The sequence below is a fragment of the Dipodomys ordii genome, unplaced genomic scaffold (assembly GCF_000151885.1).
Source record: "Dipodomys ordii isolate 6190 unplaced genomic scaffold, Dord_2.0 Scaffold177, whole genome shotgun sequence".
NCBI classification, from domain to species: domain Eukaryota; kingdom Metazoa; phylum Chordata; class Mammalia; order Rodentia; family Heteromyidae; genus Dipodomys; species Dipodomys ordii.
This window is the reverse complement of record NW_012267393.1, coordinates 1,176,886-1,246,995: the sequence shown is the minus strand read 5'-3', so window position 1 is coordinate 1,246,995 and position 70,110 is coordinate 1,176,886. Positions and strand designations below refer to the sequence as shown.

Genomic DNA, 70,110 nt, shown 5'->3' with positions numbered 1-70,110 from the left:
CTTTTTCTGCTTATGTGGTCTCATGCATGCTAGGCAAGCACTCTACCACTGAGCCACCTTCCCAGCCCAGTACATTTCTTTTTGGACAGTGTTACCCCTTCCCTACCTCTCTCCCAGTTTTTCCCTCCTATCCCCATCCACAAGTTGTATAGTTCTTTTTCTTTTTTGGGGGGTCCAGTCATGGGGCCTGAACTCTGGGCCTGGGTACTGTCCCTCAGCTCTTCAGCTCAAGGCTAGCGCTCTACCACTTGAGCCACAGCGCCACTTCTGGCTTTTTTTCTGCTTATGTGGTGCTGAGGAATGGAACTCAGGGCCTCATGAATGCAAGGCAAGCACTCTACCACTGAGCCACCTTCCCAGCCCCCTAAGTACTTTATTGGAGATAAGAGTCTCACAGGGCTGGGAAGATGGCTCAATGGTAGAGCGCTTGCCTTGCATGCATGAGGCCCTGGGTTTGATTCCTCACATAAGCAAAAAGAAAAAAGCTGGAAGTGGCATTGTGGCTCAAGTGGTAGAGTGCTAGCCTTGAGCTGAAGAGCTGAGGGACAGCGCCCAAGGCAAGAGTTCAGGCCCCACAACCAGACCTAAAAAAAAAAAAAATCTCACAGATTTTTCTGCCTGGGCTGGCCTCAGATCTCAGCCTCTTGAGTAGCTAGGATTGCAGGAATAAGCCACTGGTGCCCAGCTTTTCTTGGTTTTTATCTTTCCTCCACCACAAACTTGCTGGGTGACAGGAACCCATTAATTTCTGCTATCTTCTGCTAACGAATGAGAACAAGTGTACTTGCTTTGCCAATGATTGTTGTGGATCTTAAGTGAGATCATAATATACATGAAGCAGTTAGAACTCAGTGCCTGGCATATAGTAAAAGCTAAATTAATAGTTGTCATCACAATAGTATATTAGCTCTTAAGTGGAGTGCTGATGGCTCACACATAATCCCAGCTACTCAGAGGGCTGAGATCCTGTGGATCCTGGTTAGAAGCCAGCTAGAAAAGATTTTGAGACTCCAGAAAATAATCAGAAAAAGCTAGGCTGCAGGCCTGGCTCATGATGGAAAGCCAGTGGAGCAAACATAAAGCCTCGAGTTCAGACCATACACATCTTTCTTAAGCTTGCTTATTCTTCCTCAACAAGCATACGAGAAGGGCTAGGAACAACTGTTGATTTCTTTTTTGTTGCCCTAATGGATTGGAGCAGCTGGTGGGAAAATTCTGGCCACCTTCTTGTTTTGATCTGGAGCTGAAATCCAACCAGGAGTAGCTTGCAAGACTAGGTCAGTGTTGGCCTGATTCTGACAGGGCCCACACATCAGGCCCTGATTAGAGGCTGACTATAAATATCTTCGTCAGCAGAGACTCCACTCCTGGGAGCCATTGAAAAATAGCTACACCCAGCTTTAGAGCTCTAAGTTTGTCGAGTCACCTAGACCGATTTACAGACCTTGAGTTTGACTTCACAACCTGACAAGAATGTCTATGATCATAGCGAAAAATTCCTGGGCAGCTGGGTGCCAGTGGCTCACACCTGTCATCCTAGCTACTCAGGAGGCTGAGATCTGAGGATCGCCATTCAAAGCCAGCCCCGGCAGGAAAGTCCACTATTATCTCCAGTTAACTATGAAAAAAAGCTGGAAGTAGCACTGTGGATCAAGTGATAGAGCACTCATCTTGAGGGGGGGAAAAAAAGCTCAGGGACAATACCCAGAGCCTGAGCTCAAATCTCAGGAATAGTGTGCATGTATGCGAGTGCGCATACACACACACACACACACACACACACACACACACAAATCCTCTGGTTTCTCAAGACTCACTTTTGCTGCACAGAGAGGTTTAAGTCTAAGATAACCAGTCCAGTACTATCCTTACCCCTCCTCCAAACCCTCTTTCAAACACCTGCCAGTTCTTTTGCTCCTTTTTTTTCCCCCAGGCCTGGGGGCTTGAACTCTGGGCCTGAGCACTGTCCCTGAGCTACATTTTGCTCAAGGCTAGCACTCTACCACTTGAGCCATAGTGCCACTTCTGGCTTTTTCTGGTAGTTCATTGGAGATAAGAGTCTCAAGGCCTTTCCTGCCCAGGCTGGCTTTGAACACTGATCCTCAGATCTCAGTCTCCTGAGTAGCTAAGATTACAGGTGTGAGCCACCAGAGCCTGGCTACCTCACTCTTTTCCATGTAGGTACCTGTCCCTTTCCTTCTCTGTGATGCTTCCCAGAGGGCATCTGATGGCATCAAGTGGGAATTTTGCCAATGGCTAGGCAGTATTTGGAAGAGGAAATCTAAGATGACAATAGTGTTTAAATGCTGTTCTAATGCTGGTTGCTGTCATCCTAGCTACTCAGGAGGCTGAGATCTGAGGATCAGAGTTCAAAGCCAGCACAGGCTTATTTCCAATTAACCACCAGAAAGCCAGAAGTGGCACAGTGGCTTAAAGTGGTAGAGTGCTAAGCTTGAGTTAAAAAGTTCAGGTATAGGGGCTGAGAAGGTGGCTCAGTGGTAGAGCGCTTGCCTTGCATGCTCGAGGCCCTAGGTTCGATTCCTCAGCACCACATAAGCAAAAAGAAAAAAGCCGGAAGTGGCGCTGTGGCTCAAGTGGTAGAGCGCTAGCCTTTGAGCTGAAGAGCTGAGGGACAGCGCCCAGGCCCAGAGTTCAGGCCCCACGATCGGACCCAAAACAAAACAAAACAAAAGTTCAGGTTTAGTGCCCAGGCCCTGAGTTCAAGTCCCGTGACTGACCAAAAGAAAATAAAATCCCGTTCCAAGCACAGCCCCACATTTTCCTAGGTGGGCTGAGAGATAGAGGTCATACTTCCTCTATCTCTCTCTCTCCTTTTTCTTTTTCTTTTTTTTTTTGTCAATTGTGGGGCTTGACTGGGCGGCACTGTCCCTCAGCTCTTCAGCTCAAGGTAAGCACTCTACCACTTGAGCCACAGCACCACTTCTGGCTTTCTACTGGTTTATTAGAGATAAGAGTCTCAAGGACTTTCCTGACTGGCCTGGCTTTGAATCATGATCCTCAGACTGGTGCCTGGGCATTTATTGTTATTATACAGGTGATGTACAAAGAGGATACAGTTACACAAGTCAGATAAACAATACATTTCTTTTTGGACAGTGTTACCCCTTCCCTTGCTTTCTCCCAGTTTTTCCCTCCTATTCTCACCCACAAGTTGTATACTTTGTTTTCAATATAGTGTCTAGTGAGTACCACTGCTGCATTTGTTCACCCTTTGTCCCTCTATTTCTGCCCCATTCCCCTCCCAAAGACAAATAAACAAACCAACAAGACAAAGGGAAAAGAAAACAAAAATAGCAAGAGAGAGGGGAAAAAAACCCTCTTGTTTCCATTTCCTGGAGTTCATTTCAATAAGTATTATTTTTATACGATATTTTTGGCTTTTTGATCGTTAATTGGAGATTAGAATCTCATGGACTTTCCTTCCCGGGGCTGGCTTTGAACCTCAATCCTCTGCTCCCTGCCTCCTTAGTAGCTAGGATTACAGGTGTGAGCCACTAGCTCCTAGCTTGTTACCTCTTCTTGAGTGCATGTAACTGTAGGGCTCACCATCTGTGGAGGTAGTATCATTTAATCCTTAAAACCTCTGCATGATTTTTAAAATTTTTTATTCTTATTATTCCACTTTATCCTAAATTAACTGAGTCTTAGACTAGAGCTAGGATTTGTTCAATCAGATTCCAGTGTCTGCAAATCACAGCACGAATCGGAGATCGCTAGACAAACGAGAACCTCTGACTTCCAGGTCAGAGAGGCCTGTGAGATCTGGGAGATTCCAACCTCAGGCATGCATGAGGGAACCCAGCTCAGAGGTGATAGGACCCGGTCAACACCCAGCACAGCAAAGGCAGGAGCTGAGTTTGGAACAGCCTCTCTACCTGATCTCTGTGAGGTTCCCCAGGCTGGCACTGCAGAAAGCCAAAGGAAAAGAGTCTTGGTTTATGCAAAGCTTTGCCAAGATAGAAGATGTGCATACCTGAAGAGATACAGATGAGCAGGCCGCAGGCCAGAAAGCAGGAGAACTTGGGGTGCATGGTGGGTCAGCCTGGTACAGACAGACAGCTGCGACAGCAGAGGAGACAGACTGCAGGCAGCTGAGTGTGATCAGGGAAGGGGCCAGGGACCCCTGGCATGAGAGGGGAGGGGGACTTGATTTCAAAGTCCTGAGCCCAAACAAAATTCCTTTCTTTGGGTTCCCCCTGCCAAGGTGAATGGAGCTATTCAGAACCGTGCTCAGGAAAAAACACTGTGGCAGCCAGGATAGGAGGGTCCCCAAGGACAGATAGAAGGGGTTGGCATGGAGCTGGAGGGGACATTGAGAGTCACAGGAGGGTCACCAGAGGGCATCTGAGGACACAATAGGTGAATGTGGCTAATGGGAGATAAGGCGCGAAGTGGCCTTAGACGTTAGATTAGGCTATGGGCCGTACGCCTGGCAGGCTGCTTTTGCCTTATGAGCCAAGAATGGTTCAATCTTTTTTTTTTTTTTTAATGTGCTGGTGCCAGGCGCTGGTGGCCCACACTTGTAATCCTAGCTACTCAGAAGGCTGAGATCTGAGGATCGCGGTTCAAAGCCAGCTCAGTCAGTAAACTCTGAGACTTAGAAAACTGTAAGTGGCACTGTGGCTCAAGTGGTAGAGCGCTAGCCTTGAGCTGAAGAGCTGAGGGACAGCACCCAGGCCCAGTGTTCAAGCCCCATGATTGACAAAAAAATAAAATTAAAAATAAATAAATAAATAAGTAAATGTGCTGGTACTGGGGCTTGAACTCAGGGCCTAAGGCTGTATCTTAGCTTTTTCCACTCAAAGGCTGGCACTCTACCACTTGAACCACAGCCCCACTTCTGGCTTTTTTGGTGGTGAATTGCAGGTAAAAGTCATACTTTTCTGCACAGCTTGGCTTCAAACTGTAAATCTCAGATCTCAGCCTTCTGAATTGCTAAGATACAGATGTGAGCCACTGACATCTGGCTGATTATTTTGAAATATTTTTAGTCTTTTTTTCTTCTTTTTTTGGTGCCAGTCCTAGGGCTTGAACTCAGGGCCTAGGCACTGTCCCTGAGCTACTTTTGCTCAAGGCTAGCATTCTACCACTTGAGTCACAGCGCCACTTCCGCTTTTTCTGTGCATGTGATACTGAGGAATCGAACCCAGGGCTTCATGCATGCTGGGCGAGCACTCTACCATTGAGCCACCTTCTTAGCCCTGAAGTATTTTTAAGTAATACCTGGTAACAAGTGAAAAGTATGTGAAATTCAAATTTTAGTCCAAAAGTCACTCCGTTTAGTTTGTTTTGAAGATGGGGATCTTGTTATTTAGTTTAAACTAGTCTTGAGCTGGTCATCCCTCTATTTCAATCTCTGAAGTGCTGGGGTTATAGGCCTGAACCAGTATCTCCAGCACTATTCTCATTCCATCCACATTTTCTTTGTCTTTCTTTCTTTCTTTCTTTCTTTCTTTCTTTCTTTCTTTCTTTCTTTCTTTCTTTCCTTTTTTTTTAATGTTTTTTTATTGTGAAAATACTGTACAGAGGCGTTACAATTCCATGAGCAAAGTAATGAGTGCATTTCTTATCAAGCATTGTTGCCTCCTCCTTTGTTTTTCCCCTACCATCCCTTCCCTCCCACCTCCACAGCTACACTCCCCACCCCCTACCCCCGCCTGCCCTGCCTAAATTGTAAAGTTCATTTTTCATCATAGTGTCTTGTACATCTCATTGTTACAATGGGTCAATTTGTATCCCTATTTAAACACTTTGTTTTAAAAATATGGAACACTTCAGGAATTTGCCTGTCATCCTTGCTCAGGGGCCATGCTAATCTTCTCTGTATCATTCCAATTTTAGCATATGTGCTGCCAAAGCAAGCACTCTTTCTTTCTTTCTTTCTTTCTTCCTTCCTTCCTTTCTTTCTTTCTTTTGTTGGTCATGAGACTTTAACTCTGGGCCTGAGTGCTGTCCCTCAGTTCTTCAGCTCAAGGTGAGCGCTCTACCACTTGAGCCAGAGCACCACTTCTGGTTTTCTGGTGGTTTATGAGTCTCACAGACTTTCCTGCCTGGGCTGGCTTTGAACAGCCATCCTCAGATCTCAGCCTTCTGAGTAGCTAGGATTACAGGCGTGAGCCACCAGTGTCTGGCTCCATCACATTTTCTATGGCTGCTTTTATACTACAATAGCAAACGGCAATAGCAATCAGAACTGAGGCCAAGTGGCCTAATTGAGCAGAAAACAATTACTTTCTGGGTCCTTACTGAAAAAATTTGTTGACTCTTACAATTAAAAAAAAAATGGCATGGCTGGGAAGGTGGCTCAGTGGTAGAGTGCTTGCCTTGCATGCATGAGGCCCTGGGTTCCATTCCTCAGCACCACATAAGCAGAAAAAAAGCCAGAGTGGCACTGTGGCTCAAGCGGTAGAGCACTAGCCTTGAGCTGAAGAGCTGAGGGACAGCATCCAGGCCCAGAGTTCAGGCCCACGAACAGACCCCCCCCACCAAAAAAATGGTATCTCTAAAAAGTAATTACATGGCTTAGAACACAGATTAGTGGTAGAGTGCTTGCCTAGCACACATGAGATCCTGAGTTCACTTTCTCAGTACCACATAAACAAAACATTGTATTTGGCTGGGAGCTGTGGCTCATGCCTGTAATCCTAGTTACTCAAGAGGCTGAGATCCTGGTTCAAAGCCAGCCTGGGCAGGAAAGCTCATGAGACTCTTATCTCTAAATAATGACCAAAACGCCAGAAGTAGAGTTATGACACAGGTCATGGAGTGCCAGCCTTGAGTGAAAAATTAAGGACAATACCCAGGCTCTGACATAGACCCAGTATTCACACACACACACAAACACACACACACACACACACACAGATAACGCTCAACCTCTCTCCTGAGTGCTAATGGCTCACATCTGTAATCTACTCAAAAGGCTGAGATCTGAGGATTACAGTTCAAATCCAGCCCAATCAGGAAAGACTGTGAGACTGATCTCCAATTAACCCTCTAAAAACTGGAAGTGGATCTGTGGCTCAAAGTGATAGAGCACTAGCCTTGAGCAAAAAAAGCTCAGGGAGAGTGTCCAGGCACTGGGTTCAAGCCCCATGACTGATTAAACAAAACAAAACAAAAGCTCAACCATCATTTAAACAACCAAGTCCTTCCTCGCCCATCCACTCCTCCCCCGCCCACCACCCCATTACTCATTTATTATTTATTCTCTTTTAAATGGTAGCCTTACCACCATTGATCCATTTCTTGTCAAAGAGAGTTAAGATTCTTTCAAGTTTTGTTATTGCAAACCATGTTGCCTCGAGAGCTAGCATTTCAGGACCCAAATAACTATGTTTCCCTTGAAGAAAATAGTAGATACGTTCACCACAGACAGGTCACCCGATGTCCTTTTTCTCCTGTCTGTCTGTGGCCTCTGTAAACAGAAACATCACATCCCTCCAAATGCAGCCATTGGCCCGTGACTTTCCTGCAGGGTTCTGTCTGCATCCTTACTCTCCCGTAGCCTGGAACATTCCTGCAGACTTCTGGCTGAAGGAGGATTCCTTTGAAATAACGTCAGTGCTCATTTTTGGACAGAGAGGCCTTGGCGGAGGAGAAGGGGTGCTGCAGGGAAGAGGCCTTGCATGGGGGTAGTGGGCTGGAGCATGGGGTAGTGGGACGGCACGAGCTAAGCTTGGGGGCCACATGTAGCTTTACTGCTTGCTGAGTGATCTCGTGCAGCCTCCTCTCCTTGGGCCCCAGCTTGCCTGCTTTAGGGCTCTCACATTCTTTCCTCATCACAAAATTGATCACCATTGGGAAATTATATATATTACATTACATATTCATATAATATACATATAATACATATACAATAATATATAATGCATATAATAATAATAATATAATGATATAATAATACATATACAATACATATAATATAATATACACATAATATACATATTAATATATAGTACATTATAATATATACACATAACATGGATATATTATTATATATACATGCTGTATTATACTAGATATATATTATACATGTGTACATGTATGTTATATAAATTATAATACATATTATAATAAATACAATATATATTCATATATTACATATAAATTTATTATATGATACATAGGATAACATATTATCCTATATATATCCTGTATATATATATATACATACACCATATATATCCTATATGTTACCTTATATATATTATGCCTTAGATATTATCCTATATGTTAATATACAGGATATTATGTTGTCCTATATGTAACATATTATCCTATATATTACTTTATTATATCCTATATAATATTAAATAATATATTATATATTATATTCTATATATTACCTTATATATAGGATAATCTGTTATCCTATATATCCTCTATACAATATGATTATATAAATATATAGGTGATAGCGCATATATATTACATAACATATATCATATCTATCATCTAGTTATGTGCATATATATTTGTGTGTGTGCTCCAGTAGTGGGGCTTGACCTCATGGCCTGGGCACTGTCCTTGAGCTTTTTTGTGAGGTGGGGGGGGGGGCAGATTCTAAGAGGTAGCTTAGCTTCTGGCCTCTCATTATCTCCCAGTCTTCAGGGAGGTGCTGGGGTGACTGACAAGATGCCACTTTGAACCCTAGTTCTAGCTCATAGTTTCCCAGAGGAAGAGTTTCCCAAGAAGAGTATTGGTATGTCTGATAAGAGTCAAGGCTACCAGGCACTGGTGGCTCACGCCTGTAATCCTAGCTACTCTGGAGACTCAGATCTGAGGATCATGGTTCAAAGCTGAGCAAGAAAGTCCTCCAGACTCTTATGTCCAATTAACCACCAGAAAACCGGAAGTGGTGCTGTGGCTCAAGTGGTAGAGCATTCGTCTTCAGCTGAGGAACTGAGGGACAGCACCCAGGCCCAGAGTTCAAGCCCCATGACCGACAAAAATGAAAAAAGAGCCAAGGCCCTGGACAATGCCCTGTTACGCTCTGGAACCCAAGGCCAGACCACGGGGTGTCCAGCTGTTTCTCTCCATCCAGTTGCACTTATCAGTTGGTAATTCTACAGAAATTTGTGTGATCACATCAGTCTGGCCTTTGCACCATGTGAGCTCAGGAAGCTGGGCCATGCTCTGCTCACACTTGATCCCTGGTGCAAATGGTACATCATAGCACTAGACAAACATTTGCTGAATGAATGAATGAGCAAATGGCTCCAGGGCTAGTTTTAGTCACAGAGATATAGCTTAGCCTTTTCTTCCAGTCCAAGGGATCCCCAAGAGTCAAAGAGTAGACAGGTGGGGACAAGAGGGACAGGATGTAATGGTCCCAGCATTCCAGAATGGTGAAGTTGGAAAGTCCCGATGTTAGCCCTTGGGTGAGTCAGGGGACCCAGAGTGTTTGGAATAGGAGGACTTGGAATGAACCCTTTGAATTGTAGAACTCAGTCACCATTTAGTTCTCTTCCATCAAATACTGATGGGGCATGAAGAAAGTAGGCCTTGGCCAAGATCATAAACACAAATAGATATTCAGGCATTGGTGGCTCACGCCTGTAATTAGTTCTAGCTGGCAGTTTCCCAGAGGAGAGACTTCCCAAGAATATCCACATATCCCAAATATCAGTCAAAGGTATCAGGAGGCTGAGATCTGAGGATCATGGTTCAAAACCAGCCTGGGAAGGAAAGTCCATAAGACTCTTTTCTCCAATTAACCAGCAAAAAGCTGGAAGTAGAGGTGTGGCTGAAGTGATAGGACACCACTTGTGAGCAAAAAAGCACAGGGACAGCGCCCCAGGCCATAGGTTCAAGCCCCAGTACTGGAGCAGGCACATACACACACACACACACACACACACACACAGAGTATATAACTAGATGATATATATGATATGTTATATAATATATACATGCAGTCACATGATATTATATACTCATATGATATTATATAATCACATATATATGATATATAGGATAAGGTATTATCTTATATAGGATAATGTTACCCTATATATCATATATATCAGATAATAAATTCATATATAATTATATGTGTCATAAATAAATACATATAATTATATGTTATACATTATATATAATAAATTTATATTATAATATAGTCTTTATTAAATTATAATCTATGTATTGTTATAATTTATATGTGTACACTTTATACATTATATGTATATGTTAGAATATCACATGTGTTGATTATAATATATGTATATATTATCATATATATTAAATGTATATCTTATGATATATCTATATGTAATATATATAATTTACCAATTGTGAGCAATTTTGTGATGAGGAAGAACAGGATTTCTGGGAGAGATCATGGGAAGGGTTGTTGAGTGCATTGGAAGACACTTTAGAAGGGGGAGCTCTGAGAATTGCTATCTCTAGAGACACCCACGGGAAGGGCTAGTCAGGATTCTGCTCTTTGGCTTGGAAGGTTCCCAGTAAAGGAAAAAATTTATGGGAATGGAATCTTCCAATAGAACATTGAATGAATCAAAGCCTCTTGAAATCCCAGAAAGAGGATTTCAGACTCACACAGTTTTATAACCTTGAAACGAACATGGATTCCTCAAGGATTAACTTAGAGACTCCAAGAGTTCACACAGGAAGGAACAAAGGGAGTCTTATCCAGCTTACCCCATCTCCCCTTCTGAACAGGCCAGGACTCTCTCCATCTAATGAACAGAAACAGCAGATCTTAAACTAAGTTGCTACTCATTACCATACCATGTGCTAGTTGCTACTAAGTGTTTTTTTTTCTGTAACTGTATCTGTGAACTCTAACAATAATCTTATCACATAAATGCTTTTATAATGTCTGTGTATTATAACTGAGGAAACAGAAGCTCGGACAACAAATAAGTAAATAAATAAATAGTTCATAGTCACTCAGCTAGAATGAGGTGGAGCCAGGCAGCTGCTAGTGGCTCACATGTCTAATCCTAGCTATTCAGGAGGCTGAGATCTGAGGATCACTGTACAAAGCTACGAGACTCTTATCTCCAATAAATTACCAAAACAGCTGGAAGTGGAGCCGTGGCTCAAGTGATAGAGTGCTAGCCTTAAGCAAAAGAAGCTCAGGGACAGCACCCAGGCTCTGAGTTCAAGCCCTTGAAAAAGAGTGATGTGTTGCTTTTGTTTGCTTGCTAGTTTGTTGCATTAGGAAACAAACTCAGGCATGCTTTTAGGCTCTACCACTAGGCTGTACCTTAACCCTGACTCTATGATTTTCAAGCCTGTCTCTGCCTCTCTGTCTCTCTCTGTATGTCTCTGTCTCTCTCTTCCACACTCTAAAGTGACCTTTCTCCCCCAAGCTAGGTACCTTCACATTGCTGAGATGTCAGTACAGAAAATGAATAGCAGGGTTGGGAAGGTGGCTCAGTGGTAGAGTGCTTGCCTTGCATGCATGAGGCCCTGGGTTCGATTCCTCAGCACCACATAAGCAGAAAAAGCCAGAAGTGGCATTGTGGCTCAAGTGGTAGAGCGCTAGCCTTGAGCTGAAGAGCTGAGGGACAGCGCCCAGGCCCAGAGTTCAGGCCCCATGACCAACCAAAAAAAAAAAAAAAAAAAAGAAAAAGAAGAAAATGAATAGCAATTCCTTTTCTTTCCTGTGGAGGGAAGCAGTCCTTCTCTTATGGGGGAATGTCAGGCCTGAAAGGGATCTTTTAGGGACGTTGTTGTAGAGGAAGAGGGCTTTCCTGGTGGATTTGGAACAGCACTTGCTGAGGCTCCTGGCGTTAGGGAATCTCTCTTGGAAAGACAGCTCTTGTCCATCTCTTCTGTTGGAAGCCCGGCAGAACTGGGTCTTAGCCACCAGGTGGCAGGAGGGGACCATCTGAGCTTCTGGGGCAGCAAGATGTATTTTCTCCTGTCCCAGGGAAAGGAAATAAGAACGGTCTGGGGCTGGGAATGGGGCTTAGTGGTAGAATGCTTGCTTTGCATGCATAAAGCTCTGGTTCAATTCCTCGGTACCACATACACAGAAAAGGCTGGAAGTGGTACCATGGCTCAAGTGGTAGAGTGCTAGCCTTGAGCAAAAGAAGCTCAGGTGTCTCATGCCTGCAATCCTAGCTACTCAGGAGGCTGAGATCTGAGGATCGAGGTTCAAAGCCAGACCAGGCAGGAAAGTCTGTGAGACTCTTATCTCCAATTAACCACCAGAAAACTGGAAGTGGCGCTGTGGCTCAAGTGGTAGAGTACTAGCCTTGAGTTGAAGAGCTGAGGTACAGTGCCTAGGCCCAGAGTTCAAGCTCTACAAGAAGAACAAGAAAAAGAAGAAGAGGAGGAGGAGGAGGAAGAAGAAGAGGAAGAAGGAGGAGGAGGAGGAAGGAGAAGAAGAAGGAGGAGGAAGAGGAAGAAGAAGGAGGAGGAGGAAGAAGAAGGAGGAGGAGGGGGGAGAAGAAGGGAGAAGGAGGAGGGGGAAGAGGAAGAAGAAGGAGGAGGAGGAAGAGGAAGAAGAAGGAGGAGGAGAGAGTAGGAGGAGAAGGAAGAAGAAGGAGGAGGCAGAGGAGGAGGAAGAAGAGGTGGAGGAAGAAGAAGAAGGAGGAGGATAAGGAGGAAGAAGGAGGAGGAGGAGGAAGAGAAAGAAAAAGGAGGAGGAGGAGGAGGAAGAGGTGGAAGAAGAAGAGGAGGAGGAAGTGGAAAAAGAAGGAGAAGAAGGAGGAGGAGGAAGAGGGAGAAGGAGGAAGAGGTGGAGGAAAAAGAAGAAGAAGAGGAGGAGGAGGAGGCTGGGAAGTTGGCTCAGTGGTAGAGCGCTTGCCTTGCATGCCTGAGGCCCTGGGTTCGATTCCTAGCACCACATAAGCAAAAAGAAAAAAGCTGGAAGTGACGCTGTGGCTCCAGTGGTAGAGCGCTAGCCTTGAGCTGAAGAGCTGAGGGACAGCGCCCACCCAGAGTTCAGGACCTATGACCAGACCCCCCCCCAAAAAAAAACCAAACCAAAAAAAAAAAAAAGGAGGAGGGGGGGAGGAGGAGAGAAGAAGGAGGAGAAGGAGGAAGCAGGAGGAAGCAGCTCAGGGACAGTGCCCAGGTTCTGAGTGCAAGTCCCAAGAAAAGGTCTGGATCTCAAGGCCTTGTTCTGGGATGAATCAACGTATTGTGCCATCCCCCATACAGACATCTGTGAACAGGCCAAACAGAAGGTCCTGTGAGGTCACCTTAGCAGTTACTTCCAGGATTTGTTTTCATCAGGAACTGAGGCTGAGTGACATCTAATCATTTAACTTTCTACGGCTTTGGTTACTTCCTTCTTTTCTTTTCTTTCATTCATTTATTTATTTACTTATTGTTTCTTGGGGGGGGGGGGCTTGAACTCAGAACCTTGAACTCTCACTTGGCTTTTTCCACTCAAGGTTGGCACTTCACCATTGGAGCCACACCTCCACTTCCAGCTTTTTGTTGGTTTGTCTTCCCAGGCTCACTTTGAACTATAATCCTTCAATCTCAGCCTCCTGAGTAGCTAGGATTACAGGCATGAGCTACTGGCACCTGGCTGGTTGGTTTCCCTTTTGCACTTAAGAAAACACAACATTGGGGCTGGGAATGTGGCTTAGTGGTAGAGTGCTTGCTTAGCATGCATGAAGCCCTGGGTTCAATTCCTCAATACCACATACACAGAAAGGAAGGAAGGAAGGAAGGAAGGAATAGATTGGGCTCTGTATTTCAGCTCTGAGAGAATGAGCAGTAGCTATATATTATATCCATTCTTTTTTTTATGCTAGGCCTAGGGTTTGAACTGGATGCTGTCCCTGAGCTCAAGGCTAGTGCTCTACCACTTGAGCCACATCTCTATTTCTTTTTTTTTTCCACATCTCTATTTCTGACTTCTGGTGTTTAACTAGAGATAACAGTCTTACGGACTTTCTTGCCTGCTTTGAGCTTGGATCAGGTTTAGGGGTAGAGTGCTTGCCTTGCATGCATGAAGCCCTGGGTTTGATTCCTCAGTACCACAATAAACAGAAAAGGCCAGAAGTGGCACTATGGCTCAAGTAGAGTGCTAGCTTTGAGCAAAAGAAGCCAGGGACAGTGCTCAGGCCCTGAGTTCAAGCCCATACTGGCAAAAAAAAAAAAATCAACCAAATCATTTCTTGACAGGTACTGGTGGCTCAAGCTACTCAGGAGCTAAGATCTGAGCATCCTAGTTTGAAACCAACTCAGGCAGGAAAATCTGTGAGACTCTTATCTCCAATTAGCCAGCAAAAAAGCCAGAAATGGAGCTGTGGCTCAAGTGGTAGAGTACCAATCCTGACTGAAAAGGAAAAAAAAAAGGAGCTAATAGACAGTGTCCCAACACACACACACACACACACACACACACCCCTCTTGACACAGAACTGCCAGATACTGTTTATTCTTGGTCTCTTAAGCCAGGCTCTGTCCCAGCATTCTGACACTCTGTTCCTCGCTGCAAGAGAAATATTGACCTTCACGTTGCTCAATCCCACAATGGATAGACTATTGGGCCTGAGCCTGCTGGACCTAAAAGCAGTGCTGACACAACTGGTCAGGCTTCCTCCTGACAGTGTGTGTGTGTGTGTGCATGTGTGTGTGTGTGTGTGTGTGTGTGTGTGTGTGTATGTTTTACTTGCCTCCTGCCCTCTCCTGGGATGTTTTCCTCTCAACCCAGCATTGTTCCAGTCACCTTTGCTGGACGTTTTTCCTTCTCCCCAACTTGGAGTGTGTTTTTTGTTTCTTTGTTTTGTTCTGCTTTTGATAGCCCTGGAGTTGGAACTCAAAGCTTGGTGCTTGCTGGTCAAACACTCCACCCACCTGAGCCACATCTCCAAACCTTTTTGGGGGATAAAGTATTGCTTTTTTGTCTGGGCTAGCAAAAACAGCAATCCTGATACTTATGCTTCCCAAAGTAGCTGGGATTACAGATGTAGGCTACTGTGCCCAGTTATTGGTTAAAAAAAAAAAAAAAGGGTGTCAAGAACTTTTCTGCCTAGGTTGACCTCTTACAACGATCCTCCTGTTCTCTGCCTCCCAAGTAGTTAGGATTATAGGTGTGAATCACCAGTGCCCTGCTCTTCTTCCCCTGCCCCCTCCCCCCAACTCTTAACAAATTACCTCTAGGATTCCCAGATTTACTAATCAACTGCCTATTTGACACAGCCCTTGGATGTCTACTAGAAACCTTCAACAAACAGGTCAGAGATTGAATTTCTGGTCATTCTCTCACTTCTACCCACAAATAACAGATCCTTCCTTTCACAAGCTAGGAATTGAACCCACCCAGCTGCTTGGCCACTAAGCTGCTTCCTCAGTTTCTCTTCTTCTTTTAACTTCACATCCAGTCCTCCAAGAAATCATTTTCAGCTGACCTTCAAATATGTTCCATCTCTAAGTCCTTCCCTCCTCTTCCATGTATATACCGCTCTGGCCGAGCCATGGCCTCTCCAGCCTAGTAACTTCCTACAAAGCCATGTGTGGTAGCAAAATGAGATATAGTCCCAGCACTCAGGAGGTCTATGCAGGAGAATCAAGAGTTCAGAGCCATCCTGGACCACGCTAGCACAAAAAGAAAAACCTCCACAAAAAGTTCCTCTTTTTTCAACATTAACAATACTATTTTTAAAATGGGGAAAATAAAACAAAAGAAACATTAAATCTAGAATTCCCACGGGACTACTTTAGTCTCACCCCTAAGTAACTAAGAGAACCAAACACAGAAGTGTTTCCAATCATTTACATCAATACTATTCACAAAGGTCAAAGAACTTAAGTCACTTGAACTCCAACAACAGATGAATGGAGAAACAAAACATGTCATATTATACAATGGGTTATTATTTAGTCTTAAAAAAAGGAATGAAAGCCAGGTGCCAGTGGCTCATGCCTTGTAATCCTAGCTACTCAGGAGGCTGAGATCTAAGGACCACGGTTCAAAGCCAGCCTGGGCAAGAAACTCCATGAGACTCTTATCTCCAGTTAGCCACCAGAAAACCAGAAATGACGCTGTGGCTCAAGTGGTAGAGTGCTCACCTTGAGCTGAAGAGCTGAGGGACAGCGCCCAGGCCTAGAGTTCAAGCCCCATGACCCCAAATAAATAAAGTGTGTGTGTGTGTGTGTGTGTGTGTGTGTGTGTGTGTGTGTGCACTCGCGCTGTGGGCAAAAATAGGGAAAGCAAGGAGAAGAGCAGCAGGTGGAAGTACGGAATTATGGGAGGCTTGGTGGAGAGACTGAGATTCAAATAAGATGCAGCAGAGGCAAGCCAGGGTGCAGAATTGAACGGATGGTTGTGGAAAGAATCCAAGCAAAGGAACATCTGGATAAGAGCCTCATAGCAAGAGAAGGTCAGTCTGTCATGTCTTCAGATCTCTAGGAGGCGTGAGCTGGGCTGGAGCAAAGCCAGTGAGAAGTAGGTAGAGATAGCAAGAGAGGAGAAGTAAGAGGGGACGAATCCTGCAGGACCTGTGAAGCCCGAGGGGACTTTGCCTTTTACTCTGAGTCATTTGGCAGCTGTCACAGGTTATTGAGCAAAGGAGAGTCATGACAGTCACCATGTTGTGTAACCACTGGGTTCTGTCCAGTGCCCCAACATTTTCATCCCTGCAAAGGGAAACCCCCCACAAATAAGCAGTCATTCTGTTTCCCATGGACCCCTAGTCCTAGTGGCCACTGATTTGCTTTCTGCCCCTTTAGTATTATGAAATAGTTACATATTGTATATAAATGAAATATAATGATTCCATTTGTGTCTGGCCTTGTTCATTTATCAGTGTGTGTGTGTGCATGTGTGCAGATACGTGTGAATATCCACATGTGCACATGCCATACAAGTACTGGGACTTGAACTTGGGCTTTGTACTCTCTCTTGGCTTTTTCCATTCAAGGCTGGCACTGTAGCCACAATTCTGCTTCTGGCATTTTAACTGTTAATTGGAGAAAAAAGTCTTCCTAGGCTGGCTTTGAACCTTGATCCTCCATACCTCAGCCTCCCAAGTAGCTAGGATTACAGTTATGAGCTAATTTGAAGTTTATCCACATGGCAGTTTGTGTTAATACTTCATTCCTCTGTGTGTGTTGTTGTTGTTGGTTGTGGGGCTTGAACTCTGGGCCTGGGTGCTGTCCCTTAGCTCTTCAGCTCAAGGAGAGCGCTCTACCACTTGAGCCACCACATAACTTCTGGTTTTCTGATAGTTAATTGGAGATAAGAGCCTCACGGACTTTCCTGCCCAAGCCGGTTTTGAATCGTGATCCTTCCTGAGTAGCTAGGATTACAGGCATGAGCCACCAGCACCCAGTTGGGCATATTTATTTACTGTTTATCTATTTCTTCCTCTGCTAGCAGACAGACTCAATGAGAGAACAGAGATCTTTGTCTATACAACTCTCAGAATAGTGTCTCTAATCCTAGCCCCTTAGGAGGCTGAGATCTGAGGATCTAAATTGGGAGCCAGCCCAGGCAAGAAAGTCTATGACGTACTTATCCCTGATTAACCACCCAAAAGCTGGAACTGGGTCTGTGGCTCAAGTGTACAACACCAACCTTGGGTGTATATGGGGTTGGGGGGGGAGCTAAGGGATAGCACCCAGGGCTGAATTCAAGTCCCAGTACTGGTGTGCAAGTGTGCACACACACACACACACACACACACAGAGAATAGTGCCTGTCACATAGTAAGGACTAAATAAATGTTTTCAGAGAGTTGTGAGGATGAAGTGTGACATTGCATATAAGATGTTTACCTGAAGGCTTTGCTTATAGAAAGTGTTAAATAGCAACCATTACCATGATGCATAAGAAGAACTCACCAACATCTTCACTAGGTTCAGCTTCTCTTGTTCCATTCCTGAAGTGTGCTCCCCTCCCTACCCCTCCCCCCCCCCAATCTTGGGGCTGAACTCAAGGACTGGGTGCTGTTCCCTTAGCTTTTTTGCTCAAGGCTGGCACTCCACCACTTGAGTCACAGCTCCCCTTCCAGCTTCTTGGTGCTAAATCAAAAAATATGAGTTTCATGGGCTTCCCCCCAACCCTCCCGGGCTGGCTTTGAACCACAATGCTCAGATCTCAGCCTGGGCCAGGGGGAGCCCTAGCTGACAGTTGTTTTCAACACAGCCCTAGATGATCACTTCTGGACTCTGCCACCTTCAACCCCCCCCCCCGCTCCTCCCAGGAACCGAGCATCTAGGGTTGCTGGGGCCCAAGTTCGAATCCCGCACCACAGCCTACTAGCTGAGCGACCTAGGTCAAGGAACTGCCTCCTGCGGCCTGGGCTGTTCTCCTCCTGGGAAGGGAGTAAGTCATGCCAGTGACCTGAAGGGGATGTTGAGGCACGAAACCCGATCAGGCAGCTGAGGTGCTTGGCCTCTATTTCGACAAACTTCACTTTTCAGTTTCTCAGCAAAGCGTTGGGGCTGTGGAGTTGCGGGAAATCTGGGGGGGGTCCACAAGTCGGGGACACCCTTGGCCACACCTCCTTTACTCTGCAGATCTGGGGGTCTGGTCGGGTCCCCCCGACGCCTCCCAGTACTGGGTGACATTCTAAAGATTCCCGAAGTGAAGGCTCCGGGGTGGGGGTGGGGTGGGGGCGTGGCTTGGCGGAGGGGGCGTGGCCAGGTGCGGCCTAACCCGATTGGCTTCTGCGTGTCACGTGTCCGGCGCCCAGGGTCGGCCCCGCCCTCTCGCTGCGCCGTGGCTGCAGCTGCTCAGCTAACGGGGCCGCGACCAGCGAGCTCGGCGTCCTGCGCGTCCCGCCCCGGTGCGCGTTCGTCCCTCCGTCCGTCCTTCCGTCCTTCGATCGCCCCGCGACAGGACGCTCCACGCGCGGTGAGTGGACCTTCGTGGGGGGGGGTCCCCAGCCAGGGCTGAGTTACAGAGGTCTCCACGTCGGCTGACCCCGTGCCCTTTCCACGCGGGGCTTGGGGAGGGGCGCAACGACCCTGAGTGAGGGGGGGGGGGTGCGGGGTGCCAATGGGGGAGGAGCGGGCCGCGCCCCTGCTGGGGATGGGGGGGAGAGAGGGGCACCGAGGGGGAGCCCCGGCTTTGCTGAGGGTGTGGCCAGAGTAGGGGGGGTGCCTTGCGCTCTCTGCTTCTGATCGTGGGGAGGGGGGACCTGATTGGGGGGTGGGAACTAAGAAACCTTGAAGGTCGGGGGGCGCTGAGGACCCGCAGGGATGGGTGTGACTGAGGCCGAGACTGAGCGTGAAAAGGGACAGAAGATGGCCTGTGTCGGGGTGTGTTGGGCAGGGGGGAACCCCAGGTGCCGTCGGAGGAGGGACCCTCTTGTTGTGCCCACCCCGGGCTCTGCGGGTCCCTCCTGCCACTGGGCTGCGCTTGAAGGAACCTCCAAGGGTTCTTGGCGGGGAGACAAGGATCCCCCCCCACACACACCTTTCTTTCTGTTTTGCTGGAAAGTCTACACCTTCCTCAGAGATCAGAGTCTTCGAGGTCCTTGCAGACATACTTGTTATGGGAGTTGGAATCCAAACCTCAGCTGCATCACCAAAACTTGCTGGGTGACCTTGAGGCTAGTGGCTTTCCCTCTCTGAGCCTCCATTTCCTTCTCCCACGTACCCAGCGAATGACCCCAGCCATTGGTTTCTGTGCAAATGGTTCTGTCAGGTGCCAGGACCCTATTACAGGTTTGAGATTCTTGATCACAGGTTTGGAGTGCCTTGCCTACCCTCGTAGGCCCTGGTAGGAGAAAGGGAAGGGGGAAAGGGGGGGTCCTTTGGGAGGACTGCTCTGGTCCCACTTCCTCTCTCCTTCCTTCCCTCCCTCCCCTTCCTTTTGTTTAAACTCTGGTGGGTTTTCCAAGACAACTCCAAATTTGGACATAGGGCTGCAGGGTTTGTGAAAAGACTCTGGTTTCGTGCAAGAATCTGTCCTTCCTCCCCTCTGCCCTCCTCCCCTCTGAAACTGCCCCTCCCAGCCACACAGGATAGCCTGGCCAGCTAAAGCCCTCACAGATGAGTGTCTGCGACCCTGCTAACCCCTGTGGACAACCCCGGGGGGCCTCATCTCCTGTAAGAAGGAAGACTGCCCTGGGGGTGGGGAAAGCTAGGTTGCAGCTCCTGATGGGTAGGGCAGGGAGAGAGAGGAAGACTTAGACACCCCCGTTTCCCCCTGGGCCCCAAGACAGTCTTGCTGAGCTGGCTGCAGGCCGTGCTTGCCCACGAGTGTTCAGCTGTTTGAAGATTCAGACTTCTGGGAGTTGGGTGTGGCCAGGCTGGGCTGGAGGCGGAGGCCCAAGCCTCCAACCCCCTCCCCCACCTCTGCAGCTGTGGCTGCCTCTCATCCACCTCCCTTGCTCTCCCTACCCTTTGTTTCTGCTATCTCCGCACATCCGTGGTTTCTGGGCAGGTGCTGCAGCTGGGGCCGGGACAGGATGGAGCTCAGAGTGTTGGGAGGAGAGAATTGCCCCTGGAAGGCTAGGCTTCTAGAGCAGGATGGGGGCGGGAAGGGGAGTCTGCAGTGCTGGGTAGCTGCCCAGGGCGGGGAATCTCTGCACTGCAGCACCCAAGAGGGAGCCCTGGGGATGCCCAGGCCTCAGCCCAGCCCCAGCCTCTGCCGTGCACCCCAATCAGCTGGGTGCCCTGGGCACACCCACCTTGTTGGACCCAATTCCTTCTGCCGTGGATGGGTGAGTCCTAGGCTGGGGGCGCCCCAGGCTGCAGCACCCAGCCTCTTTGGAAGACTTCCTGGGTGGGGAAGCTGGCTGAGGATGTGGTCTCTACACTGAATCCTGAGCCTGTGCGCCCCGCCCCCACCAACAGGAAGTGTGAGAGGGCTGGGAAGGATATCTCTCAAGATCCTCATCTTAAGAGATCTGGCTGGTTTTGTCTTCAGCCACTTTCCCTGGGTCCTTTTTTTTTTTCTCCTCCTGGGCTGAGAAATCCCCATTGAGCCTGGCTGTAAGAAGGATGGATGGCCATCCTTGGGGACGAAGGTTTTGTGAGCCTCCGATCTCCCATCAATAAATGATGAACACAAGGCTGGGAAGGTGGCTTAGTGGTAGAGTGCTTGCCTAGCCTGCATGAAGCCCTGGGTTCAATTCCTCAGTACCACAGAGACAGAAGTGGCGCTGTGGCTCAAGTGGTAGAGTGCTAGCCTTGAGCAAAAGAAGCTCAGGGACAGTGCCCAGGCCCTGAGTTCAAGCCCTGTGTGTGTGTGTGTGAGAGAGAGAAAGAGAGAGAGACAGAGAGACAGAGAAATACAGCATGCCACTGATTGCTCTTGTCTGTATGTCTGTAATCCTAGTAACTCTGGAATCCCGGTTCAAAGCCAGCCTGGGCAGAAAAATCCCTGAGACTCTTTTCTCCAATTAACCAATGAATAAAGCTGGAAGTGGAGGTGTGGCTCAAGTGGTAGTGCACCAGCCTTAAGCAAAATAAGAAAGAAAAAAAAGCCAAGCAAGAGCTTGAGGCCCTGAGTTCAAGCTCCAGTAATGGTGTGCGCACACACACACACACACACACACACACACACACACAGAGGTGGCTAAGCCTGGTGTTTTCCTGAGGTGACAAGATGAGAAGCAGATATGAAAGTTGCCTCTTAAGCCGAGCTCTGAATAGAGAAGCAGGTAACCTCAGAAGGGTGGGGTGCTGGAGGAGGCAGGCTACCTGAGCCTCTTTGGCTAGACTGAGGTTCTAGTGCCCTTGAAGGATTCGTCCCAATGCAGTGACCACAGCTATTGACTGAGCCCTTACACCTTGACAGCCCCTGGCTGAACCCTTGATGTGGGCGTCACCGTTATTAGCCCTTTGGGAGGAGTGAAGTCTTCCATGTCCCTCCTGGGTGCATGTCTTCATGTAAGCACTGAGCTTGGTCAGTCCATTCTCACTACCTTGTAACTCTTTGTGGGGGGGGTGGGAGGGCTTGTGTGCGCATGGGCATATGTACCCATGGCTTCTGGGCCTTGAATGGCCTTTTGCTCTTGCTTGGCTTTTTCACTCAAGGCTGCCACTTGAGTCATACCTTTACTTGTGGGTTTTTTTGGTGATCAATTCGAGAAAAAGGTCTCACTGACCTCTTCCTCCCCCCCCCCCCCCCCAACACGTCGGCTGGCGCCCGAAACCCCCCCCCCCCCCCCCCCCCCCCCCACGGCTAGCTTCAAGCCCTGCTCCTCAGATCTCAGCCTCTCTGAATACCTAGGATTACAGGCATGAGTCACTGGGGCTGAGTGGGAGGTGCTACTTTTATCCCTACTTTACACATACAACTAGATACCAAGAGGTAAAATGTGTGTATCCGGGGCCTTTGGCTTCTATCTTAGTTAGTCTGGCTCCAGCATAGAGCCAGCTTTGCTGATCCTCTCCCGATGTGACCTGAGCTGGGATTCAAACCCAGGTCAGACCATTTCCATCACTGGGGCAGCCAGAAGACCTCCCGGGGCCTCGTCCAGCCTGAGATCAATGGTTCCGGGTCAGGAGAGGAAAGACTGCTCTCTAAGAAACCTGAGTGCCTAGAGCTGGGGGGGGAGGGGTGCCCAGGCCCAAGGCCAGGGTGGCATTTACCCTGGCTCCATTAATTGAAACTCGTGGAGGAGAACCATCAGAAAAGGGAAGAGGAAAGGATTTGGTTGGGTTAGTTTTTTGGCTTTGGGGGGGCTTTGTTTGTTTGTTTGGTCGGTCCTGGGGCTTGAACTCTGGGCCTGGGCGCCATCACTGAGCTCTTCAGCTCAAGGTGAGCGCTCTACCACTTGAGCCACAGCGCCACTACTAGTTTTCTCCTGGTTAATTGGAGATCAGAGTCTCACAGACTTTCCTGCCAGGGCTGGCTTTGAACCTCAATCCTCAGATCTCAGCCTCCTGAGTAGCTAGGATTCCGTGAGCCACCAGTGAGTGCCCAGCTTTAGTTTGTTTTTCTTTTCTTTTCTTCTTCTTTTTTTTTCCCCATTTGTTTTGTGTGTATGTACTGGGATAGAATCCCAGGGCCTCATATATGCTGGGCAAGCGTACTGTCACCTGGAAGGATCTAGATTTTATAATCCAAAGCGGGGTGGGGGTACATACACCCTTGGAGAATGATCTTCTGGAAGGTACAGATAGAAACCATCAGACTTTTTATTTTTTGCAATAGTAGAGTTTGAAGTCAGGGCTTTAGCCTTCCTAGACAAGCGCCCCACTAAAGCAAAATCCCTGCTTTAGTTACTTTAGGGATAGGGGTCTCACATCTTTCCTGTGGACTGTACTCTTCCTGTTCACATATTCCTTGAAGCTGGGGTGACAGGCGTACACCACTGTGCCTAGATATTGGTTGAGATGACCGTTTCACGAACTTTTTGCCAAGACTAACTATGAATCATGATCCATTCTCCTCATCGGTGTCTCTCAAAAAAGTGGCTGGTATTCTGAGCCACCAGTTTCAGGCTCCTGTATAACATATACCTTAAAAATGTTTTGTTTTGCTTTTGCTTTGTGCTAGTACTGGGGCTTAATCAGAAACTGTGTGATGTCCCTTAGTTTTTGTTCATTTGCTTTTTGCTCAAGGCAAGCGCTCTACCATTTGAGCCATAGCTCCATTTCTGGCTTGTTCGTGGTTAATTGGAGATAAAGAATCTCAGGGACTTTGCTTCCCTCTGCTAGCTTCAAACCAGGATCCTCAGATCTCAGCCTCCTAAGTAGCTAGGATTATAGGCATAGCACTGACACCCAATTCCTATATGTACCTTTATATATGTACCTATATGTACCTATAAATACCTTATTTAAAAAATATATATATATTGTTTATTGTAATAAATCTTCAGTTTTGTTCTCTTGTTACTAGTAGTTTCTGAGACCCAAAAATAATTGGTAGACTGTTGTGTTATCCTGCCAGCCTTGGGGAGACCCTTGTCAGTCTCTTTTTTCCCTTTCAGCCCTCATATCCTCTGAGTGAACCTGATTTGCTCAGTAGGTTATCTTCAGGTTAATTAGTGATTATCTGCACAGAGATGGGCTGAATACCAAAATTCTTGAGTTATTTGTCTATCCTGGCCATAGAAAGCATAGAAAGAATGAAAACATAGCATGGCTAAATGTGCCTCTTTTTTTTTTTTTTAATTCTGTGACTTTTCCAAGTTACTAAAGAAAGTTTAGTGCATATCATCTGACAATCCTTCAGCACTTCATGCTCTTGCCTGTGAGTAGGGATTGAACCTTTAGGGAATAACAGCAAAGACACATAGACAATATAACTACTCAATAATTTTCCTCCAAAAGGGTAAAAATCAGGACCCACAGTGATATAAAAATGATCTTGTGCTGAGGATTTTATTCTAAGCATTAATCTATGATCAATGCCAGGCAGATGTCAATAACCAGCACTAAACCAGATCGGTAGATCCCTTTTATTGAGAAAAATGTCACTAGAAGCAAAACTGGTTTTTCTACCCGCTGGAGAGGGAAGGCTGTGTACTAGTATTGGAATTACTTTACATACCAGCAGTTAGTTATCTAAAGTTTGCTGACCTGTAATAGCCCAAAAGTAGTGAAAGGCTGTAATTAGATAGTTTCCAGGGTTTTCCTTTGAGTTGAACTTTTAAAGTTTGTAAAAAGTATTGGCGGGCTGGGAATGTGGCTCAGTGGTAGAGTGCTGGCCTAGCATGCATGGAGCCCCAGGTTCGATTCCTCTATACCACCTAACACAGAAAAAGCCAGAAGTGGTGCTGTGGCTCAAGTGGTAGAGCACTAGCCTTGAGCACATAGAGGCTCAGGGACAGAACCCAGGCCCTGAGTTCAAGTCCCAGGACTGTCAAAAAAAAAAAGTATTGGCAGTGCTTGTTTTTAAACTCAAGAGCCTCCCATTTGGTAGGCAGGCGCTCTACCTACTGAGTTACACCCCCCGGCAGGATTTTTCCTTTGAAATACAGATTTCTTTTTGCCTCCAGTTCAGGGAGGCCAGCAGCCTCTATCCAATAGAGGCTGGAGAGAGGTTTCAGGGTTTTGTGGGAGTTCCAAGGAGGGGAAATCACTGCTGGCTTCCTGGAAGAGGTGATCTTTGCATCCTGCAGAGAGGAGTCTCTCACCTGACTGTACTTCAGAATCACCCAGAAAAGTTTTTAGAAATTACCAAAGCCAGATTCTTACCTCAGAACCATCGAATTAGTCTTGGAGCCTGGGCACCATCTTTTGCATTTTTACTCAAAGCTGACACTCAATCACTTGAGCCACCGCTCCCCTTCCAGCTTTTTGCTGGTTAATTAGAGATCAGACACTCAAGGTTTTCCTGCCTGGCTTGGAACTGCTCTCCTTAGATCTCATCCTTTTGGGTAGCTAGGATTACGGATGTCAACCACCCAACTTAGTAAAAACATTTTTTTTCTTTTTCTTTTTTTTGGAGTGGGGAGATGCTGGTCCTATGGCTTTAACTCAAGATCTGGGCACTGTCCCTGAGCTTTTGTGTGCAAGGCTAGTGTTGTACCACTTGAGCCAAAGTTCCACTTCGGGCTTTTTGGCGGCTAATTGGAGATAAAAGTCTCCTGGACTTTCTTGCTTGGTCTGGCTTTGAACCACGATCCTCAGATCTCAGACCTCCTGAGTTGCTAGGATTATAGGCATGAGCTACCAGCAGCAAAAGCATTTTTTTAAGTTGTCTCTTACAGTAATCTCTAAAAACCTCTGGTGTAGGAAATATTGTCCCCATTTTATGGATGAATATACTGAGGGACAGAGCGGGAATCTGGATTGCCTGATACATAGGGTAAGTTAGGAACCAGATCCTTTTTTTTTTTTTGATCACTCATGGGGCTTGAACTCAGGGTCTGGGCACTGTCTTGGAGCTTCTTTTGCTCAAGGTCAGCATTCTACCACTTGAGCCACAGCACAACTTCTGGCCTTTTCTATGGATATGGTACTGAGGAATCGAACCCAGGGCTTCATGCATGCGAGGCAGGCACTCTACCACTGAGCCACATTCTCAACCCAAACCAGATCCTCTTGATGTCCCTCTTGGCCCTGGCTAGGTAGGAACCTATTTGCCCTGGGGTTGTTGAGTCAAGCCATCTGGTGCTGGCTGAGGCCCGGAAAGCCACTTTTCTTCCCTGAGGCACCCCTCGGATGTCTGAGAGGCTGGGGGGACAGGTCCTTCAGGGCCCTCTCATGCTTCTAGAACTTTGGATATGAAATGTCCAGCCAGTTTGAGACATACGGTCCTGTTTGCTCTGGAAAGACTCCAAGGCCTTCGGAGAGCCAAAAGCAGTTTGTAAATGCTTTTGGTGCAATCAGCTCCCAGAGTCCCCAGAGGGGCTGTGGAATGTACTAGAAGGTTGGCTCTGAACCACAGACAGTCTGAACCCCCTAGCTCTGGGGAGAAGCTTGCTTGCCACGTAGGCACTCCCAAAGAGGCCCCTCGTGTGAGCCTCCCCCTCTATCCAGATGGGGGCCTGGGTAGTTTCCAGGCCAAAACACAATGGCCCCATGGTGCAGTTGACGGCCGATAGTGTCCTCTCTCCCTGGTGTCAGAGGGCTTCATTCAGTCTTTCTGATGGCCTTGGAATTTCCTTCCTCTCTGGCCCCAGGCGGGGGGGGGGGGGGGGAACCCCACAGCTGGAGGCCAGCCCCATCCTGGGCAGGATGTCAGCACCCCCCCCACTCTGTGATTGGGGGCTGGTAGTTTCCATTTCCTGGGGAGAGCTTCACTTTTGCAGCTGAGGGCCTCTGGTTGCCAGGACAACAGCCAAGGTTTTCTCAAACTGAGCTGAGCCAAGTGGAGCAGGTTGACCCAGCTGAGCCCAGCGGAACTGCCCCAGGCCACAGGACCTCTGTCCCCCGCCCTCCGCCCTTCACTCTGCAGTCTGATAGCGGTCATGATCGATGATCCATCGATCTTGGGGGAACTAGTCTTCAGGTGATGCAGGCAAATGGCCCAAAGAACAAGGAAGGGCCTGTTCCAGCTCCTTCCACCAACCCCATGAAAGTCCCACATTTGTGCTCCACAGAACCTTGAACTCCAAAGTAGGCAATAAGCCTGGGGTCACATAGGTAATACGCGTGCTCTTCTGCATGTGGCTTGCCGTGCCAAAGACAGCGCAGGGCTGTTCACTGGGATATTTTTTTTTCCTGAAGAGGGGCTGCCGTCCCAGAATTTCCCCTCATAGAACAATGAAACCTATTGAAATGGGTTTGTTTTGGTTTTGTGCCAATACTGAGACTTGAATTCAGGACCTCACGTGCTTACTTGCCTTAAAAAAAAAAACAAAACTCAAGGGCTGGCCATCTACTAAATCAAGCCGTGCTTACACTTCTGGCTTTTTTGGTGGTGGTGGTGGGGGCTTTGGGGGGGGGCGTTGATTGGAGGTAAGAGTCTGCCTAGGCTGGCTTGGAACCCCGAACCTTCAGATCAGCCTTCTAAGTAGCTAGGATTACAGGCAGATAAGCCACCAGTGCTGGCTTCTTATTCACTTTCTCCTTCTTTTTTTGTCGGTTGTGGGGCTTGAACTCAGGGCCTGGGCACAGTCCCTGAGCCTCTTTGTGCTCAAGGCTAGCGCTCTACCACTTGAGCCACAGCACCACTTCTGGGTTTTGAGGGGTTAATTGGAGATGAGTCTCATGGGCACTTTTTGGCCTGGGCTGGCTTCGAACCACGATCCCCAGATGTCAGTCTTCTCAGTAGCTAAGATTATTAAGCATGACTCACCAGCATCCAGCTTCTTATTCATTTTCTGTTTTGTGTGTTGTATCTCCCTGCCCTCATGGCCTTGTCCTATCTAGAAAAATCTAATCTTCACAGTGGCCCACAGGATCCCCCATCCTGTCACTTCTGTCCCTTCCTGGCAATCACACCAAGCGATATGGTCGTGTATTGACACTGCCCCAAGATGAGAGTCCCTGACCCTCCAGCCTGGGGTTCTGCCAGCCGCTCCCCTTGTCTTCCAGTTGCTGCTTGGATCTCCAGAGCCTAGTGGGGTGCCTGGCTGGGTATAGATGGTGGGAAAGTCTCTCTTATCTCTGAGTAACTACCCAAAAAAAGCCGGAAAGTGGAGCTGTGGTTCAAAGTGATAGAAAGCTAGCCTTGAGTACTAAAGCTCAAGGAAGAGTGCTCAGGCCCTGAGTTCAAGCCCCAGGACTGGCCAAAATAAACAGGCTCTGGCCCAAGCTGGACCTCCGTGTGTGTTATAGCCTGGAGGGCTGGAGGCAGCTGGAAGATGGCAGGATGGAAAATAGAGAGAGGGGAGGGAAATGCAGGAATAACACGGAGGTCTCATGACTCTGTTTTTTCTCCACAGTGGCTTCTGTTGAATCAAGATCATGGCCAAGCTAGCACAGGTAAGAGCTCTCTCTGTGGAGGGTTGTTCTTGGCCTCCATGGGTCCTGGGATCCCCCTGGCATCATTAGGCCTACTTCAGAGACCCCCTTCAAAAGCCACACCTCTTTGGAGGCAACTCACCAGTGACAACACATAATACATCAAGCAGAAAAGGATCTAGGTATATTGGCTCACATGACTGACGAGCATGGGACTTCAGGTCTGGCTGGATCCAGGGGTCCAAATGTTAGTCCGGATTCCACTTTCAGGGAGTAGGCTTCCTCTGGGTGGCTTTGTTCTTGAGTCTGTTCTTCCTTGCTGTGCATGCTAGTCACCAGCAGCTCTATTCTGTCTTAGTGAGAAATGGATTCCTAATGCTTTCTGGGGGAATTTCCAGGTGTGTTCGCCTTGATTGGCCCTCTCTCAGAGCCAGATCCCACTGGACCTGTATAGCTCAAGATTTGTTCCCCAGAAAGGGAAATGAATAGTGGGGAGACACAAAGAAAGGAAAGAAGGAAGGAAGGAAGCAAGCAAGCAATAATAGAGGGTCTTTCCCCTTACAGAGTGTTGCACATTAGTACTGGTGCTTGAACTCAGGGCCTGGGCACTGTCCCTTAGGTTATGTGCTCAAGGCTGCTGCTCTACCACTTGAGCCACAGCTCTACTTCCAGCTCTTTGCTGATTCATTGGAGATAAAAGTCCCATGACTCTTCCTACCTGGGTTGGCTTCCAAACATGATCCTCAGATCTCAGCCTCCTGAGTAACTAGGGTTACAGGTGTGAGCCACCAGTGCCTGGCTTCATCCCTGTTTTTTATGACTTGCCACAAAATGAGCTGGGGGCCCAAAGGCTAGCCACAGCTTGGGTGCAACACTTTGGCATCTGAAAATAGCCCCATATCTTTCCCCCTTCCCCGGCTGCAGAGCATGCTCTGCCCCAGACCTCTCCCACTCACTCCAGGCAGAACTCCAGACACAGCTTTGCTGTTCTGTATTTCCCGGATTGCTTCCTAAGGGGCTTTGGTATTGTAAGGTTCTAGATGACTCACATATACAGGTCAACCAGGGAGAGACCAGAGGGGTCAGGGAGTAAAATATAGAGCTATGGACTCCAAGGCCAACACTCGGGCTAGTGTCTGTTTGTCTGACCCGTGCTTATTATTATCATCAAACCAGGGGCTAATAGACATCCTTGCAAGCAAGTTCTAGGGTGGCAGGGCCTTTAGGGTCCCCTCCCTTGGGACAAGTCTTCCAGCAAGCTCAAGTTGATATCTAAGCCACGCGCCGATGGCTCACACCTGTAATCCTAGCTTCTCAGGAGCCCGAGATCTAAGGATTGAGATTTAAAGCCAGTCAAAGCAGGAGAGTCCACAAGACTTTTTTTTTGGGGGGGCTTGAACTCTGGGCCTGGGTGCTGTCCCTCAGCTCTTCAGCTCAAGGCTAGTGCGCTACCACTTGAGCCACAGCGCCACTTCCGTTTTTTCTGGTGGTTTATTGAAGATAAGAGTTCCTCAGCTTTTCCTGCTCGGGCTGGCTTTGAACCACGATCTGCAGATCTCAGCCTCCTGAGTAGCTAGGATGACAGGTGTGAGCTACTGGTGTCCAGCTCCCACAAGACTTTTTTTTTGGGGGTCCGGTCGTGGGGCCTGAACTCTGGGCCTGGGCGCTGTCCCTCAGCTCTTCAGCTCAAGGCTAGCGCTCTACCATTTGAGCCACAGCGCCACTTCCGGCTTTTTTCTTTTTGCTTATGTGGTGCTGAGGAATCGAACCCAGGGCCTCAGGCATGCAAGGCAAGCGCTCTACCACTGAGCCACCTTCCCAGCCCCCGTAAGACTCTTATCTCTAATGACCCACCAAAAAAGCTGAAAGCAGAGGTATAGAGGACAAGCCTTGAGAGAAAAAGCTAAGGAACAGTGTGTCCAGGCCCTGAGTTCAAGCCCCAGTGCCAGCACAAATATAAAATAAAATAAAATCGTTGGTATCTACCACCTCCAATTATTAGCTCTGTTTCTAGTGGCCACCCTGTGCCATACACATGTCCCTGTGCAGACACGCTTACATGTTCACGCAATGCTCCCTTTTCTGGAGTCCGTTTACTCTGGTTCCTTCTCACGAGGTACCAGCTCTGTGGTCTAGTTCACCAGGACTGAAATGCAGGGTTGAAATGCAGTGAGGAACCAAACCACTTTAAGAGCAGGACAAGGACCAGGCTCACGCCTATCATCCTAGCTACTCAGGAGGCTGAGATCTGAGGATCACGATTCAAAGCCAGCCCATGCAAGGAAAGTTCATGAGACTCTTACCTCCAAATGAGCCACCAGAAAACCAGAAGTGGCGCTGTGGCTCAAGTGGTAGAGCTCTAGCCTTGAGTTAAAGAGCTCAGGGACAGCAGCACCCAGCCAGGCCCAGAGTTCAAGCCCCACAACCAACCAAAAAAAAAAAAAAAAAGAGCAGGAAAAGAGAAGACAGATGACCGTACCTGGGACACTGGGAACTTACAAAGAAAGATCTACAGAAGGTTCCACCAGGGTAGCTAGAGTCCCAGTACAGGTGGCCCTCCCTGGGGCAGCTGCTGCCACCGTGTTCTGGGTGTGGCTTCAGCCTACAGAGCGCCAGGGCCTAGGCTGCTCACCAGCTGGCACCAAGACCTGCTGAATATTTCAGGTGGAAAGTCCCTTGTCCTCCTCCCCCACCCTCCATCATGTCTACCTGCAGCCAAGATCCCTTCTGCCAAGAGACGGGACAGGCTAAGGAAAGACCCAGCCATCCACGAGGGGAGCACTCTCCACATTGGGGGGGGGTGAGGAGGACTGTCACTGGGCCCAGATGATTGTCTCTACATGTGACCAATGCTAAGAAACTCAGCCCTTCTTGCAGCTACCATGGTATTCTGGGTAACAGCTGTGGCGGGAGATTATTAGGGGGTTAGATGTAAAGTTCCAGCATGGACATTGGTTGTCTTCCTGTCCACTGAACTCTTGGTGACAGTACCTGGTCATCTCTGAGTGGCACGTGGGCTGGGTCTGGTACCTGCCTCTCTGGGGGTCCCGAGATCAGATTGTCTGTCTGTGCCAAGCTGGCTTTAGGAATGTCCAAAAATGAGGCATGGGGACCCTTAGCACAGGGCAACACAAGTTCCCTGCAAGGTGCCACCGTCCAGTGTTTGGCCTGTGACTCCTTCCTTCCCTGCCCAGGGCCTGATCTGGTTGCAGGAGATTTGTGGATGGTGGGAAGAAGGCTGTGTCACTTTCTAGTCACGCTGGCCTTTGCAGAACTTTAAATAGCAGCCCAGCGCCCACGCACGCCTCTGCAGACATAAAGGGAACAGCAGGCTCTTGCTCCTTGAAAGTGAATGTGTGGGTCACCCCACCCCCATGCCCTGCAGCTACTTGGTCCGAGAATCCTTTTCTGCCTCTACCATCCCCCAAGCAGAATTTGGCCCTGGCTCATTAACCTTGCTTCTATCACAGATAGTTGTTACTTGCTTTGTTGGGATTTATGGGCTCCCCCCCCCCAATCAAATGCTATCTCTGCAGCTCTCTGCTATACTCCTCCTGAACCCTGTGTTTCTTAGTGCCATGGCTGATCCGCAGGTTCCTGCCACCTCTGTGAACCCATTGTCCATTCAGGTTTAGATCTGATGTCTTAGTCTACCTCTCCTGGCCTCCAGAGACCTTTGTCAGCTTGTCCTTAAATGCTGGTTCACGGCTTGGTTTACTCAACTGGCCCTACAGAGACAGACAGCTCTTATTTCTGCATTGAACTTGGGGGACGGGTGGGGGGGCGTGGAGCTCTGGCTTTGGATCCCCTGAGTAAATTGGCAGCTGCAAGGCTTGTGGGGCACAGGGGATAAGGTCTGGGGTCTCGGTGGCTTTTTTATTAGTTGGGGGTTGAACTTAGGGCCTGGGTGCTGTCCCCAAGCTCTTCAGCTCAAGGTAATGCTCTACCACTTGAGCCACAGTGCCACTTCTGGTTTTCTGGTGGTTAATTGGAGATAAGAGTCTCACTGACTTTCCTGCCTGGTCTGGCTTTGAACTGTGATCCTCAGATCTCAGCCTCCTGAGTAGCTAGGATTACAGGAGTGAGCCACTGGTGCCTGGCTTTGGGTGGCTTCTTTAAGTGGCTTCGCCTCTCTGCCTTTGCTTCTCTTGGCTTGGCTTAGCTCAAGCAGCTGCTAAAATAATCACTGGAGTGTAGGGCAAAGGGCTTTTGAACTGTGAGTGCATGAAAATAAAAGAGCCAGTGTCTCACGCCTGTAATCCTAGCTAGCTACTCAGGAGACTGAGATCTGAGGATTGCAATTCAAAGCCAGACCAGGAAGGAAAGTCCCTGAGAGACTCTTATCTCCAATAAACCACCAAAAGTGCCACAGGAAGTGGCACTGTGGCTGAATAGCTGAGGGACAGTGCTCAGGCCCAGAGTTCAAGCCCCATGACCGACAAAAAAGAAAAAAGAAAAGAAAAGGGGTTCTTGTGGGTCTCACAGGATCATTTTCATACCTTCCAGCCAGCCAGATGTTTATCCTCTTTCCTGGGGGTGGCCAGGGCTGTGGATCTTGGCCACACCACCCTCCATGGAGAAATGGCATTGTCCTTGTAAGTTGAAGCAAGTAGATTCAGAGATTCACCTACACCTTTCCCTGGAGTTATGTGAACAGTATTTGTTTTTGTTTTTGGGTCCGATCGTGGGGCCTGAACTCTGGGCCTGGGTGCTGTCCCTCAGCTCTTCAGCTCAAGGCTAGCGCTCTACCACTTGAGCCACAGCTCCACTTCCGGCTTTTTTCTTTTTGCTTATGTGGTGCTGAGGAATCGAACCCAGGGCCTCAGGCATGCAAGGCAAGCGCTCTACCACTGAGCCACCTTCCCAGCCCCAGTATTTGTTTTTTCATTCATTTTGTTTTGCTCTTTTGGTGGTATTAGGACTTGAATTCAGGCATCTGAAAGCCTAGCCATGCCCCTCCCCCAGTATTCTCCCTCCTTCCCTCCCCCCTCCCTCCCCCTTCCTTCCTTTCTTCCTTCCTTTCTTTCTTTCTCTCTTTCTCTTTTTTTTTTTTTGTCATGGGGTTTGAATTCAGGGCCTGGGTGCTGTCCCTAAAATTGTTGTTTTTGTTTTTTTTTTTACTCAAGACTAGCTCTCAGGCTGGGAATGTGGCTTAGTGGTAGAGTGCTTGCCTACCATGCATGAAGCCCTGGGTTCGATTCCTCAGTACCACATCAACAGAAAAAGCCACGCATGGCACTGTGGCTCTAATGGTAGAGCAAAAGCAGCTCAGAGACAGTGCCCAAGACCTGAGTTCAAGCCCCAGGACTGGCAAAAAAAAAGACTAGCGATCAACCACTTTGAGCCATATCTCCAGTTCTGTGTTTTTTGGTGGTTGATTGAAGAGCTTCAACGAAGCCAGGAATTGGTGGCTCACACCTGTAGTCCTAGCTTCTCAGGAAACTGAGATATGAGGATTCTGGTTCAAAGCCATTCTGGCAGGACTTTTATCTTCAATTAACCACCAGAAAACCAGAAATGGTGCTGTGGCTCAAAATGGTAGAGTGTTAGCCTTGAGCAAAAAGAGCTCAGGGACAGTGCCCAGGCCCAGAGTTCAAGCCCCCATAAGTCGGGGGGGGGGCAGGGTAAGGGGGAGGAATTGAGGTTCAATTAACTTTTCAGCCTCCTGAGTAGTTAGGATTATAGGCGTGAGCCACCAGTTTCATACTTTTTCTTTCTTAAATTTGCTTTTCAAATAGGGTTTTCTGCTTTTGCCGGGGTCAGTTCTGAACGTTGATCCTCCTATCTCTGCCTCCTGAGTAGCTGGGATTACAGGTGTGAGCCACCTCACCTAGCTCAGTACTTGGTTTTCTCAGAGGAAAGGAGCTCAGCCTTGATTTGTTCCAGCAGTCCAGACCCAAGGTCAACATGTGACCCTCTGCCTTTCTTTCCACAGGGTGCCAAGTACCGAGGCTCTATCCACGACTTCCCAGACTTCAATCCCAATCAGGATGCCGAGGCTCTGTACACCGCTATGAAGGGCTTTGGTAGGTTTTGCAGGAAGGAGGCTTCATTGGAGTTTGCCTGTGCTTGCTAAAAGTGTGGGCATAGCCCAGAGCCTGTTCCTGTTGGTGGAAAGGGCATGAGACAGTGAAATGTCCTGTGGTTTTCATTTGTTTGCGAAGTTAAGGATTGAGCCCAGTACCTCATGCACTGGGTTTTCTGCCACCAAGCTGTGCCCCCCCCCATAATAACCTTATTCATAATAAAGCATTTGGGGCCAAGGCTGGAAATGTGGCTTAGTGGTAGAGTGCTTGCCTAGCATGCGTGAAGCCCCGGGTTCGATTCCTCAGTACCACATACACAGAAAAAGCCAGAAGTGGTGCTGAGGCTCAAGGATAGTACACAGGCCCTGAGTTCAAGCCCCAGGAGTGGCAAGAAATAAAACATTTGGGGCCAACAGTAAATCATAAAGGATATTGGAAGCCTTCTCCACAGCCCCTACTCTACTCCTCTCCCCATTTCCAGGAAAGTGAGGGCCTTCTTGGTGTACTTGAAAATCATCTTGGTCGGCCCCTCCCCATAGCTCCCCCTGCCTTTGTTCAGGGTAACTGCTACCCTGGCTTCCGTGCTTATTGCTTTCTTCTTTAGAGACATGGCATTTTCTTTTCTTTTTATTCTTTTTGGCTAGTTCTAGGGGCTGGAACTCTGGGTCTGGGCGTTGTCCCTGAGCTCCTTTTGCTCAAGGCTAGCATCCTACCACTTGAGCCACAGCGCCACTTCCAGCTTTTTCTGTGATTCATCAGAGATAAAAGTCTCAGGGACTTTTCCTGCCCAGGCGGGCTTCAAAGCTTGATCCTCAGATCTCAGCCTCCTGAGTAGCCAGGATGAAAGGTCTGAGCTACCACTGGCACCTGGCTGATACCTAAGTTATGCTCAGATTGTAAGATCCTAGACAAGTCCTTGCCCCTCACTTTCCTTCCTTGTACTATAATCCCTTTCAATGAGGACTTAAGAGACCTCATTGGCCCCAGGGCTCTGACGAGGAAGCAGCCTGAGAGGGCTTCCTGGAGGCGGTGTGGGCTCACGACGATCATCTCCCCTCTTCCAGGCAGCGACAAGGAGGCCATACTGGAGCTGATCACCTCCCGGAGCAACAGGCAGAGGCAGGACATCTGTCAGAGCTATAAGTCTCTCTATGGCAAGGTAACCATGGCAACCAAGGGCAGAGAGGGTGAGGGTCAGCCCCCACGCTGGCCCTTCAGCCTCAGAACCTGCCCTGGCTCTTTCTCTTCGTGTAGTCTGACCTAAGGCTAGAGCACCTGCTACATCCGGGGCTCTGTGCTGGTGTTAGGGCACCACTGGGAAAATTCCCAGATTGTAGCGGGGGAGTACGGTAGACAGGGAAGCAGTCAGGGGTAGGAAGGGTGCTGTGCTGGGACTTGAACCTGCGTGACCCATTTGATGAATGACTGGGTGGGTGACTGACGTCCCTAGGGTGGGCTTTCAGGGATAACAGCGTGTACACCTGCAGCAGGTGACTCAGGGCCCATCACCTAAGGCCTTGGGGCCTGTACCTGTGCCATGAGCCCCACCTCTTCCCCACCCTCAGGACCTCATTGCAGACTTGAAGTACGAACTGACCGGGAAGTTTGAGCGGCTCATCGTGGGCCTGATGAGGCCACTTGCCTATTGTGATGCCAAGGAAATCAAAGATGCCATCTCGGTGAGTAAGCATGAGGGCGAGTTTGGGGCTTGGGGGCCAGGGTATGGGTAATGAGGGCTTCTAGGGCTCTCCAACAGGCATCTGCTGGGCCCAGACCTCCACAACAGATGACATCATGCTTCTAGAGGCAGCCCGTCCCACAGGGCTTACCTGTCTATTCTAGACAGCCAGCTGTGGACAGATGTGTGACACAGACTCCACAAGACCTTGGCCTTGACCCAGGAGTTTATACTTCTGAGGAAAGCAGGGTGTGGTATTGAAACCCCTCTGTTAGCAACTATGTGAAGATTAAACAAAACAGGACAAAAATACAGTGTCCGGGGTGCCCTGAAGAGAGTCATCAGGGAAAAATCCCAGGCCCTAGAGCGGCCTTAGAGAATGTCTGAGGATAATTTAGGGAATGCCTGGGGAACAGATTTTTTGGGGGACATTTGAGATCTTGTCATGCTCAACAGCTTGGATGGGCTGGGATTTGGCAAGTAGGAGAGTGGAGTCGTGTTAGGATGAGAGGAGGGACTTGGGGGGGGGGGATGGGGTGTTCACGCATGCGCTGTCTGCAAGGAAAAATGGGGGAAGGTGAAAAAGCTCGTGATGTCTTGGCTGGGATAGAGCTCAGGGATAGATCACCTGGCCCCTGAGCTCCATCGTCAGTCCCGCAGGATCTGTAATTAAAAGCCCTTGGTTCGGATCCTGCACTTGGCAGTCAAAGAGCCGTGGTCACTGCTGGCATTGGGTTATCAACATGAGTGCAGTTCAGAAGCAGAGAGAGCAGCCGTGTGAGCTTACCGCCTCCTTAGCATCCCTCAGCAGCTACGTGAGCAACTAAGCCTAAGAACCGCTCTGCTTTGCACAGGAGAAAACCAAGGCCCATGGGGCTGGGAAGGTGGCTCAGTGGTAGAGCGCTTGCCTCGCATGCATGAGGCCCTGGGTTCGATTCCTTAGCACCAAATAAACAAAAAAATCCAGAAGTGGGCGCTGTGGCTCAAGTGGTAGAGCGCTAGCCTTGAGCTGAAGAGCTAAGGGACGGTGCCCAGGCCCAGAGCTCAAGCCCCAAGACCAACAAAAAAAAAAAAAAAAGGAAGAAAAAGAAAAGAAAACTGAGAGGAAGTGGCGCTGTAGCTCAAGTGGTAGAGCGCTCGCCTTGAGCTGACGAGCTGAGGGACAGCGCCCAGGCCCAGAGTTCAAGTCCCACAACCGACCCAAAAAAAAAAAGAAAACTGAGGCCCAGGAAAAGTCTCTGTTTAAAAAAATTGTATTGGGGGGCTGGGAAGGTGGCTCAGTGGTAGAGCGTTTGCCTTGCATGCCCGAGGCCCTGGGTTCGATTCCTCAGCACCACATAAGCAAATAGAAAAAAAGCCAGAAGTGGTGCTGTGGCTCAAGTGGTAGAGCCTTGAGCTGAAGAGCTGAGGGACAGCACCCAGGCCCAGAGTTCAGGCCCCATGACTGGACCAAAAAAAAAAAAAAATTGTATTGGTACTGGTTTCTGTCAAGGCTGGTGCTCTACCACTTGAGCAAGACTTCCATTTCCCCCTTTTCACTGGTTAATTGGATGTAAGAGTCTCAGGGGCTTTCCTACTCAAGCTGGCTTTGAATTTTGACCCTGAGATCTTTTTTTGGGGGGGGGAGGGTCCGGTCGTGGGGCCTGAACTCTGGGCCTGGGCCTGGGCGCTGTCCCTCAGCTCTTCAGCTCAAGGCTAGCGCTCTACCACTTGAGCCACAGCGCCACTTCCGGCTTTTTTCTTTTTGCTTATGTGGTGCTGAGGAATTGAACCCAGGGCCTCGGGCATGCAAAGCAAGCGCTCTACCACTGAGCCACCTTCCCAGCCCCATGATCCTGAGATCTTAACCACCTGAATACCTAGGAGGACAGAGGTGAGCTACCAGTGCCTGGCAAGATTGTATTTTAATTTTTTTAATTTATTTTTTTGTCAGTCGTGGGGCTTGAATTCTGGGCCTAGGCGCTGTCCCTGAGCTCTTCAGCTCAAGGCCAGTGCTCTACACTAAGATTATATTTAAAAAGTCACAAGAAGCTGGGTGCTAGTAGCTTATGCCTGTAATCCTAGCTTACTCAGGAGGCTGAGATCTGAGGATCACAGTTCAAAGCCAGCCCAGGCAGGAAAGCCTGGGATACTTATTTCCAAGTGTGGCTCAAGTGGTAGAGCACTACTCTTGAGCAGAAAAAGCTCAGCAACAGTGTCCAGGTCCTAAGTTCAAGCTCCAGGACACACACACACACACACCCAGGCCACACACACACACACACACCCCAGGCCACACACACACACACACACACACACACACACATACACATAACCCAGGCCGCTGTATGACCCTCTATCTTCATGTGCCCCTTTTCTCTTAGGGAGCCGGCACAGATGAGAAATGCCTCATTGAGATCTTGGCTTCTCGGACCAATGAACAGATCCACCAGCTGGTGGCAGCGTACAAAGATGGTAAGATGATGGGAGGGAGATCCTTGCTCAGGATCTTTGCACGTGAAATGAAGGTGATTGTGGGGTGGAGCCACTGAGACTGGCCACACCCCCTGTCCTCCCCTCCCTTTGACACCACCCATCTGTCCATGGGTCCAATAAGTACTCTGTGTGGGGTGTGGGATATGTATCTGCCATGTATCTGGGTTTGGGGACTTGTGACAAATACCTGATCACTTTGGTGGGGGGTCAGCAAGAATCCCGGGGGCCTCTGGGGATGAGGCTAGAGTTTGTGTGTCCTCCTGCAGCCTATGAGCGAGACCTGGAGTCTGACATCATTGGCGACACTTCCGGCCACTTCCAGAAGATGCTCATCGTCCTGCTCCAGGTGGGTACAGGGCGTTCCTGGGCCCCTCCACAGAGCTGCCTTGCAGAGAGGCTCCGGGGGGCCAAGGGGCCCTTGTCCCTGATGCTTTGGCAGGTGGATGATCTGATGTGAGTCCTTTCGTATTGTGTCTTCCTTCCCTCCCCTCCGCTCCCCTCCACACACTGCTGTGTTCGCTGGAGCCTGAGAGGTTGTTCTGAGGATCTAGGCTCAGGTACCTCTCCTCCGCTTGCTCAGGCTGCCTTCTTAGAGGCATTCACAGCTGGGCTGGGCTCCCTCCCAGCCCCCCAAGGGGCCATCACCAAAGGGGCTCTGAGGGGGCTGAAGAATTCTTTGGTTATCTCTGGGCAAATTCAGCCTGCCACACTGGAGTTTTTTTCTTCATGTTTTCCCATACATGTGCACCTCTGTCCCAGGAAGCAAGGACCCGGGTTGGCCCCTTTGAGCAGCGTCCTGTTTCTCTGTGTCCTCTATTGGATGGGGCTCGGGGCCTGAGCGGAGCAATAGCAGCATCAGGAGGGTCTGCGCCTTTGGGGCTGTGCACTCAGACCTGTGACTCAAGACCCAGATTGTCCTTGGGAAAATCTTCCTGCAAACGTGCCAGCCCTTTGCCTTGTGGCACTGTTGTCATAGGCGCTGCCATCCAGATCTCCAGTCCTGGCTTCCGAGATGGCCTCAGTGTTACAGCCTAGAGAAACACCTGGGAGACCCTGGCTATGCCCGGTTTGGTTGTGGCCCTGAGAATAACTGGGCATCCGAGGAGAGAGATCATTGTATGATTCTCTAGGAATCAGATGCCTTTTTTTTTGTCAGTCATGGGGCTGGAACTCAGGGCCTGGACACTGTCCCTGAACTCTTTTGCTCAAGGTTAGAGCTCTACCACTTTGAGCCACAGGACTATTTCTGGTTCATTGGAGATCAGAGTCTCACAGGGACTTTTCTGCTTGGACTGGCTTTGAACTGGGATCTTCAGATCTCAGCCTCCTGAGTAGCTAGGATTATAGGCGTGAGCCACTGGCACCTGGCTTGTTTTTTTTTTTGTTTGTTTGTTTTTTGGCCAGTCCTGGGGCTTGAACTCAGGGCCTCTGCCCTGTCCCTGACTTTCCTTTGCTCAAGGCTAGCACTCCACCACTTGAACCACAGTGCCTCTTCCGGCTTTTTCTATTTATGTGATCCTGAGGAATCGAACCCAGGACCTCATGCATGCAAGGCAGGCACTCTACCACTGAGCCACCTGCCCAGCCCAGATGCCATTCTTAATCCCACGGCAGCTAAGTGTTTCTCCTGACCCAGACACCTCGCGCCACCGCTGCTGTTCACCTCTGCACCACCAGGATTTCTCTTCTCTGCTCCAGCACTGGCTCCCAGGCTCTGCACTGTGGGAGACACATTTTCCTTGTCTCTCTGTCTAGGGAACCAGAGAGGAGGACGATGTCGTGAGCGAGGACTTAGTCCAGCAGGATGTCCAGGTAAGCAGGCACTGAAGGAAGGTCCCCAAGACACCGCTGAGGAGCCTGGGGAGAGAGGGAGTGGGAGGGGGTCATGGGGATATTTATTTATTTATTTAGATAGTGCTTTGTGGAAGAAAAGGTCAAAGTTTATCTTTCAGAGGTATACATAGCAGGTACACAGGTGAGATGGATTTTGGAGCGTTCATTGTGGTTGATTTTATTCATTCCGTTACGTCCTGTGGATTGGAGTTAAATGCCTGGCCTTCTGCCTGGCCTTCTGCCAATCACTTCATAAACAGCATCAGACAGTACTGGAGAGATGGGCGCACATCGATCGGGGAGATAGACATGTAAGGAAATATTGTAACCCACGGTAGGTCAAGGAGATAAAGAACAAAAAGTGATGGGAGAAAGAGAGAAGGAAAGAGAATTCTACCTGGAGACTGTAGGGGGGGTGCTACTTTGAGGGAGGAAAAAAAGGACATTTAATTGGAGCCATGAAAGTTGAAGAGCTTCCCCAGAAAGAAAGGAAGAATGGCTTGCAGGTATATGCAAAGGTCCTGAGGCTACCAGTTACTGCTAATGTCAGGATCTGTTCTGAATGACTTGGCTAGCCTGTCCTGTCCCCCTAGATTCCTCTTCCTTTTTATTTATTTTTATTTATTTATTTTAATATTGTGATTTGAACTCAGGGCTTTGTGCTTATTAGGTCCATACTCTCCTACACCCCGAACCCTCCTGAGGTTTTGTGGCCATTAATTCATACCTCTTCTCTTTAGGATCTGTATGAGGCGGGGGAACTGAAATGGGGAACAGATGAGGCCCAGTTCATTTATATCTTGGGAAATCGCAGCAAGCAGCATCTCCGCTTGGGTAAGTTCCAGAAAAGACCCCACAGCTTGCCTGCCTGGGGGTCTGTGACCAGATCGCCCTTCTCTTTACCTTTTAGGTTGACACAACAGCTACTTCAGCCCTGATCCAAAAGCTGATTCCATGAGAAATGAGTGGTTTTATAGAGTCCCTCTTCTAAGTCATTAATGAGAGGTCATGTAGATACAGATATAGATATATAGAGAAATGAATTCTATAGCCATATAGATATATAGTCTATAGATGGATATAGGTAGATAAACATATCTATCCATAGATAAATCTATAGCTGTAAATATATAAATATATCTATAAGTATATATATAATTTATATCTATAAATATATCTATAGATATAAGTATATAAGCCTATATATAAATAGATAAATATATACATATATATGGTAGAATTACATACGTAGGTCCCATCCCTCAGAAGTTACTGTCCCCTTCTTGCCATTACAAGGACAGTAACCTAGACATCTTGTCTCTCTCTTTTGACACAGTGTTTGATGAGTATCTGAGGACCACAGGGAAGCCGATCGAAGCCAGCATCCGAGGAGAACTGTCTGGGGACTTTGAGAAACTAATGCTGGCTGTGGGTATGTCCTGAGATCACCTTCCCAAGGGATTCTGGGATGCCAGCCCCAGAGAAAGGGGCCAGGAATTTGGACACGGGGAACTCATTTGTGGAGTAGGGAAGGAAACCAGACGGGCCTGATTTCTGCCTCCCCCCTCCTCCACAGTGATAGAGGGAGCAAAGCACTGAACTTGGGGCTAAGATAGTGATGATCATAACCAAAGATCCTTGTGGAGCCTAGACTCATGCCTATAATCCCAGCTGCTCAGGAGGCTGCGATCTGAGGATCGTTGTTGAAGGCCAGCCCAGGAAGACAAATCCGAGATACTCTTAATCTCCAAGTAACCACCAAAAAAGCCAAAAGTGGTGGAGGTGTAGCTCAAGGAGTAGAGCCCCTGCCTTGAGCAGAAAAAAGCCAAGCAAGAGTATAAGGCCCTGAGTTTAAGACCCAAACATAAAAGGAATTTTTTTAAAAAGCCCCTTGTGGAGGTCCTATTGTGCCTGCACCACAGTGCTTAACCTTTAGGAAAGGGCAGAGAACAGGCACTGCTCTTCACAGTGAGGAAACTGAGGCTAGGTCACGTGCCGAGGGGTAGTTTGTCATGAACTGTAGGAGTGCTGTGAATGTAAGGCTCTAGCCTTCAATGGTGAAGGCTCAGATCCAAACCCAGTGCCTCTTTCAAATTCCCTGCCAACCCAGGCAGGAAAGTCCGTGAGACTCTCATCTCTAATTAACCACCAGAAAACCAGAAGTGGAGCTGTGGGTAGAGATCTAGCCTTGAACACAAAGAGGCTTAGGGACAAGGCCCAAGCCTTGAGTTCAAGGCTCACAACTGGTGTGTGTGGGGGGGGGGGGTCTGGATTTCTTGCTGGCTTTGAACTACTATCCTCAGATCTCAGCCTCCTGTGTAGCTAGGATTACGGGCATGAGCCACTGGCACCAGCAACTAATAATTCCTATCTCAGGCCTCATCTTCCCCCCCCACCCCTATATACACATTGTCCCCTGCCAGCCTTATTTGAAGTAGTTGGGGTCTGACCTGCTTTGTCACGTGACTCCACTGCCAATACCTTCCTGGTATAATAGAAGCTAAAGAAACACCTTCCACCTTCCACCCAGCACCTACCCCTGATTGGACCCAGTTCCTATGAAATGGAAAGGGACCAGAAACAGGAAGTAGATCTTTGAGATAGACTCTTCTGATTTCTCTTTTTCTTTCTTCCTTTTTTTTTTTTTTTTTTGGTCCATCATGGGTCTTGAACTCTGGGCCTGGACGCTGTCCCTCAGCTCTTCGGCTCAAGGCTAACGCTCTACCACTTGAGCCACAGCGCCACTTTGGGTTTTCTGCTGGTTTATCGGAGATAAGAGTCTCATGGACTTCCTTGTCCAGGCTGGCTTTGAACCACGATCCTCAGATCTCAGCCTTCTGAGTAGCTAGGATGACAGGTGTGAGCCACCAACACCTAGCCCGACTCTTGTGATTTCTATAGGCTCCTTGGCTGATTTCTTTCTTTGTTTAATTGATTATTTGTTTATTATTATGATTGACCACATGTTGCCAAGGCTGTGTGTAACAAGTCTTCACACAAGACAACCTCTCTGTTTATGTCAGTGCACTGCACAAACACACCAGGAATGTAGGAACTCTTCTGGATGCATCCCTGGTCTAGAAGGAGGTGATGGGCAGTGACTAGGATAGAGAAATGAAGCTGGTAGGGCTGGGAAGGTGGCTCAGTGGTAGAGCGCTTGCCTTGCATGCATGAGGCCCTGGGTTCAATTCCTCAGCACCACATAAGAAAAAAGAAAAAAGCCGGAAATGGCACTGTGGCTCAAGTGGTAGAGCGTTAGCCTTGAGCTGAAGAGCTGAGGGACAACGCCCAGGCCCAGAGTTCAGGCCCCATGACCGGACCCCCCCCCAAAAAAAAGAGAGAAACTGAGAAATGGTGGGCACTGGTGGCTCACGCATATGATCCTAGCTGCTCAGGAGGCTGAGATCTGAGGATCACGATTTGCCAGCCTGGGCTGAAAAGTGCACGAGACTCTTATCTCTCCAAGAAACTACTGATAAAAAGCTAGAAGTGGCACTGTGGCTTAAGTGGTACAGCACTAGTTTTGAGTACAAGGAGGCTCAGGGACAGCGCTCAGGCCCTCAGTTCAAGCCTCTGGACTGGGAAAAAAAAAGAAAAAAAGATAGAGAAATGGTGTGGCCAGCAACGTGGAGGGTGTATTGCAATTTGCATCTGCCTTTCTTTTTTCTTTTTTTGTGCAAAAACACAGTTAAGCCAGGCACTGGAGGCTCACACCTGTCATCCTAGCTACTCAGGAGGTTGAGATCTGAGGATTGCAGCACAAAGCCAGCCTGGGCAGGAAAGTCCGTGAGACTTTAATCTCCAGCTAACCACCAGAAAACCGGAGGTGGCGCTGTGGCTTAAGTGGTAGGGTGCTTGCCTTGAGCTGAAGAGCTGAGGGACACTGACCCACCAAAAAAAACAAAACAAACCAACCCAAAAGCCAGGATTCTTCCTGCCTTTTGAGCTTGGTGGCTCCTAAGGGATAGAAACGACGTCATAGCTTTCCTAATAATCCGCCTCTTCTTCCTCTTTCCAGTGAAATGTATCCGGAGTACCTCAGAGTATTTTGCCGAAAGACTCTTCAAGGCCATGAAGGTGTGTATTATGGGGCTGGTGTAACTGGTTGGGGCCAGTGTGTGCCTTTGCCAGTCATTTTTCACTTTCTTTTTTTTTTTTTTAATCAGTCATGGGGCTTGAACTCTGGGCCTGGGCACTGTCCCTGAGCTCTTCACTCAAGGCAAGCGCTCTACCACTTGAGCCACAGTGCCATTTCTGGTTTTCTGGTGGTTAACTGGAGATAAGAGTCTCATGGCCTTTCCTGCCCAGGCTGGCTTTGAACTGCAATCCTCAGATCTCAGCCTCCTGAGTAGCTGGGATGACAGACGTGAGCCACCGACGCCTGGCTTGTTTTTCACTTTTGATTATGAAAATTGTGTTTCGGCCTACACTAAGGGCTCTCAGCCTCTTCTCAAGGATCTATGTCTCAAACCTGTTTGTCATCCAGGGCCTGGGGACCCGGGACAACACCCTGATCCGCATCATGGTCACCCGCAGTGAGCTGGACATGCTGGACATTCGGGAGATCTTCCGGACCAAGTATGAGAAGTCGCTCTACAGCATGATCAAGGTCGGCTCAAGGGAGTTCAAGTGCAGGGGTGCTTGGGAGAGGCAGAGCTAAAAGGGAGGCAGGGCCACTGCATGAAGCCCGCATCATTCCAAGGGCAGTGAGATTCTGTCTCCTACAAGGTGTGGTCGCTGAAGAACGTAGTGATGACAGCCCTTGAGGCCTTGGCTTTTCCAGGAGCCGTAAAGTTAGATCTTTCCTTCCTTCCCTCCCTCCCTCCCTCCTTCCTTCCTTCTTTCTTTTTTTTTTTTTTTTGTCTTTTCTTTTTTGGTACTGGGGATCGAACCCAGGACGTTGCGCTTGCTAGGCAAGTGCTTTGCCACTGAGCTACATCCCAGCCCCCTTCCTTCTTTCTTACCTTCTTTCCTTCTTTCCTTCCACCCCTCCCTCCTATCTCCCTCTCTCTCTCCCTCCTTCCTTCCTTCCTTTTTATTTTGTGTTGAGTAGAGGCCTAGGAATGTGGCTTAGTGGTAGAGTGCTTGTCTAACATGCATGAAGGCCTGGGTTCGATTCCTCAGTGTCACATACACAGAAAAAGCTGGAAGTGGCACTGAGGCTCAAGTGGTAGCCTTGAGCAAAAGAAGCTTGGGACAGTGCCCAGGCCCTGAATTCAAGCCTCAGGACTGGCAAACAAACAAACAAACTGGAGACACACACCACTATTTAGAAGTCTCTGCCACATCCAGACAGGAGGAGGAGCAGGGCTGGTAGGGAGGACTGTGGAGCCTTCCAGTGTTTGGGGATATACAGAACCTTTTCTTCTTGTCTGGGAGATGCTCAGGGCCTGGTTGGAAGTCATCTTCTCTTCTCTCTCTCCTCAGAACGATACCTCTGGGGAGTATAAGAAGGCTCTGCTAAAGCTGTGCGGAGGAGATGATGAGTAAGTAGTCCCACGCCCTGGCAGGAGGAAGTAGCTGGGTCTCTCCTAGCCTTCATCCTGGTGGAGGATGAGTGGATCGAATGAGGCGCGAGCGCCCTGCAGGTGAAAGATGTCCTTGCCAGTGTCTGTGGAGCTTGTGGGTCTGTGCATCTGGATATGAGTGTGATCTTCCGTGCGTGTTGATGTCTGGTCTTGAAAACTTGGAAAGGCAGTCTGGGGTTTGGACCAGGAAACAGACTATGGGGATCCAGGCCCTGCTAACTTTGTAGCATCTTTGTGGCTCCGCCCATTGGCTTTGTGGCCCCACCCACTCCCCTGATTTACATATTTGTATGCTTGATGAGCCTTCCTATGGTGGCCCCATCGGGAAACTCCCATGGGACCCCCCCACCCAGGATGGCCTGCAGGTAAGGAGAGCCTGTAGGTCCCGTACACATGGCAACATGGCCTGGAGCAGGGGGGAGGGGAGGGAGAGGGGTATGGGGAGGGGGGGGGTCTGAGGGTGAGACCCAAGAGGAAGGGACAGGTGACAGGTGACAGCAGCTGGGTTTTATGGCACATGAGGAGAGGGGGGCGGGCCCCACAGAGGCCTCTTCCCCAAAGATTAAATTGGCCCCCATGACTTGACCAAATTTGGGGAAAGAGAATTGTGGGTGCCCAGTTGTGGAATGTCCAGGAAAGGTCAGGAGAGCATCCTGTCAGTGTGGAAGGTGCCACAGGGGCAGGGAATCTGGGCCACAGAGTTGCTGGCACCCGGGAGGGAGTTGGGGGCCCTCACTGTAAGGGAGAGGACTGGAAAAGGTCCTGGCGCACTTGCTTCTGGGGAAAACAAGGCTGCTGGGAGGTTGGGCTTAGGAGAGGGCAAAGAATCTTTGGGATGGAGGGAGGGCTCTGGTGAGCCGGCCCAGGTTGGAACAAAAGCCAGACAGCCATGTGTGCAGGGTGTGCATGTGGAATATATGTTGATTGCGTTGGGGTATGTGTTGGGGCGTTACATGTTAGAGTGTATGTGTTGGTTTGTATATATTGTGTGTTGGGGTATATATACATGTTGGGGTATGTTTTGGTGTTGTTGATACTTATATGTTGGTGTATGGGTGTTGAGTATATCTTGTGATACACATTTTGGTCTCTGTGTTGGAGTGTATCTGTTGCTATGTGTTGGGATATAAGAGGCATATATGTTCGGGTGTGTGTGTGTTGGTTTGTGCATATTGTATGTGTGTTAGGGTATATGTTGGGGGTGTTGGGGTTTAATCTGTTGGTATGTGTATTGGTGTGGGCCTGTGTACTGGGTGCATATTGAAATATATATGTTGGTTTGTGTCTTGGTGTGTATGTAAGTTAGCTGTGTTGCTGTGTTGCTATGTATGTATATGGGTGTGTATGTGTGTTGACATGTGTGGCATGTATGTTAGATATGTATTGGAATGCATGTGTTAGTGTGTGTTGGTGTGTATGTGTGTTAGTATGGGTTGGGGTGTATGTGTGTTGGTGTGTGTGTTCACGTGGGCATGTGTGTTGGGTGTCTATTGAAATGTATGTACTGGTATGTGTGTTGGTATGTGTAATGGTGCATGTGTATATTGGTATGTGTGTTGGTATGGATGTGTGTTGGTGTGGATGTGTGTTGGGTGTGTATTGAAATGCATGTGTTGGTATGTGTGTTGGTGTGGATGTGTGTTGGATGTGTGTTGGGTGTGTATTGAAATGCATGTGTTGGTGTGTGTGTTAGTGTATATGTGTGTTGGCATGGACGTGTATATTGGATGTGTATTGAAGTGTATGTATTGGTGTGCGTGTATATTGGAGAGTCATCGGTGTGTGTCAGGTGCGTGGAGAGCTGTGGCCCTTGATGACGTTCCCTCCCATCCTCTCCCAACCCCCTCCATTCCAGTGCTGCTGGCCAGTTCTTCCCGGAAGCAGCGCAGGTGGCCTATCAGATGTGGGAGCTTAGTGCAGTGTCCCGAGTAGAGGTCAGACCCTCCCCACCTCCTGCTTGACCTCTTCACTGGCAGCTTCCACTGTCCTGTGCTTCATTCACTCCCTGCTGCTCGGGTTGGCTCCCAGCTGCCCCCTGGAGGCCAACCTGAGAAAGCAGCTCTCGCGTCTGAAGCTTGTTTCCTCCCTCTCTCAGAGCATCAACTTGAGTGGGCAGCCACCCAAAGGAGGCACCCCATGATTCCTGCACTGACTCTCACACACCCTGGGAAGTACTCTGGCCCCCTCCCTACTAACAAGCCTGGATTGAATGGACACCTGGCTAGTTCCACAGCAGGGGCCTAACCCCATTCTGAGCCCACAGTTGGGCTGTGCATGCATTGGACACCCAGGGTCCACTCCACGGAGGACAGGGAGGAATGGTTGCACAGAAACACTTGGGGAAAGACATTGCCGATACCTGATCCACATAAGAAGTTGGGGCCCTCGGATCCTCTCTGCTTTTGGCTGTGTGCCCTTTGCCAGGTTTCTACCTGTCTCTGGCCCTCTACGTCTGCATCTTTAAAAATGAGAGGCTTAGAGGCCTGGGGGCATGCTCATGTGGGAAGGCTCTGAGTTCAAACCCTAGTACTTAAAACAGGGCAGGGTTGGTGGCTTGGGGGCTCGGAGTTCTGATGTCCTGATTTCCCTGAATTGATGGCCTCTTGTCGTGTGAGGAATGAAGTTTAGTGTAGCAGTCAGGGCGTTCCTCAGCATCAAACATGAAGCCTTGCAGAGTGACAAGGCCGATCTTTAGTCTCACCACCTTCTTGAGATGACACAGATACCATCTCAACTTGTTGCCACCCTGTTGGTTGTCCTTACTCATAAACAACTGAGGAGCGAAAGGAGCTGGTTTTAGGTTCACAGCTCCATGTGTGTGTGTACGTGTGCGCATGCGCTGGTAGTGGGCCTTACACTCAGGGCTTGGCCTCTGTCCCTTAGCTTTTTCACTTAGGATTAAGCCACAGTTCCATTTCCAGCTGTCTGCTGGTTTATTGGCCATAAAGAGTCGCATGGACTTTCCTGCCTGGGCTGGCTTTGAACCACGATCCTCAGATCTCAGCCTGCTGAGTGGCTAAGGATTTCAACCGTTGTGAACCGCCTTCACCCGTTCAAGTTCACAAGCTCACAGCTTTTTAACAAGCGATGACATCTTGTTAAAACGTAGTAATATTTAACCTGAAATTTTTGTTTTTATTACTTTTCTTTTTTTTAACATTTAGTATATTTTTTATTACCTCTTCCCAGGTGACCATTTGCTTATGATACAACACCACTTTCTTTTTTCTTTTTTTTTTTTTTGGGTCTGGTCTTGGGGCCTGAACTCTGCGCCTGGGCGCTGTCCCTCAACTCTTCAGCTCAAGGCTAGCACGCTACCACTTGAGCCATAGCACCACTTCCGGCTTTTTTTTCTGCTTATATAGTGCTGAGGAATCGAACCCAAGGCCTCATGCATGCAAGGCAAGCGCTCTACCACTGAGCCACCTTTTTAGCCCCACAATACCAACTTTCTAACTCATGATCATCAAATAAGTGTTTTTGCATCTGTTCAGGGACAAATATTTCCTGAGTGCCTGTTATGTGTTAGGTACTGTGGTAGATACAATAGGATATATCAAAGAATAAACTAGACAAAAGCTTACCCTTTAAATTGTCCTTGAGAGGCCTGGGAACGTGGCTTAGTGGTAGAGTGCTTGCCTAGCATGCATGAAGCCCTGGGTTCAATTCCATAGTACCATATACACAGAAAAAGCCAGAAGTGGCACTGTGGCTCAAGTGGTAGAGTGCTAGCCTTGAGCAATAAAGACAGTGCCCAAGTCCTAAGTTCAAGTCCCAGGACTGGCAAAAAAAAAGGTCCTTTAGAATGGATATGTTAGTGCTGAGAATGTAGCTCCTTAGGGGGCATAAGCCCTTTATTAGATCCCCAACACCCAAAAAGAAAAAGATGGCTCCAAAATGAATGTGTTCGACAAAGTAACCAAGCTGAGCTTGGTACGCATTGAGAAATAACAAGTATAGAGAACGACGTGAAGGCCATTTCAGAACACCTTGGCTGCCTTTTTAGGGACAGTAGTCTTCCATCAAGTAGTTGGGGGAGGGAGACAGGATGAGATTCTGATGAATGGTGGGGGTGGGCCCGTGGAATGAGCAGCCACAGGGAACTGTGGGCCAGAGCTGAGTCCTCCAGCCTCCAGCTGGCCACTTACCCTTGACCAGCGCTGGCCCTGCTCCCAGGCCTGAAGTCTCTCATGTCTCAGCTGGAGGCCAGGGTCTGTCTTCCGCATCTTCTTCCTGCCTCCTCCTCCAGGCTGCTTGGTTCAGGGCTTGTGTGGACAGCCTCTTCCCTTGCGCATGCTCAGATCTTGGCCAGCTCCTGGCTGGGGAGCCTGGCCTGTAGACACCTCCTGAGGGCTTCTCTGCTTCTCACAGCTGAAGGGAACCGTGCGCCCGGCTGATGATTTCAACCCCGACGCAGATGCCAAAGCCCTGCGGAAAGCCATGAAGGGAATTGGTAAGGGGGGCCCTGAGAGCTGGGGGTGGCCGCTCCTGGGTGGTGGGTTTGGCATTGGGCTGAGCCAAGGGGAGGGCCGAGGCCTCTTACTAGGGTCCACAGGACAAGGAAGACTTTAGACTGAATCTTCCCTCTCTTGGAAAGCCTCCAGGCTCCATCAGACAGGCAAGAGGGGCATCAGGAGAGTTTGAACCAAGTTGTGCCCAGCCCTCTTGGGAGCAAGTAGGCTGGTGTGTGTGTGTGTGTGTGTGTGTGTGTGTGTCCATAGAACTTGAGTTCATGCAGGCTGGTGTGTGTGTGTGTGTGTGTGTGTGTGTGTGTGTGTGTGTGTGTGTGTGTGTGTGTGTGTGTGCATAGAACTTGAGTTCATGCCCTGGCTTTGTTGCTGGCCCACTGTATGGCTTTGGGCAAGCTCTGAAGTGAGTCTGGGTCTCAATTGTCCCATGTGTAAAAATGAGTCTGGTCTCACTTTCCAAACCCTGTGTAAAATGATCCTGGTCTTCAGATTCCAGGCTTGGAGCAAGAGCACCCCCTGCTGGCCAATCCCTCAAGGCTAGTTTTTTTTTGTTTGTTTTTTTGGTATCTGGTCCTGGGGCCTGAACTCTGAGCCTGGGCGCTGTCCCTCAGCTCTTCAGCTCAAGGCTAGCGCTCTACCACTTGAGCCACAGCGCCACTTCCGGCTTTTTTCTTTTTGCTTATGTGGTGCTGAGGAATCGAACCCAGGGTCTCAGGCATGCAAGGCAAGCGCTCTACCACTGAGCCACCTTCCCAGCCCTATTTTTTTGTTGTTGTTTTTTTGCTGGTCATGAGGCTTGAACTCTGGGTCTGGACACTGTCCCCTAGCTCTTCAGCTCAAGGGAGCTCTACTGCTTGAGCCACAGCACCACTTCCAGTTTTCTGGTGGTTCATTGGAGATAAGTGTCTCATGGGGCTGGGGGTTGGGGGGAGCCTGGGAAGGCGGCTCAGTGGTAGAGGGCTTGCCTTGCATGCATGAGGCCCTGGGTTCTATTCCTCAGTACCACCTATACAGAAAAAGCCAGAAGTGGCGCTGTGGCTCAAGTGGTAGAGCACTAGCCTTGAGGCCTGGGCCCTGAGTTCAAGCCCAAGGACTGGCAAAAAAAAGTCCCTAAGTGTGGAAACAGGTTCAGAAAGAGAGAGAGACTTTGCCCAAGATAGCCAGGCATTGCCAAAGCTGGGACCGGAACGCGACTCTCAACCCAGTGATCTCTGCCTCCAAGGTGTCCCTTTTTGCCAAAGCAGTGACATAGGTGGCAGCAAGCAGTCCTGAGAATCAATGGCTTGAGACGGCGGCACGGTGCCGCAGGAGCTCAGGGGCACATAGCTGCTGATCCAGCTTCTACCCTAGGGTTGATGGCAACTGTCAGTGGGAGGAGGGAGAAGCGGGGTGGGGAAGGAGGTCGATCAGGGAGGCAGAACCACAGGCCTTCCTCTGAGGCCTGTGACTTTGGTGACTCAGGAACCGACGAAGCCACCATCATCGACATCATCACGCATCGCAGCAACGCTCAGCGGCAGCAGATCCGACAGACCTTCAAGTCTCACTTTGGCCGGGTAAGGGCTGTTCCTGAACCCTGGGGCCCTGCGTCCATACAACCTCCAGAGGAGACGCCCCTGCCACTTCAACCTCTGCACAGCTAGGCAAGGGGGGAGGGGTCTCCCGGGCCTCATCCAGATGTGGGATCTTGGAATATCTCCAGCGCTTGGGTTTGGGCTGCCAAACAGGTGTGCTTCTGCATTCTCCCAATTCCTTGTGGTCCGTGACACTTGTGCAGGGTGGCTGGGTAGAGTCAGGGGCCTGGAGGGGGGGTGGAAGCTAGTGCATGCAGCACTTTGAAGCCCTAGACCTTCTGCATAAGGAGAGCTGGCTTCTAGGTCCCAGCATTATCGGTGATTATGGCACCCTTGGTAGCATCTGGTGTAGGCTGATGAGATCCCCAGATAAAAATGGTGTGAGGTTTCAGCCTGGCCTCTAAGGAAAGCAGATCTACCCTTTCCCCACTCCCTCCCCCCCTGGATCTGGATCTTGAATTCAGGGCCTGGGCAATATATCCCTTAGCTTTTTTCACTCAAGAATGGCACTTTACCGCTTGAGCCACAGTTCTACTTCCAGCTTTTGGCTGGTTCAATGGAGATAAGAGTCTCACAGGCTTTCCTGCCCTGGCTGGCTTTGAACCTCAATCCTCAGATCTCAGCCTCTGAAGTAGCTGGAATGATAGGTATGAGCCACTAAAGCCTGGCTCAGATCTGCCTCTTCACTGGCTCCCCACCACACCTTCTTTACATTCTTATAATTAGTAAGTCCACCAGCAAAGTCTATCAGCAAAGATAGACTAGGTCCCTCCCTACTGTCTCCCGTCCTCATTACAAATCTCCTCCCTGCCCTGGGTCATCCATGGGCCAGTGCTAGTGTGGGTATGACCTTGGGCTGTGCTCTTTGCAGGACTTAATGGCTGACCTCAAGTCTGAGATCTCCGGAGACCTGGCAAGGCTGATTCTGGGGCTCATGATGCCGCCTGCCCATTATGATGCCAAGCAGTTGAAGAAGGCCATGGAGGTAGAGCGTGGGCACCAAAGGGATGGCATCCAGGCTGTTTGGGAGCTGGGGGGAGGGACACAGGTACCCCTCGATAGGGGGCCGAGACCCAGGCTAAGGTGGGCTTTTGTCCGAATGTTCTAGGGCGCTGGCACAGATGAAAAGGCTCTTATTGAAATTCTAGCCACTCGGAACAACGCAGAAATCCGGGCCATCAACGAGGCCTACAAGGAGGGTAAGTGTGGGGGGTCTAGGCCGCGAGCTGCTAGTCAGGAGTGGATGGCAAGAGAGCTGGGGTCCCCAACTTTTAGCCTCAGCCTTTAACTCGCCCCTCAGATCCTGCTAGTCCCCTTTCCCTCAGATCCTGCTAGTCCCCTTTCCTATAGTCCACGAGGCTTTGGAAAGCCCCTTGGGCCTCCTAGCCTAGTGTCTAGGGAAAAGACAGAAGTGGCCCAGAAAAGACCAAGGCCCAACGTTCTTAGAAGAATACCTGGGAAGAGAGAATGTCCCAGCCCACTATGAGCCGGCCAGGGCAGGAAAGTCCATGAGCCTCTCATCTTCAGTTAACCAGCAAATGGCTGGGAGTGGGGCTGGGGCTCAGGTCTGTAATCCTAGCTACTCAGGAGGCTGAGATCTGAGGATCACGGTTCAAAGTCAGCCCGGACAGGAAAGTCTGTGAGACTCTTCTCTCCAATAAACCACCAGAAAACTGGAAGTGGCACTGTGGCTCAAGCGGTAGAGCACTTGCCTTGATCTGAAGAGTGCAGGGACAGCGCCCAAGCCCAGAGTTCAAGCCACACGACCAACATAAACAAACACACACACACACACACACACAACCAATCTGGCTATAAACACCTCCTCCTCACCTCTAACACTTTCCTGTCCCAAGTCTGAAGATCTCCCACCACAAACCACCACCACCAAGTCTTCTTTTGCCAGCAGCTGCCCGTATCTCCTTTCTCTCTCTTAGACTATCACAAGTCCCTGGAAGATGCCTTGAGCTCTGACACATCCGGGCACTTCAGGAGGATCCTCATCTCTCTGGCCACGGTGAGTGAGTGCGTGGATCCATATCTGGAAAAGAGGAAGGGTCACAGGGTGGGAGAGAGGATACTCCCCACTGGCCTTTTCAGTCCTGCCACCCATCCTGGTCTTTTTTTTTTTCTTTGTCCATTGTGGGGCTCGAACTCAGGGCCTGGGCGCTGACCCTCAGCTCTTCAGCTTAAGGCTAGCGCTCTACCACTTGAGCCACAGCACCACTTCCGGCTTTTTTTTTTCTGTTTATGTGGTGCTGAGAAATGGAACCCAGGGCTTCATGCGGGTGAGGCAAAAGCACTCTACCTCTAAGCCACCTTCCCAGCCCGAAAGCTTTGTATTTGTATCCAGTTCCCATAATCTGAGTACTAAGGCCTCCTCCGCTGGTGGAGAGCTCACTATGCCACCGGCCACTAGGAGGCAGCACTGTCCGCAGGCTTCCTGTGAAGGCGTGGCTTCCAGGAGGTGATGTGATTGAGCAGGACCTGTGGTAGTGGTGGTAGGGCAGGCAGAGCAGGTGGGGATTTAACTGAACTGACTGCTCATTGATCTTGCTGCAGGGGAACCGAGAGGAGGGAGGAGAAGATCGGGACCAGGCACGGGAAGATGCCCAAGTAAGACTTCCATCCATCCCTACTGGGCTCCCTGAGAAGTGGCTCCTGCTGTGTGTGTGTGTGTGTGTGTGTGTGTGTCTGTCTGTCTGTCTGTCCCTGACAGAGCAGATCTGGTTTGATTGTTGATTGCTAAGACTCTGGGCCTTTCCTTCTCCATCCTTAGATGTGAGATGTAAGGATTTACAGAATGAGATTTGCACTGATGGTACTGGTTTGACTGGCAATGCCCACATGAATGTTAGAAGCCTCCACCCCCTTCCCCCCCCCAAAAAAAATAGGAGATTCATAGGTCATCCAGATGAAACCTGGGGAGAAAGGCAGTCAAGGAAGAAGGCAGGTAACTTCTAAAAGTCATATAGCTTGCTGTGCGCTGGTGGCTCATGCCTGTAATCCTAGCTACTCAGGAGGCTGAGATCTGAGGATGACAGTTCAAAGCCAGCCAGGGCAGGAAAGTCCATGAGACTCTTATCTCCAATGAACCACCAGAAAACCAGAAGTGGTGCTGTGGCTTAAAGTGGTAGAGCATTAGACTTGAGCTGAAGAGCTCAGGGACAGCACCCAGGCCTAGAGTTCAAGCCCCGCCACTAACAAAAACAAACAAAACTAAAGGTCATATCGCAAATTCCTGGCCCAGCTTGAACTGAGTCTAGAGGGAGCTGGTCTCAGCCGATGTTGCTGAAGAAAAGGCCTTAGTAACTGAAAGTCTTAGTTTTATTTTCTGTAAAACCCGACCAAGGGCTAAGCGAGTCCTGGGAGAAGCCTAGAAAGCAAGTTCCTGACAGCTGCTGGTGGTGTCTTGCTTGCAATGTTTTCTCATGGTGCATGCTCAGAACTCGGTAGATCATTGTTGACCACTGCGGGAGGGGCTGTGCTGCGGTCTCTTGATCTGCTCTCCGTCTGCCCTGCTGCTTTGGATAGGCAGCACAGATCTGGAAATGGCTTCTCATGGAGGCGGGACAACCCCAAATTCATTTTTTCCTGAGCATCTGCATGGCTGTGCTAACTCCCCTGAGACCATCTGTCTGGTCTCTATGGGCCTTCATCCCAGGCCTGGATCTCCCATCTCTTTTGCCTGATTGGTCCTCACTGCTGGTAAAGGTGCTGTGTCCAGGGTTTGGGCATAGATCCTGCCAAGTGTGAATCCAGCCAGCTTCCTTCACAGTTTAGAGATGGGGGGAAGAGGCCAACACGCTCTGCTACCAGCTCTGCATCTCAGCTACAGAACTCCTAGCCACGCCCCAACAAGTACAAAACTAATTGCAATAGACTGACTAGGGCACGAAGATCATTCTATATATTAATAATAAAATTTCCCAGCCGTGTGCTGATGTCTCACACCTGTCATCCTAGCTACTCAGGAGGCTGAGATGTGAGGATCAAAACTCAAAGCCAGCCAGGGCAGGAAAGCCCATGAGACTCTTATCTCCAATTAACCACTTGAAAGCCAGAAGTGGTGTTGTGGCTCAAAGTAAGTGGTAGAGCCCTAGTCTTGAGTGGGAAAAGCTCAGGGTCAACACCCAGGTCCTGAGTTCAAGCCCCATGACCAACAACAGCAAAAAAGCCAGAAGTGAAGGTGTGGCTCAAGTGGTAGAACACTAGTTTTGAGCAAAAAAAGCTAAAGGACAATGTCCAGGCCCTGAGTTCAAGCTTCAGTACTAGCACACATCTTCATCTTCATCATCATCGCCATCATCATCATCTTCTTTCTTTACTGAAGCTCCTTTCCTATCTGAGGTTTCTAGATAGCTTTGGTTTGATTGGCCCTCTGGCTTGCCTGTCTCCTTATTACTGCGTGCTATCCTCTGCAATTTCCAGGCCGGGTAGCTGTTGTCCAGGGGCCCAGCCCTGGCTTGGGAATAGTGTCACAAGCTGCAGGATTGCACTAGGTGTGCTGTTCCAGTGGCATAGTCGGTGTGTTTGTGGGAACTAGCCTGGGAGCCCAGCCATACCCTCAGTAACTTGCCCAGACCAATTGCATGCACTCATTCAGAGATGATCGTTGAATGTCATCATGAGTGGCTTCATGGTTCCATGGGGGTGAGGGGAGAGGGCTTTGATCTTCGATGTTACCCAAAATCCATCCTCCACTCCCAAAGTCATCTCCCAGGGAAAGCTTGTGCCTGGTACCTGGTCTGCTTATGAGGCTATTTGCAGTGGACGCTGGGAGGGGCGGGGGGGGGGTACCCTGTTGGCAGCTACTTTGCAGAAAGAAGGGGAGAGAGAGAACCTGCTGGAAGCAGCCAAGGGACCCTTGAGCAGCCAGAGCCCTGCCGGACTCAGCTGCTTCCCAGGCTAGGGTGCTGGACCCAAATCTCTGTGTACACCCATTTTCTTACACCTAGAAATTTTTTTTACAAGTAATATGTGTTCTTTATAGAAGCTATAGGAAATGGAAAAAAAGAAAAAATCCACCATCTAATAACTTTTTAATATCTTGACATATAGTAATGAAGTTGTTTTTCTACTGAAGATCAATCAGATAGACAGACAGACAGACAGATAGATAGATAGGCAGACAGACAGATTGGTCTATCCACATCCTCATGGTCAACCACTTCCTCACAATTTCTGACATACTTCCTTATAAGTATGAGCGGCTTTTTAAAAAGTCCAGATTAAAGGAATACTGATAAACACAACATGTATGCCTTTACGCCTCTCATTCAAGACTTTGTGCTTTCTTAGTTTGCTCATTTGGCTGGTGCTCTACTACTTAAGCCATGCCTCCAGCCCTGTTTTTTTTCTGGAAATGGAGTCTTGCAGACTTGTCTCCCTCGGCTGATTCAGATGATGATCCTCCATGTCTGTGCTTCCTGAGTAGCTAGGGTGATACACATAAACACCTTGCTCTTCTTTTTTATATAACTTAGGTCAAATGAGGCCGATCATCTCATTTTTCTCTTTTTTCCTGTCCCTGAGCTTCTTTTGCTCAAGGCTAGCACTCTACCACTTGACCCACAGCAATACTTCCAGCTTTTTCTGTTTATGTGGTACTGAGGAATTGAACCCAGGACTTCATGCATGCTAGGCAAGCACTCTACCACTAAGCCACATTCCCAGCCACCGAGGATCTTCTTGTGCTAAGCACCTGCTCTACCACTGAGCTCTACCCCAGCCCTGTCTAATCTTTTTAAGAAGCTGCAAAGATTGTTCCATTGATCAGAGAAACCACAGTCTGTTTCTCATTGTTCTCTGCTACGGAGAAAGCTACAAGAGCAACCTTGTATTACATTCACTCTCTTACACTCATTACATACCTTAGGGCACATCCCTAGTGATGTAATTAATGAAATGCATTGTGTATTTAAATTTTCATAGACATTGACAGTTTATACAATAAGAAGGAGATTGCAGTAAACTGTTAGCTTATAAAATAAAACCAAGCTGGGTGCCAGGGGCTCACGCTTGTAATCCTACCTACTTAGAAGGCTGAGATCTGAGGATCATGTTTCGAAGCCAGCCCAGGCAGAAAAGTTTCAATTAACCACCAGAAAACTGGAAGCGATGTTGTGGCTCAGAGTGGTAGAGCTGAAAAGCTTAGGGACAGTGCCCAGGCCTAGAGTTCAAGCCCCAAGACTGACAAATAAATAAACAAACAAATAAATAAGTAAAACCAGTGGGCTGGCAATGTGGCTTAATGATAAGAGTGCTTGCCTAGCATGCATGAAGACCTGGGCTTGATTCCTCAGTACCACATACACAGAAAAGGCCAGAAGTGGCACTGTGACTCAAGTGGTAAAATGCTAGTCTTGAGTAAAAAGCTCAGGGACAATGTCCAGGCCCTGAGTTTAAGCCCCAGGACTGGCAAAATAACAAAAATAAATAAGTAAAAATGAAATAAAACCTGGGGAAATGTAAACTAGTACAACCTCTCTGGAAGGAGGCTTGGATGTTCCTCAAAAAAAAAAAAAAAATAGGCTGGGTGCTGGTGGCTCACGCTTGTAATCCTAGCTACTCAGGAGGCTAAGATCTAAGGATCGTGGTTTGATGCCAGCCAGTAAAACTATTACCTACAATTAACCACCAGAAAACCAGAAGTGGTGCAGTAGCTCAAAGTGGAAGAGTACTAGTCCTCTTGAATCAAAAGAGCTCAGGGACAGCATCTAAGCCCTGAGTTCAAGCCCCACAATTGATCAAAACCAAAAAGAACTTCCCTATGGCCCAGCCATACCACTCTTGGACATCTACCCAGATCATTGCAAGTCAGGTTACTGGTAAAGACACTTGCACACCCATGTTCATTGCTGCACTATTCACAACAGCCAAGTGACGGAAACAGCCCAGATGCCCTACAACAGATAAGTATATTAATAAAATGTAGTACCGATACACAATGGAATTTTTCTCATCCATTAGAAAGAATAAGATCATGTCATTTGCAGGGAAATGGATGGATCTAGAACAAATCATGTAAGTGAGGTAAGCCAAGCTGAGAGACCAATGGTGCATGTTTTCTCTCATATGTAAAAGCTAGATCTAATGTAAGTGGACATGATACCTTATATAAGACTCTAGGCATTCACACACCAACAGTAAGACGGGGGTTTCAGTTCACCTAAGAGAATAAGTGCTCTGGGCAGAAGGCAAAGGTTGGAGGCAGTCCCTGCCAAACGAAGGCATCTGGATTTGTTCCTGGTAATTTCCAATAACAGCTACTTCCCTAATGAAATACAGTGTTCTAGCCACAGGGGGCGCTGTGGAGAACGCCACCATTAAAATCAACCTTGCCTTTCCTGGCTCTGCTGATTGGCTGGGTGACTCCCAGGCCTCAGTTGTCTTGCTTCCTACCTGGTTTGAGAGACATAATAGTTATCTCATAGGCTGGAAGGTGGCTCAGTGGTAGAGCGCTTGCCTTGCATGCATGAGGCCCTGGGTTCGATTCCTCAGTACCACATAAGCAGAAAAAGCCAGAAGTGGGGCAGTGGATCAAGTGTTAGAGTGCTAGCCTTGAGCTGAAGAGCTGAGGCTAGAGTTCAGGCCCCATGGCCAACAAAATAAGGATTACAGTTTCTCTCCTGCCCCTTCCAACTCAATATACCAAGGGCCCAGGGCATCAGGGGATTGAACTCAGGGCCTCATGCTCATACTTGGCATTTTCCCTGACGCCTGATGCTCTACCATTTGAGCCAGGTCTCCAGTCTGACATTTTGCTATTGGCCCGTGATAGAATCTCATGATCTTTTCTGCCTGAGCTAGATCACAATCCTCAGATCTCAGCCTCCTGAGTAGCTGGGATTACAGGCGTGAGCTACCAGTGGCCAACACGATGAAATTTATTTCTCTCAGTTTTATGATAAGCAAATAGGTCTGGAGCCTGCTCTTGGTACAGAGTGCGGGTCCTGTTTCTAGCGCTTTCTCTTATCCTTTAGGTGGATACACTTTTCATTATTCCCTATCTGTCTTCCACTTTGAGTCTAACCCCGAGTTATTTTCCCCTCCCTGCCATTACAGTTTTGAGGTATCTTAGAGTCTGGTCTCTAGGGTCCTCTGCCCCCACCCATCACCCCAAACCCAACCTCTCAGGCCTTCTCTGACTCTTGCCTTCCCCTCTCTCTCCCTCTCTCTCTCCTCCCCCGCTCTCAGGTGGCTGCTGAGATCTTGGTGAGTGTCCTGGTGTTCATGTGGGTTTTATAGCTTCTCTGAGCAAAGTCTGTACTTCTGGGCTGGGTAGAGTTATGCAGGAATGTGGAGGAATTGCTCCTCGGCTTCTCTCTCTCGCCCCTTCAGAGTCCCTTAAGGACCCCACTGCTAAAAAAACAAATCACAAAAAAAAAAAAAAACAGGCCAGACAAGTATTTCCCACACATTATCCTAGGCATGATTTATGCAATGTAAGTACCAGCTATGATGGTTTTCTTCAAATCAACTCATTTCCCCCTAACCTAAACTACGTTATTATAAAGGCAATTAAAATTGATACAGAGGCAGACACGGTGGCTCATGCCTGTAATCCTAGCTACTCAGGAGACTGGGAGCTGAGGATCAGCATTTGAAGCCAGCTTGGACAGGAAAGTCTATGAGACTTATCTCCAATGAACCACCAAAAATGAACTGAAACTGGAGCTGTGGCACAAGTGGTAGAGCTCCAGCCTTGACATAAAAGAGAAAAAAAAAACTAAGGGAGCCAGGCACCAGTGACTCGTGCCTGTAATCCTAGCTACTCTGGAGGCTGAGATCTGAAGATCATGGTTCAAAGCCAGCCTGTGCAGGAAAGTCCCTGAGACTCTTATCTCCAATGAACCACCAGAAAACCGGAAGTGGTGCCGGGGCTCAAGTGGTAGAGCGCTCACCTTGAGCTGAAGAGCTGAGGGACAGCACCCAGGCCCAGAGTTCAAGCCCCATGACAAAAAAAAAAAAAGCTAAGGGACAGCACCCAGACCCTGGAGTTCAAGTCCCAGTACCAGCACAAAAATAAATAAATAAAATAAGTTGATATGGATGGCATCATAGCTGGTTAGAATATAATTGTGGGAACTTAGGAACGTGTCCTGGATATATGTTTGACATGATGACCCTTGGGGAAACACTGGCAAGGCCATTTCTGCTTGCATGCCATTCATAGTTCCCAAAGGGGCTTTCAGACAGCAGGAGGGAGGGAGAGAGGAGGGAGGGAGGGAGGGAAGGACTCCTAGCTTCTGTCCAGTGGCAGATTTGCCCAGTGCCAGTCCCAGAGCCAGAACCTTCTATGCGTATCCTCAGGGTCTCCAGGAACAGTAGTTTGGGGTAGGTGGCTATTGCTAGAGAATGAGGGAAGAAGTGGGGGGCAGCCCCAGCCCCCCCAGATGGCTGGATTAGCCCCGCTTCTGACTGCAAGAGAAGAGATGATGCCCAGGCTCTCTTGTGTCCACCCGGTTTCTGCAGGAGATCGCTGACACTCCCAGTGGAGACAAAACTTCCTTGGAGACGCGGTTCATGACGGTCCTGTGCACCCGTAGCTATCCCCACCTTCGAAGAGGTGAGACCTCACCCCACCCCTCCACTTCCGATTCAGCAACCAGAGCCCCAGATCTGACCTGGGTCTCTTTAGCTCGCGATGAGGAGCAGCCAATGAGCCGAATCCTTCCTCTTAGACCAGATGTGGCGAGTCATGGCTGACAGTAGATCTCCAGAGTCTTGACACATCTGCAGCCTTCAGCCAGTTCCCCTCCCCTGTTGGGGAAGGGGGGGGGTGGGGAGGATGCTAGGTGGAATTCCCCAGAGGCTCCCCGGGTGAGCCTCTGGTATAGTTCTGGTGTAGCTGCCAATACTGCTATGTTGAGAAGGATTCTGGGGTACAGTGGGAAAAGATCTCTGGGTGATGCCTGTCCAAGAGCAAGGCAGCGTGGGCAGCCGGTAATTAATGGCAAAGAACCACGAGTCCCTGAATGAATCAAATGTTGCTACACACACACAAATGCACGGCTGTAGCACTGGCCCAATTGCGAAATTCCCTTTCCACAAAGGTAGTTTATACATTTGCCTGACCTCTTCCTGTATGAAAGGTGCTTTAACATGGTGGCCAACAGAAAAGAGAGTCTCAATGAATTCCCTTACTCTGCAGCTTAGGCAAGTTCCCAGATCTCTGCCTCTGTTCCCTTACCTAGGAATTGGGATTTTAGTTATGCCTTGAATGATTGTTGTTAGGATGTAAAAACTGTAATAGAAGCCGGAGGCCAGAATCTCATGCATGTTACCCTGGCTACTTGGGAAATCTGAAGATCCCAGATCAAAGCCAGCCCAGGCAGACAAATCCATAAGACTCTTTCTCTCCAACTAAGCAACAAAAGGCCAGAAGTAAAGGTATGACCAGGCACTGGTGGCTCACACCTGTCATCCTAGCTACTCAGGAGGCTGAGATCTGAGGATTGTGATTCAAAAAGCCAGCCTGGGCAGGAAAGTCAGTGAGACTCTTTTCTCCAATAAACCACCAGAAATCGGTGTCAATATATATAATGTATTACACCACACCCATGGTGTGGTCTATGGGTGTGTGTGTAATAATATATTATGATTATGCATTATGATTTACATTAGGAATGTAGATCCTATCATCATCACTACTTGTAGCAGCTTGGCTTGAAGATAAGAGTCCAGACAGAGACAGGGGTCACCCAAGGTCATTAGTGAGCTCAAGACACAGTGCCGTATGACTAGGACCCCTGTTCTTCTACGCCAGCCTAAGTTCATAGAACTTGCTAAAGCTCTGGGGCCGGAAGCTCTCGTTTGGCACAGATCTGGCCGGAAGTCCACTATATATCCCTTCTCAGCGTCCCTGCCCAATTCACAGCCTGGGCTGTGGCCATTCCCCCTGCCCTTTCTGCTTTCTGGGGGTGGCCCTGGGGGGCAAGGAGGACATCGTCTCCCTCTCTGAACTGAGGGTCACTTCTTCCCTCCTCCTGGCTTCTCTTGGAACCAGTCTTCCAGGAATTCATCAAGATGACCAACTATGACGTGGAGCATGTCATCAAGAAGGAGATGTCTGGGGACGTGAGGGATGTATTTGTGGCTATCGGTAAGTGGAGGGAACCGAGGAAGGAGCTAGGGACACTGGGGACATGGCAGGGTCCCCTAAAAGAATGGAGCTGTAGTCACTGGTAGAGTAAATACTGCCTCAGGTCTCAGCCAAGGGAGTGATGGCTGGGACATAGTAAGGACTTGTTCACCATGGTGAGCATGTGGAGCAGTCAAGAAAACAGGCCTCCCGGGCTGGGAAGGTGGCTCAGTGGTAGAGTGCTTGCCTAGCATGCATGAAGGCCTGGGTTCAATTCCTTAGTACCACATCCACCGAAAAGGCCAGAAATGGTGCTATGGCTCAAGTGATAGAGTGCTAGCCGTGAGCAAAAGAAGCCCAGGGACAGTGCCCAGGCCCTGAGTTCAAGCCCCAGGACTGACAAAAAAGAAAAAGAAAACAGGCCTCCCTGGTGAAAGAGGAAGACCGAAAAGGGTATTTGGGGGGTGCCGGACCCTCATGATCAACACACAATATGCATACGCTGTGCACACACCACATACGCTATGTGTTCACTCAGGACACACACTAAACGTCCACACGCTGCACTCAGCACCTAACTTTGCTGGCCTCCTCTTACATAATTTAAATTCTCGAATTTAAATTCTTGACTGGGAAAAGGATCTCATTTTCCCTGTTCTTGAAGGCGTGTAAGTAGATAGGAACAAAGACTGCACTCTTGTGGTTGTTTTTGTTTTTTGTTTTTTTATCAGTCATGAAGTTTGAATTTGGAGCCTGGGCACTGTCCCTGAACTCTTCAGCTCCAGGCTAGTGCTCTGTCACTTGAGCTACAGCGCCACTTCTGGTTTTCTAGTGGCTAAGTAGAGATAAAGAATCTCACAGATTTTTCTGCATAGGCCACAATCCTCAGATCTCAGCCTCCTAGGTAGCTGGGATTACAGGTATGAGCCACAGGCTCCCAGCTCTGAACTCATTTTTATTAGTATTAGTTACTATTGCTTTGTGACTTCATTTTTGATACAATGTGTGGCATTAATGCACATACTTTTTTAAAAACATTTTGGTGCCAGTCCTGGAGCTTCAACTCAGGGCCTGGGTGCTTGTTCCTCAGCTTTGGTGTTCAAGGCTACCCAGCACTTGAGCCACAGCCCCACTTCTGGCTTTTTCAGTGGTTCATTGGAGATGAGAGTCACACAGGCTTTCCTGCCTGGGCTGGCTTCAAACCATGATCCTCAGATCTCAGCCTCCTGAGTAGCTAGGATTACAGGTGTGAGCCACCAGCACCCGGCTTACTTTTATTTTTTTAATGGGGCTTGAACTCAGGACGTGGGTGCTGCCACGCCTCCACTTCTGGCTTTTTAGTGGTTAATTGGAGAAGTGAGAATCACAGACTTTTCCTACCATGGCTGGATGACAAGTTATCCTCACCCAGGCAGGATTTTCAGTGTGAAGACCCGGATCAAGCCCACCGGGATGATAGGCTGCCCGCCTCCAGAGTTGCAGGGGTCAGTACATCTGGGGTGAGGCATGAGCGTTAGCACTCCTGTCCAGGTCACAGGCGCTGCAGATGCTGTTGGCTGGGTGCCGACCACGCTTTTGAGAACCTCTGCTCCGAATGTCTATAGAACCCGAGTCTCTAAAGTGGAGCCTAAAACCTGGCTTTCAACACACATCGCTCATATGGATGCCCTTGAGACTCTGACACTAACCAGGAGTGAGTGCCCTCTGAAACCTCTCTGACCTTGGTCAGCTGCAAGTACCCTACCTGCAAGCCCAGTTGCAGCCCTGTTAAGAGCCAGGTTTAGGGTGGAAGTTAAGACTGCAGAGGGGAGTGATGATGGTGTCATTCCCCGGTCTGACCTGAGGGTGGCACTGTTCTTCAGACTGGGGAAGTTGGGGGAATGCCCTGAGCCACAGCGCACAACCAAATTCCCTGTGTTCCTCTCTTCTCACCAGTTCAGAGTGTCAAGAACAAGCCTCTCTTCTTTGCCGACAAGCTTTACAAGTCCATGAAGGTAAGGCGAGTGGCTTGTTCCTTCTTTTCCCTCCCAGCACTGACTTTTCATGCACCCAGACACAGATAGGCGTCATCTCCCAGATCAGGACTTATCTGGCCGCTGTACCCTCTCTCCTGTCAAATATCAGCATCTGCCAACTGTCAGAAGTGATTGTGCTCTGCCTCCAAGGAATATGTGGCAGTGTCCAGACATATTTTCAGTTGTCACAACTTGGAGAGTATTGGCATCTGGTTGGGAGAGAGAGCTGACAAATACCCTATAATAGGCCCGGCATGGTGGTATATTCCTATATACCTTGGGAGGATTGCGGTCTGAGGCCAGCTTGGGCAAAAGCATGAGTCCCTGTCTGAAATAAACTAAAGCAAAAAAAGGGGGAGGGGGATGTGCCAAGAGCATGGCTTAAGTAGCCCAGTACTGGTAGGGGGATGGGGGGGATACTTCATTGCACAGGCTTCTAATTATAAAGAATGTCTGGCCTCAAACATGAAGGCTGAGAAACTTACTTTGCCTCCTCCTCTACGCCCAATACCTGCTCCTTGGACCCTGTGTTTGTTTCCTGCCATAACAAATTGAGTGACAACAGAGACTTTATCACTCGTAGTTCTGGACACTAGAAATCCAACATGAAGCATTTTGCAATTGGTTCTTTCTAGAGGTTCCAAAGGAGGAATTACCCCCATACTTCTAGTGGTTTACCAGAAGTCCCTAGAGTTCACTCTTGTGACTAGATCACTCCAGTCTGTGCTCTACCCTCAACAATAATCCGTTGTATATCTCTATATAGTCCAGTCTGTCCCCTACAGCTCTCCGTCCACTGACTAGTCTACTTGCTGAATGCTGGGATTACAGGCATGCACCTCTATGCTCAGCTTCCTCTCTTCTTAAAAAAACGACAGCACTTAGTAACTAAGAGGGCACACTCTAATCTACTACAACTTCATCTGAGTAAATCACAAGGACCCTAGGTTACGTTCTGAGGTTCCCATTGGGCCTGAGTTTTAGAGGGAATACTAGTCAATTGATGTGGTCCTTTTTTGCCTTTCCAGATAGTTGGTCGTCCGTCTGGGGGATGGCTTTGGTAGGGTCAGGACTACTGGGGGAAAATAGAGGCACCTTCTACTTCTTGCATGACCAGCTCTGTGTCTCCTGCCTTGTGTCTCCCTCTTGTCTGAACTGCACTAGGGCGCTGGCACAGATGAGAAGACCCTCACCAGAGTCATGGTGTCCCGGAGTGAGATCGACCTGCTCAATATCCGGCGGGAATTCATTGAGAAATATGACAAGTCACTCCACCAAGCCATTGAGGTAAGGAGAGCTCATTCAGGAGGGTCTTTTCTGTGTAGAACAGCCAGGGCTTGCTTACAATAAAAAGAGATCAGCCAAGGTGGCTCAGGATTGCAATCCTAGTTTCTTGGGAGGTGCAGATTGGAAAGGGGAATCATGACTTGAGGAGAGCCCGGGCATAAAAAGTTTGGGGGGCTCCCATCTCATCCTGTGGCTCAGTATAGTTGTGCACACCTGTCATTCCCTCTACAGGGAAACACAATAGTGGTTACAGTAGTGCATGCTTGTCACCTCCGTGATGGAGATCACCCCAAATAGGAGAATGGTAGCCCAGGCCAATCAGGTCAGAGAGTGTGAAATCAAACAAACAATGCAAGGGTGAAGCCCACACAAGCTGGGCACTAGTGGCTCACGCCTGTCATCCTAGCTACTCAGGAGGCTGACATCTGAGGATCATGGTTTAAAGCCAGCCTGAGCAGAAACGTCCATGAGACTCTTATCTCCAATGAACCACCAGAAAACTGGAAGGGGCGCTCAAGTGGTAGACCACTAGACTTGAGCTGAAGAGCTGAGGGACAGCGCCCAGGCCCAGAGTTCAGGCCCACGACCCACAAAAAGAAAAAAAAAAAAAAGAGGACTGGGAATGTGGCTTAGTGGTAGAGTGCTTGCCTAGCATGCATGAAGTCCTGGGTTCCACATACAGAGAAAGAGCCGGAAGTGGTGCCATGATTCCTGTGGTAGAATGGTAGCCTTGAGCAAAAGAAGCTCAAAAACAGTGCCAGACTCTGATTTCAAGCCCTGGGACTAGCAAAAACAATAGACAAAAAACAAATAGTGATTAGAGGCCAGGCACCAGTGGCTCACCCCTGTAATCCTAGCTACTTAGGAGTCTGGGGCCTGGAGGTTCAAGGGTTGAAGCCAGCTCAGGCAGAAAAGTCCACACTATTCCAACTGTAATTAACCATCAAAAGCTAGACTAGAGACACAGCAGTACGTGCGCAAGCGCAAGGTCCTGAGTTCAAGCCCCCATACAATAGCGGCCACTGCTGGCTCCAGGATCTGAACCAATGCAGATGGCGGGGTAGAACGCCTGAGAGTTGCTGAAGAAAAGGAGGCAGTGGTGTCCCAATTCTACCCGGGTCCGATCCAGTGAGCTTTGGTGCCCAGGTCACAGTTGTGTGTCAGGAACATCTCTCTCTGGTCTTGGTGTGGGTGACTGAGACGCGTGGAGATGTTCATGCCGATGGTCGCTAGGATGGGGTATTAAGGCAAGGACTCTTTTCACTCACTCTTGTTCTGTTTCTGTCCCTGCCAGGGTGACACCTCTGGAGATTTCCTGAAGGCCTTGCTGGCTCTCTGTGGTGGTGAGGACTAGGACCACCAAGCTGTGGTGGGTGGGGTTTCTCTGCCAAGAAACAGTTGGTAGTACCCATGACCAAGCCGCCGTTCCAACTACAGAGACTAAGCAAGGAGCGCTGGTGGAAAATGGGGTGCAGGTGGGGTCCCTGCTCCTCACCCGGTGCAGGAAAAGCTGCCATTCCTATGGGCCCAGCACAATCCCCCCTCCACCCCCCCACACCCCCATCCTAGCTGGGCAGATGAACAGGAACCATCCTGTCTCGTCCACCTCCACTTCCCTGTATTCCCTCTTCACCCTCCCTCAGATTCTGTCCCTCACCACACAACCCCCCGCTCTTCTCTTGATTTGGACTTTGTCGAATCCCCCAAATACCAAAGCCTCTGCTTGAAACCCAGTGGTGTGTGTGTGTTTGAATGACGGGTGCCAAGTGAATGTGCTGGGGGAGAAATGTATGCGGGAACCCAAGCCCTCCCCCAGCCCATTTGTCCACCTGGACCAGCACCAGTTGGGATGCCTGGGTCTATCTAGCTTGCATCCAACACACACACTTGCTTTCTGACTCTTTCCTTTCAGTCTTAAATCACTACAGAATAAGAGACCATACAATGTTGGCTTTTTGTAAGTCACGAGGCTTGATTTCAGGGCCTGGGTGCTGTTCCTGAGCTTTTTTTTCCCGCTCAAGGCTGGCACTCTACCACTTGGAGCCCCAATGCCACTTCCAGTTTCCTAGTGGTTAATTGGACATCGGAGTCTCCGGGACTTGACTGCCTGGGCTGGCTCTGAACCACGATCCTCCGATCTCAGCCTCCTGAGTAGCTAGAATTACAGGTGTGAACCACTGGCACCTGGCCATGAGTTTGTCCTGATGTTTCTGGGAATCCCACGGAACAGTACACACTTGCCTAAGCCCGGACACCCGTCTGTGTGATGTGCACTCATTACCGCCAACCCCACACTTCCTCTTTTGACCCCCTCAAGGGTACAGATTTGATCAGTTTGGGAAGGTGAGGCCAAAGTTTCCACTGCATGAAGATTACTGATAAGCAAGTGGGCCTGACTGCAGTTTCTTGTCGCTTCCTCTCTCTGCTCTATAACTTTGATCTAAATTGGTCAGCTACAGATTACAGACACTCCAAAGAATGGTGCTTTAAAATACTAACTATAGCCGGGCGCTGGTGGCTCACGCCTGTAATCCTAGCTACTCAGGAGGCTGAGATCTGAGGATCGCGGTTCAAAGCCAGCCCAGGCAGGAGAGACTGTGAGACTCCTATCTCCAATAAACCACCAGAAAAACGGAAGTGGCACTGTAGCTCAAGTGGTAGAGCGCTCGCCTTGAGCTGAAGAGCTGAGGGACAGCGCCCAGGCCCAGAGTTCAAGCCCCACGACCGACAAAAAAAAAAAACAACAACTATAGGGGCTGGGAATGTGGGAATGTATGCATGAAGCCATGGGTTCGATTCCTCAGTACCACATAAACAGAAAAAAAAACAGAAGTGGCACCATGGCTCAAGCGGTAGAGTGCTAGCCTTGAGCAAAAGAAGCCAGGGACAGTGCCCAGGCCCTGAGTTCAAGCCCCAGGACTGGCAAAATAAATAAATACTAATTATAATGGCAAAGTTGGGCATGGCAGCTCATGCCATTTAATCTTGGCTCCTTGGGAGGTAGAAATTGGGAAGATGGAGGTATAGGCTAGCCCAGATAAAAAACAATATCCTATTTGAAAAATAAAGTCACGCCAAAAAAGACTAGGGCTGTGGTGTGTGGTAGAGCATCCAGCAAACACAAGTCCCTGTGTTCAAGCCCCTGTCTTGCAAAAATAATAAAGTACATGGAAATAATAGGTATTAGAGATTTGGACTGGCGTGCAGCACAGAACACTAGAGTCAGAGGGGTAGGAAGAGATCCCCCCCCCCCCAAGAGGCTCAGGGAATGGTGAAGAGGAGACCTGAGAACCAGAATTGAGAACAACTAAGTCCCAGCCCTTCTCATTCTATTCTAATGTGACTTGCACTTCACCTTCAGTTACTGTGCTTGCATCCTGGGATTACTCAGTAGGAGGAGGCTTTGTAGGTGGAGATAGTTGTCATAGAAACAGGAGTCTCTTACAGCCCTAGGAAACCTTTGATGTTTCTTGGGGGAAGGTAGGTATGCATCCAGCCACATTATTTGAGAAAAACCATAGGCAAGCTGGGAGCTGGTGGCTCACACCTGTCATGCAAGGTACTTAGGGAGGCTGATAGCTGAGGATCTGAGTTTGAAGCCAGTCTGGGCAGGCAGGAAAGTCCATGAGCCAATGATCTCTAATTAACCAGCCAAAAAGACAAGTGGAGATGTGGCTCAAGTGGTAGAGTACCAGCCTTGAGTGAAAAGTCCAAGAGAGAGTATCCAGGCCCTCAGTCAAACACCAGGACTGGCAGAAGAAAGAGAGGAAGAGAGGAAAGGAGGGAGGAAGGAAAGGGAAGAAAAAAAGAGAGAGAGAAAACAAGGCTGGGTACCAGTGGCTTGCCTGTAATCCTAACTACTCAGGAGGCTGAGGCCTGAGGATCACAGCTTGGAGCCAGCCAGAGGAAAAAGTC

At 49.0% G+C, this 70,110-nt stretch overlaps 2 protein-coding genes across 3 annotated transcripts in view; one reads left to right on the top strand and one right to left on the bottom strand.

Moving 5' to 3' along the window:
* LOC105998929 (platelet-derived growth factor receptor-like protein) overlaps positions 1–4,052 on the bottom strand; it is an 11,735-nt gene extending 7,683 nt beyond the window's left edge. The window contains exon 1 of the mRNA XM_013033786.1: positions 3,995–4,052. Coding sequence (XP_012889240.1) covers positions 3,995–4,052 — 58 coding nt within the window. The remainder of the gene's footprint in view (positions 1–3,994) is intronic.
* A 14,642-nt stretch (positions 4,053–18,694) lies between these two features.
* Positions 18,695–67,928, top strand: Anxa6 (annexin A6). Of its 2 annotated transcripts, XM_013033813.1 has the most exons (26): positions 18,695–18,820; positions 28,206–28,245; positions 34,160–34,250; positions 35,315–35,409; positions 35,816–35,929; positions 38,292–38,382; positions 38,670–38,749; positions 40,159–40,215; positions 40,977–41,070; positions 41,573–41,668; positions 44,255–44,313; positions 44,723–44,845; positions 45,664–45,722; positions 47,620–47,698; positions 50,136–50,217; positions 51,695–51,789; positions 52,679–52,792; positions 52,916–53,006; positions 53,745–53,824; positions 54,370–54,423; positions 60,007–60,024; positions 61,285–61,378; positions 62,819–62,914; positions 64,829–64,887; positions 66,073–66,195; positions 67,490–67,928. In XM_013033813.1, exons 2-26 carry the CDS (start codon positions 28,228–28,230, stop codon positions 67,547–67,549), a joined length of 2,022 nt encoding a protein of 673 aa, XP_012889267.1. In that variant the 5' UTR covers positions 18,695–18,820; positions 28,206–28,227; the 3' UTR covers positions 67,550–67,928. The 2 variants fall into 2 exon arrangements, with proteins under 2 accessions (XP_012889267.1, XP_012889268.1); XM_013033814.1 differs by lacking the exon at positions 60,007–60,024.
* The last annotated feature ends 2,182 nt before the right edge of the window (positions 67,929–70,110 follow it).

What these genes read in the sequence shown, in the direction of transcription:
- Anxa6 (XM_013033813.1), top strand. An exon ending in AGCTTTACAAGTCCATGAAG is followed by an intron (nt 64,888 to 66,072) that starts GTAAGGCGAGTG and finishes GAACTGCACTAG; the next exon opens with GGCGCTGGCACAGATGAGAA. An exon ending in CACTCCACCAAGCCATTGAG is followed by an intron (nt 66,196 to 67,489) that starts GTAAGGAGAGCT and finishes TGTCCCTGCCAG; the next exon opens with GGTGACACCTCTGGAGATTT.